We start from the raw sequence: 60,948 nt of genomic DNA, 5'->3' as shown, positions 1-60,948 counted from the left end.
TATTGGCTTCGCTAGATTTGTTGGTATATCTTAAAGAAATGTTGTTGTTTTTTCAATCCAAAACAGAATTTTCTCGCTTCAATGTAATGTCTTTATTTTGCTTAACTGGTTCGTTGTCTGTGTATCAAATCGTGTTTTGTTGTCAGTATAACTTTACGTTGAATGTTATTCCTGATAACCACTGTTACGATAGACGAATCTGCCCTGATGTTATAATTGTTTTTTGTTACTTAACGTGTTAAAATAATATAATTATCATTCTACTGAAACCTGAGTTTGTTGTTATTTTATCAATTTATTCCAAAGGCTTAAATAAGGTATTAAAATGATTTATCAATCTTTTAATGAAAACCTGGTTTGACCAATCACATGTTAGCTAAGGAGCAGAACATCAGCGTATACGTAGTGACGTTTAATTTAACGTAGAACTTTTTTTTTAGCTTGTTAAATGTGTCTTACCAAGCAAACAGTTGAAAATTAATAACTGTTTAAATGTGCTTTTACATTGACGTAACAAATAATCACGACAGCTGTAACCAAATTATGTTTATTCAACTCTGCTGGTAATGGCAGGAAATGAACAATGTAAAAACACAACTAGTATACCACAATACCACGCGTGTAAAAATACAACTAGTATACCACAATACCACGTGTGTGAAAACACAACTAGTATATCACAATACCACGTGTGTGAAAACACAACTAGTATACCACAACACCACGTGTGTGAAAATTAATGTAGGTTTACTTTTTGTCTTTGTATTCTTCATACCACGCTTTTATTCGGTTAATATTCAAACAATTTATCTTGACTGTCTCTTTTTAAACAAGTATCAGTCATTTTCTTATAAATTTTCAGAAAACAAATATACATTTAGAATGAAAAAACATTACACAAGCGTATGCACGCTAGGGTAAGCTCCGACACTTTTCATTGATGTCACTCTATAGTGAAGTGGAGACGTGTCTGAGTCGCCATTGAAGGTCGCTGTTTGCCCACTCCTCGCGCTAGATTAGGGCAACATGTTAACACCTCTCGGAATTATTAATACTCAATCAATATTCGCCATGCTATCGGTATTGGAATTTAATTATCGCAGAATTAGGGCTAAGGTAAATAGTATACTAAACAATTGACAAAAGGTCACTCATGTCGCGAGGGACCAAACTTCGAATGTACTTTAACCAATTCACCAAATATCTTGTCGACCAACGTCTTCTTTCCCTTTTCAAAGTCAGCCATCTTTTTGTAGTGTTAAGAAAGGATTATTTAGTGGCGAGATTAGCACACCTGCACACACAACAGGAAGGGAAGAGGAACCAGTCCATGAAGATACCTTTACAGTCGTCTTCCGGATCGTAAGCCAGCAGGCGGTGCCACTTGTACTTCTGTTCACACGAACACTCGTCCGTACACCTCCTTGTCTGCCCCGATCTGGACCTAACATTAAAACATGCTTTTTGTAAAATGTGAGCTTCTATAGAACGTTTGTTTGTAACTAAGCAGAAAGCTATGTGCCAACTGTGGCTATGGAAACCCTGATTCCAGGTTTGTAAGCCCTCAGACATATCACTATGCCACCATGGGGCATAAAACGTATAACGTATACTATAAAACGTATAACGAGTACAGAATTCGAAATTGTTTATGCCACCGTGGGGCGACATTCTATAAAACTTATAACGAGAACAGAATTCGAATTTGTTTATGCCACCGTGGGGCGACATTCTATAAAACTTATAACGAGAACAGAATTCGAAATTGTTTATGCCACCGTGGGGCGACATTCTATAAAACTTATAACGAGAACAGAATTCGAATTTGTTTATGCCACTGTGGGGCGACATTCTATAAAACTTATAACGAGAACATAATTCGAATTTATTTAATATTGTATCCTATCTGTTAGATAATACAAACATGACACATATATAAGTATTGACCTTTACATAAACTTACACCTTTATATAAACTATGATCATTACATACAGTCGTTACTTCAGTGTTTCACTGAAAGGTATCGAATTACTTCTGTGTTCATTACGTTGTGATTAGATTATTTACTGTGACAAGTTCTCAAAGTTTATACGACACTCTACAGGCGAAAGTAACAACTTCAAATATCATTTTACTTCAACAGAAACAAACGTACATCAAGACTGGATTAGAACACCTGAACAACAGTTGCTATCGGTCAACAGTTCGGTTCAGCCACTTGTAATTTACAGTGTTGGTTCCTGTTTCTTAATGTTCAGTGACTGTAAGAAAAGAATCGTTCTGTGACTGAGACTATACTTGTAATTTACAGCGTTACTTCCTGTTTCTTATTGTTGAGTGACTATATGAACATAATCTTTCTGTAACTGAGACTATACTTGTAATTTACAGCGTTACTTCTTGTTTCTTATTGTTGAGTGACTGTATGAACATAATCTTTCTGTAACTGAGAGTGTACTTGTAATTTACAGCGATACTTCTTGTTTCTTATAGCTGAGTGACTGTATGAACAGAATATTTCTGTAACTGAGACTGTACTTGTAATTTACAGCGTTACTTCTTGTTTCTTATTGTTGAGTGACTGTATGAACATAATCTTTCTGTAACTGAGACTGAACTTCTAATTTACAGCGTTACTTCTTGTTTCTTATAGTTGGGTGACTGTATGAAGAGAATCTTTCTGTAACTGAGACTGTACTTGTAATTTACAGCGTTACTTCTTGTTTCTTATAGTTGGGTGACTGTATGAACAGAATATTTCTGTAACTGAGACTGAACTTCTAATTTACAGCGTTAGTTCTTGTTTCTTATTGTTGTGTGTCTGTAGGAACAGAATCTTTGTGTAACTGAGACAACACTTGTAATTTACAGCGTTACTACTTCTTTCTTATTGTTGTGTGTCTGTAGGAACAGAATCTTTGTGTAACTGAGACAACACTTGTAATTTACAGCGTTACTACTTCTTTCTTATTGTTGTGTGTCTCTATGAACAGAATCTTAATGTAACTGAGACTATACTTGTAATTTACAGCGTTACTTCTTGTTTCTTATAGCTGAGTGACTGTACGAACAGAATATTTCTGTAACTGAGACTATACTTGTAATATACAGCGTTACTTCTTGTTTCTTATAGCTGAGTGACTGTATGAACAGAATATTTCTGTAACTGAGACTGTACTTGTAATTTACAGTGTTAGTTCTTGTTTCTTATTGTTGAGTGACTGTATGAACATAATCCTTCTGTAACTGAGACTGAACTTGTAATTTACAGCGTTACTTCTTATTTCTTATAGTTGGGTGACTGTATGAACAGAATATTTCTGTAACTAAGACTATACTTCTAATTTAAAGTTTTACTTCTTGTTTATTATAGCTGAGTGATTGTATGAACAGAATATTTCTGTAACTGAGACAACACTTGTAATTTACAGCGTTACTACTTTTTCTTATTGTTGTGTGTCTCTATGAACAGAATCTTAATGTAACTGAGACTGTACTTCTAATTTACAGCGTTACTTCTTGTTTCTTATAGTTGGGTGACTGTATGAAGAGAATCTTTTTGTAACTGAGACTACACTTGTAATTTATCGCGTTACTTCTTGTTTTCTTATAGTTGGTTGACTGTATGAACAGAATATTTCTGTAACTGAGACTGTACTTCTAATTTTCAGCGTTACTTTTTGTTTCTTATAGTTGGGTGACTGTATGAAGAAAATATTTCTGTAACTGAGACTATACTTGTAATTTAGTTTTACTTCTTGTTTCTTGTTGTTGAGTGACTGTATGAACATAAATCTTTCTGTAACTCAGACTACACCTGTAATTTACAGCGTTACTTCTTGTTTCTTATTGTTGTGTGTCTGTATGAACAGAATCTTTCTGTAACTGAGACTATACTTGTAATTTACAGTTTTACTTCTTGTTTCTTATACCTGAGTGACTGTATGAACATAATATTTCTGTAACTGAGACTGTACTTCTAATTTACAGCGTTACTTCTTGTTTCTTATAGCTGGGTGACTGTATGAACATAATCTTTCCGTTGCTGAAACTATACTTGTAATTTACAGCGTTACTTCTTGTTTCTTATAGTTGGGTGACTGTATGAGCAGAATATCTCTGTAACTGAGACTGTACTTCTAATTTACAGTGTTAGTTCTAGTTTTTTTATTGTTGAGTGAGTATATGAACAGTATATGATTTGTGTCGTGCCGATTCGTATTTGAATTGCAGCTGACAAGTTTAGAAATGTTCATGCAAAAGTAATGTTACTTCGTCAAGCAAGTCTTAAACAAGTATTTCTGTACTCGATGAGCTGAAGAAAGCAATTGTCATGCACTTAAATGAGCTCGCAATGTCTCTCAACCGATACTTCCTTACCAGAGAGTCACATCCAGAATGGGTAAGACAGCCGTTAACGTTTAGTGTTGCGAGAGCAGATGTCAATGATTAATACCTCGACGAAATCATTGAACTTCAGCAGAGCCAGGTTCAACAGCAACTTTTCAGAACAACAACGCTCTCAACGTTTTGGTGTCACCAAATCGTAGCGTACCCTCTTATTGCTAAGAAAGACCTTGAGATACTCATAATGTTTGTTACAATGTATCTTTGTGAGCACTCCTTTTCGAGGATGGTAGACATAAAAACGAATAAAAGGAACAGACTTTGTTGCGAAAATGATATGAGAGTGGCACTAGCCAAGGTGAAGCCGCGCATTTCTGAACTTGTCTCTGAAAGGCAACAGCAAAAGTCACATTGATTTGCAGTAAATATTCATTGAGTTATGTTTTTGTTTTTGTGTGAAATTCAAGATTTCTTGGTGTTGTTCTTTGAACACAGTGATATTGTGTGCAACTGAAGCATGGTTCATTTTGTGCACTGATAAAATATCTACTTCTGTTTTGTATTTGAAAAAATCATATTTTATTTTTCCAATTACGAAGGGTTCAGTGAATGCAAGTACGAAACTTCCGGGGTTTAGTACCTCCAACAAGGTTAAGAACCACTGGTCTGGTTCAGTACCTCCAACAAGGTTAAGAACCACTGTTGAACTGAAGGTGTTAGTGTTAATAATAGTGTTCAGTACCTCCAACAAGATTAAGAACCACTGGTTTAGTTCAGTATCTCCAACAAGGTTAAGAACCACTGTTGTACTGAAAGAGTTAGTGTTAATAATAGTGTTCAGTACCTCCAACAAGGTTAAGAACCACTGTTCTACTGAAGGTGTTAGTGTTAATAACAGCTCAAACTAGTGACACAGGACTTAAAACTCACCCGCATACTTCTTGTTGAATAGCTTGTTGAAGGTGTTGCGTGTTAACAATGGCTCGTATTTTTCCTGCACTGTTAGAAGCCCAGTACGGTGTCACAATTTCTACTGCTGACTCACAAACATCTACTCTGTTGGAGACATAAAAATGATATTAAAAACTTAAAGTCACAGACGTTCACTCTGCTTCATGTGGGTAAAAATGTAGTATTATAGGATACTATAAACTTCATGTGTTATATTTGATATCAGTAAATTAACACTTTCATCAGATATCACTCACTGAATAATAGTTTTTATTTTTATGTAACTATTTCCCATAAGAATTATTAACTTAACAGTTTATATTTGTTAGATGTCACTACTTAGCAAGTGGACACCAATGGGATTGTAAACAGGTTCTCGATCAGTCTGGAAAGTAGCAGTTACTGATTATTGTTAATACATTCAAAGAACTACCACAACTAGATATTTGATATTTTAAAAACACACGATTGCATCAACACTACCAATAGAAAGATCTCTTCTTGTTTAACTAATAAAAAATGTACCAAGAAACAGTTCTACTGAACACAAAAACTTGAGAAACAAAACTAGTGGTATGATCAAACACAGAAATTGGTAAAATATAAGTGGTGGTATCAACAAACATAGAAAGTGGTAAAATGTAAGTGGTGGTATCAACAAACACAAAAATTGGTAAAATGTAAGTGGTGGTATTATCAAACACAGATAATGGTAAAATGTAAGTGGTGGTATTATCAAACACAGATACTGATAAAATGTAAGTAATGATATCAACAAACATAAAAACTGGTAATATGTAAGTGGTAGTATGATCAAACACAGAAACTGGTAAAATGTAAGTGGTAGTATTATCAAACACAGAAACTGGTAAAATGTAAGTAGTGGTATTATCAAACATAGAAACTGGTAAAATGTAAGTGGTGATATTATCAAGCACAGATACTGGTAAAATGTAAGTGGTGGAATTATCAAACACAGATACTGGTAAAATGTAAGTGGTGGTATTATCAAACATAGAAACTGGTAAAATGTAAGTAGTGGTATTATCAAACACAGAAACTGGTAAAATGTAAGTGGTGGTATTATCAAACATAGAAACTGGTAAAATGTAGAGTGATGGTATTATCAAACACAGATACTGGTAAAATGTAAGTGGTGGTATTATCAAACACAGATACCGGTAAAATTATAAGTGGTGGTGTTATCAAACACAGATACTGGTAAAAATGTAAGTGGTGGTGTTATAAAACATAGAAACTGATAAATGTAAGTGGTGGTATTATCAAACATAGAAACTGGTAAAATGTAAGTGGTGGTATTATCAAACACAGATACTGGTAAAATGTAAGTGGTGGTATTATCAAACACAGATACTGGTAAAATGTAAGTGGTGGTATTATCAAACATAGAAACTGGTAAATGTAAGTGGTGGTATTATCAAACATAGAAACTGGTAAAATGTAAGTGGTGGTATTATCAAACATAGAAACTGGTAAAATGTAAGTGGTGGTATTATCAAACCCAGATACTGGTAAAATGTAAGTGGTGGTATTATCAAACACAGAAACTGGTAAAATGTAAGTGGTGGTATTATCAAACATAGGAACTGGTAAAATGTAAGTGGTGGTATTATCAAACATAGAAACTGGTAAAATGTAAGTGGTGGTATTATCAAACATAGAAACTGGTAAAATGTAAGTGGTGGTATCAACAAACATAGAAACTGGTAAAATGTAAGTGGTGGTATTATCAAACCCAGATACTGGTAAAATGTAAGTGGTGGTATTATCAAGTACAGATACTGGTAAAATGTAAGTGGTGGTATTATCAAACCCAGATACTGGTAAAATGTAAGTGGTGGTATTATCAAGTACAGATACTGGTAAAATGTAAGTGGTGGTATTATCAAACACAGATACTGGTAAAATGTAAGTGGTGGTATTATCAAACATAGAAACTGGTAAAATGTAAGTGGTGGTATTATCAAACATAGGAACTGGTAAAATGTAAGTGGTGGTATTATCAAACATAGAAACTGGTAAAGTATAAGTGGTGGTGTTATCAAACACAGATACTGGTAAAATGTAAGTGGTGGTGTTATAAAACATAGAAACTGATAAATGTAAGTGGTGGTATTATCAAACATAGAAACTGGTAAAATGTAAGTGGTGGTATTATCAAACACAGATACTGGTAAAATGTAAGTGGTGGTATTATCAAACACAGATACTGGTAAAATGTAAGTGGTGGTATTATATAACATAGAAACTGGTAAATGTAAGTGGTGGTATTATCAAACATAGAAACTGGTAAAATGTAAAATGGTGGTATTATCAAACATAGAAACCGGTAAAATGTAAGTGGTGGTATTATCAAACCCAGATACTGGTAAAATGTAAGTGGTGGTATTATCAAACATAGAAACTGGTAAAATGTAAGTGGTGGTATTATCAAACATAGGAACTGGTAAAATGTAAGTGGTGGTATTATCAAACATAGAAACCGGTAAAATGTAAGTGGTGGTATTATCAAACATAGAAACTGGTAAAATGTAAGTGGTGGTATCAACAAACATAGAAACTGGTAAAATGTAAGTGGTGGTATTATCAAACCCAGATACTGGTAAAATGTAAAAAGTGGTGGTATTATCAAAGTACAGATACTTGGTAAAATGTAAGTGGTGGTATTATCAAACCCAGATACTGGTAAAATGTAAGTGGTGGTATTATCAAGTACAGATACTGGTAAAATCTAAGTGGTGGTATTATCAAACATAGAAACTGGTAAAATGTAAGTGGTGGTATTATCAAACATAGAAACTGGTAAAATGTAAGTGGTGGTATTATCAAACACAAATACTGGTAAAATGTAAGTGGTGGTATTATCAAACACAGATACTGGTAAAATGTAAGTGGTGGTATTATCAAACACAGATACTGGTAAAATGTAAGTGGTGGTATTATCAAACATAGAAACTGGTAAAATGTAAGTGGTGGTATTATCAAACATAGAAACTGGTAAAATGTAAGTGGTGGTATCAACAAACATAGAAACTGGTAAAATGTAAGTGGTGGTATTATCAAACCCAGATACTGGTAAAATGTAAGTGGTGGAATTATCAAACACAGATACTGGTAAAATGTAAGTGGTGGTATTATCAAACACAGATACTGGTAAAGTATAAGTGGTGGTGTTATCAAACACAGATACTGGTAAAATGTAAGTGGTGGTGTTATAAAACATAGAAACTGATAAATGTAAGTGGTGGTATTATCAAACATAGAAACTGGTAAAATGTAAGTGGTGGTATTATCAAACACAGATACTGGTAAAATGTAAGTGGTGGTATTATCAAACACAGATACTGGTAAAATGTAAGTGGTGGTATTATATAACATAGAAACTGGTAAATGTAAGTGGTGGTATTATCAAACATAGAAACTGGTAAAATGTAAGTGGTGGTATTATCAAACCCAGATACTGGTAAAATGTAAGTGGTGGTATTATCAAACACAGAAACTGGTAAAATGTAAGTGGTAGTATTATCAAACACAGAAACTGGTAAAATGTAAGTAGTGGTATTATCAAACATAGAAACTGGTAAAATGTAAGTGGTGATATTATCAAGCACAGATACTGGTAAAATGTAAGTGGTGGAATTATCAAACACAGATACTGGTAAAATGTAAGTGGTGGTATTATCAAACATAGAAACTGGTAAAATGTAAGTAGTGGTATTATCAAACACAGAAACTGGTAAAATGTAAGTGGTGGTATTATCAAACATAGAAACTGGTAAAATGTAAGTGATGGTATTATCAAACACAGATACTGGTAAAATGTAAGTGGTGGTATTATCAAACACAGATACCGGTAAAGTATAAGTGGTGGTGTTATCAAACACAGATACTGGTAAAATGTAAGTGGTGGTGTTATAAAACATAGAAACTGATAAATGTAAGTGGTGGTATTATCAAACATAGAAACTGGTAAAATGTAAGTGGTGGTATTATCAAACACAGATACTGGTAAAATGTAAGTGGTGGTATTATCAAACACAGATACTGGTAAAATGTAAGTGGTGGTATTATCAAACATAGAAACTGGTAAATGTAAGTGGTGGTATTATCAAACATAGAAACTGGTAAAATGTAAGTGGTGGTATTATCAAACATAGAAACTGGTAAAATGTAAGTGGTGGTATTATCAAACCCAGATACTGGTAAAATGTAAGTGGTGGTATTATCAAACACAGAAACTGGTAAAATGTAAGTGGTGGTATTATCAAACATAGGAACTGGTAAAATGTAAGTGGTGGTATTATCAAACATAGAAACTGGTAAAATGTAAGTGGTGGTATTATCAAACATAGAAACTGGTAAAATGTAAGTGGTGGTATCAACAAACATAGAAACTGGTAAAATGTAAGTGGTGGTATTATCAAACCCAGATACTGGTAAAATGTAAGTGGTGGTATTATCAAGTACAGATACTGGTAAAATGTAAGTGGTGGTATTATCAAACCCAGATACTGGTAAAATGTAAGTGGTGGTATTATCAAGTACAGATACTGGTAAAATGTAAGTGGTGGTATTATCAAACACAGATACTGGTAAAATGTAAGTGGTGGTATTATCAAACATAGAAACTGGTAAAATGTAAGTGGTGGTATTATCAAACATAGGAACTGGTAAAATGTAAGTGGTGGTATTATCAAACATAGAAACTGGTAAAGTATAAGTGGTGGTGTTATCAAACACAGATACTGGTAAAATGTAAGTGGTGGTGTTATAAAACATAGAAACTGATAAATGTAAGTGGTGGTATTATCAAACATAGAAACTGGTAAAATGTAAGTGGTGGTATTATCAAACACAGATACTGGTAAAATGTAAGTGGTGGTATTATCAAACACAGATACTGGTAAAATGTAAGTGGTGGTATTATATAACATAGAAACTGGTAAATGTAAGTGGTGGTATTATCAAACATAGAAACTGGTAAAATGTAAGTGGTGGTATTATCAAACATAGAAACTGGTAAAATGTAAGTGGTGGTATTATCAAACCCAGATACTGGTAAAATGTAAGTGGTGGTATTATCAAACATAGAAACTGGTAAAATGTAAGTGGTGGTATTATCAAACATAGGAACTGGTAAAATGTAAGTGGTGGTATTATCAAACATAGAAACTGGTAAAATGTAAGTGGTGGTATTATCAAACATAGAAACTGGTAAAATGTAAGTGGTGGTATCAACAAACATAGAAACTGGTAAAATGTAAGTGGTGGTATTATCAAACCCAGATACTGGTAAAATGTAAGTGGTGGTATTATCAAGTACAGATACTGGTAAAATGTAAGTGGTGGTATTATCAAACCCAGATACTGGTAAAATGTAAGTGGTGGTATTATCAAGTACAGATACTGGTAAAATCTAAGTGGTGGTATTATCAAACATAGAAACTGGTAAAATGTAAGTGGTGGTATTATCAAACATAGAAACTGGTAAAATGTAAGTGGTGGTATTATCAAACACAAATACTGGTAAAATGTAAGTGGTGGTATTATCAAACACAGATACTGGTAAAATGTAAGTGGTGGTATTATCAAACACAGATACTGGTAAAATGTAAGTGGTGGTATTATCAAACATAGAAACTGGTAAAATGTAAGTGGTGGTATTATCAAACATAGAAACTGGTAAAATGTAAGTGGTGGTATCAACAAACACAGAAACTGGTAAAATGTAAGTGGTGGTATTATCAAACCCAGATACTGGTAAAATGTAAGTGGTGGAATTATCAAACACAGATACTGGTAAAATGTAAGTGGTGGTATTATCAAACACAGATACTGGTAAAGTATAAGTGGTGGTGTTATCAAACACAGATACTGGTAAAATGTAAGTGGTGGTGTTATAAAACATAGAAACTGATAAATGTAAGTGGTGGTATTATCAAACATAGAAACTGGTAAAATGTAAGTGGTGGTATTATCAAACACAGATACTGGTAAAATGTAAGTGGTGGTATTATCAAACACAGATACTGGTAAAATGTAAGTGGTGGTATTATATAACATAGAAACTGGTAAATGTAAGTGGTGGTATTATCAAACATAGAAACTGGTAAAATGTAAGTGGTGGTATTATCAAACCCAGATACTGGTAAAATGTAAGTGGTGGTATTATCAAACACAGAAACTGGTAAAATGTAAGTGGTGGTATTATCAAACAAAGGAACTGGTAAAATGTAAGTGGTGGTATTATCAAACAGAGAAACTGGTAAAATGTAAGTGGTGGTATCAACAAACATAGAAACTGGTAAAATGTAAGTGGTGGTATTATCAAACCCAGATACTGGTAAAATGTAAGTGGTGGTATTATCAAGTACAGATACTGGTAAAATGTAAGTGGTGGTATTATCAAACCCAGATACTGGTAAAATGTACGTGGTGGTATTATCAAGTACAGATACTGGTAAAATGTAAGTGGTGGTATTATCAAACATAGAAACTGGTAAAATGTAAGTGGTGGTATTATCAAACATAGAAACTGGTAAAATGTAAGTGGTGGTATTATCAAACACAAATACTGGTAAAATGTAAGTGGTGGTGTTATCAAACACAGATACTGGTAAAATGTAATGGTGGTATTATCAAACACAGATACTGGTAAAATGTAAGTGGTGGTGTTATCAAACACAGATACTGGTAAAATGTAAGTGGTGGTGTTATCAAACACAGATACTGGTAAAATGTAAGTGGTGGTGTTATCAAACACAAATACTGGTAAAATGTAAGTGGTGGTGTTATCAAACACAGATACTGGTAAAATGTAAGTGGTGGTATTATCAAACATAGAAACTGGTAAAATGTAAGTGGTGGTATTATCAAACATAGAAACTGGTAAAATGTAAGTGATGGTATTATCAAACATAGAAACTGGTAAAATGTAAGTGGTGGTATTATCAAACATAGAAACTGGTAAAATGTAAGTGGTGGTATTATCAAACACAAATACTGGTAAAATGTAAGTGGTGGTGTTATCAAACACAGATACTGGTAAAATGTAAGTGGTGGTGTTATAAAACATAGAAACTGATAAATGTAAGTGGTGGTATTATCAAACATAGAAACTGGTAAAATGTAAGTGGTAGTATTATCAAACACAGATACTGGTAAAATGTAAGTGATGGTATTATCAAACACAGATACTGGTAAAATGTAAGTGGTGGTATTATCAAACATAGAAACTGGTAAAATGTAAGTGGTGGTATTATCAAACACAGAAACTGGTAAAATGTAAGTGGTGGTATTATCAAACATAGAAACTGGTAAAATGTAAGTGATGGTATTATCAAACACAGATACTGGTAATATGTAAGTGGTGGTATTATCAAACATAGAAACTGGTAAAATGTAAGTGGTGGTATTATCAAACACAGATACTGGTAAAATGTAAGTGGTGGTATTATCAAATATAGAAACTGGTAAAATGTAAGTGGTGGTATCAACAAACATAGAAACTGGTAAAATGTAAGTGGTGGTATTATCAAACCCAGATACTGGTAAAATGTAAGTGGTGGTATTATCAAGTACAGATACTGGTAAAATGTAAGTGGTGGTATTATCAAACATAGAAACTGGTAAAACGTAAGTGGTGGTATTATCAAAAAATAGAAAACTGGTAAAATGTAAGTGGTGGTATTATCAAACACAGATACTGGTAAAATGTAAGTGGTGGTAATATCAAACATAGAAACTGGTAAAATGTAAGTGGTGGTATTATCAAACACAGATACTGGTAAAATGTAAGTGGTGGTATTATCAAACACAGAAACTGGTAAAATGTAAGTGGTGGTATTATCAAACATACAAACTGGTAAAATGTAAGTGGTGGTATTATCAAACATAGAAACTGGTAAAATGTAAGTGGTGGTATTATCAAACATAGAAACTGGTAAAATGTAAGTGGTGGTATTATCAAACACAGATACTGGTAAAATGTAAGTGGTGGTGTTATCAAACATAGAAACTGGTAAAATGTAAGTGGTGGTATTATCAAACACAGAAACTGGTAAAATGTAAGTGGTGGTATTATCAAACATAGAAACTGGTAAAATGTAAGTGGTGGTATTATCAAACACAGATGCTGGTAAAATGTAAGTGGTGGTATTATCAAACACAGATACTGGTAAAATGTAAGTGGTGGTGTTATAAAACATAGAAACTGGTAAAATGTAAGTGGTGGTATTATCAAACATAGAAACTGGTAAAATGTAAGTGGTGGTATTATCAAACACAGATACTGGTAAAATGTAAGTGGTGGTAATATCAAACATAGAAACTGGTAAAATGTAAGTGGTGGTATTATCAAACACAGATACTGGTAAAATGTAAGTGGTGGTATTATCAAACACAGAAACTGGTAAAATGTAAGTGGTGGTATTATCAAACATACAAACTGGTAAAATGTAAGTGGTGGTATTATCAAACATAGAAACTGGTAAAACGTAAGTGGTGGTATTATCAAACATAGAAACCGGTAAAATGTAAGTGGTGGTATTATCAAACACAGATACTGGTAAAATGTAAGTGGTGGTGTTATCAAACACAGAAACCGGTAAAATGTAAGTGGTGGTATTATCAAACACAGAAACTGGTAAAACGTAAGTGGTGGTATTATCAAACACAGAAACCGGTAAAATGTAAGTGGTGGTATTATCAAACACAGATGCTGGTAAAATGTAAGTGGTGGTATTATCAAACACAGATACTGGTAAAATGTAAGTGGTGGTGTTATAAAACATAGAAACTGGTAAAATGTAAGTGGTGGTATTATCAAACATAGAAACTGGTAAAATGTAAGTGGTGGTATTATCAAACACAGAAACTGGTAAAATGTAAGTGGTGGTATTATCAAACATAGAAACTGGTAAAATGTAAGTGGTGGTATTATCAAACACAGAAACTGGTAAAAAGGTAAGTGGTGGTATTATCAAACACAGAAACTGGTAAAATGTAAGTGGTGGTATTATCAAACATAGAAACTGGTAAAATGTAAGTGGTGGTATTATCAAACACAGAAACTGGTAAAATGTAAGTGGTGGTATTATCAAACATAGAAACTGGTAAAATGTAAGTGGTGGTATTATCAAACATAGAAACTGGTAAAATGTAAGTGGTGGTATTATCAAACATAGAAACTGGTAAAATGTAAGTGATGGTATTATCAAACACAGATACTGGTAATATGTAAGTGGTGGTATTATCAAACACAGAAACCGGTAAAATGTAAGTGGTGGTATTATCAAACACAGATACTGGTAAAACGTAAGTGGTGGTATTATCAAACACAGAAACTGGTAAAATGTAAGTGGTGGTATTATCAAACACAGATACTGGTAAAATGTAAGTGGTGGTATTATCAAACACAGAAACTGGTGAAATGTAAGTGGTGGTATTATCAAACATAGAAACTGGTAAAATGTAAGTGGTGGTATTATCAAACACAGAAACTGGTAAAATGTAAGTGGTGGTATTATCAAACATAGTAACTGGTAAAATGTAAGTGATGGTATTATCAAACACAGATACTGGTAAAATGTAAGTGGTGGTATTATCAAACACAGAAACTGGTAAAATGTAAGTGGTGGTATTATCAAACACAGAAACTGGTAAAATGTAAGTGGTGGTATTATCAAACACAGAAACTGGTAAAATGTAAGTGGTGGTATTATCAAACATAGAAACTGGTAAAATGTAAGTGGTGGTATTATCAAACATAGAAACTGGTAAAATGTAAGTGGTGGTATTATCAAACACAGAAACTGGTAAAATGTAAGTGATGGTATTATCAAACACAGATACTGGTAATATGTAAGTGGTGGTATTATCAAACATAGAAACTGGTAAAATGTAAGTGGTGGTATTATCAAACACAGATACTGGTAAAATGTAAGTGGTGGTATTATCAAACATAGAAACTGGTAAAATGTAAGTGGTGGTATTATCAAACACAGATACTGGTAAAATGTAAGTGGTGGTATTATCAAACACAGAAACTGGTAAAATGTAAGTGGTGGTATTATCAAACATAGAAACTGGTAAAATGTAAGTGGTGGTATTATCAAACACAGAAACTGGTAAAATGTAAGTGGTGGTATTATCAAACATAGAAACTGGTAAAATGTAAGTGGTGGTATTATCAAACATAGAAACTGGTAAAATGTAAGTGGTGGTATTATCAAACATAGAAACTGGTAAAATGTAAGTGATGGTATTATCAAACACAGATACTGGTAATATGTAAGTGGTGCTATTATCAAACATAGAAACTGGTAAAATGTAAGTGGTGGTATTATCAAACATAGAAACTGGTAAAATGTAAGTGGTGGTATTATCAAACATAGAAACTGGTAAAATGTAAGTGGTGGTATTATCAAACACAGATACTGGTAAAAGGTTTTCTTTTTGTTAGTTTACACAAGTAGTAATAAGTAGTAATTGTAGTAATTTGAAAACTAACAATATGGGCGTGGCATGGCCTATCGCGTTAAGGCGTGCGCTTCGTAATCTGAGGGTCGCGGGTTTGCGCCCGAGTCGTGCCAAACATACTCTCTCTCCAAGCCGTGGGAGCGTTATAATGTTACAGTCAATCCCACTATTCGTTGGTAAAAGAGTATCCCAAGAGTTAGCGGTAGGTGGTGATGACTAGCTGCCTTCCCTCTAGTCTTACACTGCTAAATTAGGGACGGCTAGCACAGATAGCCCTTGTGTAGCTTTGTGCGAAATTCCAAAACAAAACTAACAATATTTCTCCTTTTTAGAAAAATTTACATCACTTTTTGATGCAAAACTAGGTACACAATAATTAAAGATAATATCCCCACCTCAAATGATAATTAAAATGTAATATATACTTAACAAAAGGTGATAATTAAAAAGTAATATATACTGAACAAAAGCTGATAATTGAAAGTTAATATATGCTTAACAAAAGGTGATAATTAAATGTTAATATATACTCAACAAAAGGTGATAATTAAAAGTTAATATACTCTTAACGAAAGGTAATATCCCCACTAAAAGCTGATAATTACAAAGTAATTTCACAAACAAAAACTGTTTCAACAACTTTATCTAGTAGCTGCTGGTTGCAAGAACCGAATGCACTTTAACCACACCAGTTAAACCCCTTGTAGTAACTTTGTTTGGACTAGCCAAAATGGGTGAGAATTTCATTAAGATCAGAAACCCACTTGAAGTAAAAATGTATTCTCAATATAGCTGGTATGTGTATTAAAACTTTAATTAAAATAAAATATAGAAATACATTTCGACATTTTTAGACCATCTTAAAGCCATGTATATTGAATATTTAAGCAAGGGAGTTTCGCAAAAGTCGAATCTCGAATTCTATCGTCATGAGCTTACTGACATTAAGCTAAAGCGACACATTGTGTGAAATAATTACATTTTCTTTCTACTCCACTGTGATTCTAGTTTCTCTTTTCCTGACTTAACACTAAAACACGTGAAGTTTGTAACACATACATACATAACTCTCTCATATAGAACACATACTTATCTGACGATGTACTGTAAGCATTGCGATTGGCGGCTCTCTCCGATCTTGTATGAACTGTATGACCATCATAAGTTTCAAACTGGTTTGGCAAAGTTACTGTGTAGTTGTCTCCAGCAGAAAAGTTGTAATCCCCAAACATACGTCGAATCAAAGCCTTATTATCATCAATGAATTCTTCAATCCTCTCTCTATGGGATGAAATTCAATTCAGTTTATCTAACGAATTTTATGAATCAAAATGAACAAGCGTCCTAGTCTTTTCACCGGTGTTCAGTTTGATTTATTAAACAACATAAATCATCATTTTGACAATTGTTTAAAATCACTACAAAAAGTTGGGTAGCAATTATAAAACAAGTAATTAAAAACATGAACCAAACATAACACACTAAATATGAACCAAACCTAACACACAAAACATGAACAAAACATAACACACTAAACATGAATCAAACATAACACACAAAGCATGAATCAAACATAACACACCAAACATAACACACTAAACATGAATCAAACATAACACACCAAACATAACACAGTAAACATGTAAAATAGTTTTACTTCTTTCACATAATTTTCGTGGATTATTTTCACACTGAATCTCTAAAATCAATTTTCTATCATTTAAACGAAATATGTGTGATTTAACATGTTTTGTATAGGGTGACTTCTATTCACAAGCTACATGTTTTTGGCCTGTAGCCTGGTGTCGTTTGAGGTAAGCCTCTTTACTCGAAGACGCCATCAAGCGGCAAAGAGAGGAGTATCTATCTGAAAGTGAAAAATTTCACCGCAAACCGTAATGTGGTTGTTTGTTGTTAAGTGCATAACTACACAATGGGCTATTTGTGCTGTTCCTACAAGGGGTATCGAAACACAGTTTTTAGCTATGATATGCCTTCAGAAATACCGCAGAGTCGCTGAGGGGAATGTATACCTCAATGTAATGGATCTACAAACGTCCTACGGTGATCAGGCCCAGCATGACCAGATAGTTAAGGTACTCGACTCGTCATCTGATGGTGGCGGGTTCAAATCTCCGTCACACGAAACATGTTCGCCCTTTCAGCCATGGGGGCGTTATAAGGTGACGGTCAATCCTACTATTCTTTGGTAAAAGAGTAGCCCAAGAGTTGGCGGTGGGTTGTGGTGACTAGCTGCTTTCCCTCTAGTCTTACACTGCTAAATTAAGGACGGCTAGCACAGATAGTTCTCGTGTAGCTTTGCGCAAAATTCAAAACAAACCAAACTACGACGATCATCAATTTCCTTAGCATTCCGACTAAATAATTTACAAACCACACCAGACTTGAGTACAAATCACACCAGACTTGAGTGTGAAATATAAAATAAAAAAAGAAGTAACAAACAATATTTATATCAGGTTCCACACCAAATAAATCATTTAGTTAACAAAGTAAGACAAAGTCATTGTGAAACATAATATGCATTTCGTGGCAATTTAAAATATTGCACGAAGTCATGAAATAAAACTTTGTTCATAACTTGAAACATTTATTAATTAACTTAAAACTGAAGATTTCTAAAAGTTCGTGTTCTACATACTATAGTAGCTTTAATCATCAATAATCAGTCCATATCACTGGACGTATAAAAGTTTTATGAGTGAAATAATAACACAACGTAAAATTAATAAACATTTTCATGCTGGGCGTCGTTATATTATCATTGTCCGTCATTCTTGTATGACCCGCACTCTTTAAATAGGTGTCTGTGACTTGTTGACGACAAATACAACAGTAAATACAACAACACCGCACAGTTTACAAGTACAACGTGAATACAATTGTTCATTATACTATTGGTTATTACCGTTGTATCCAGAGCTTTAACTAGTCATCGGTTTTTGTCTAAATCCATACAGGCCATTTCAGTTACAAAATTATCTGAAGGAAACATTCTTCTTCACTCTGCTGTTATAATACAATCTGTGGTAATTTTACTTTAAACTCACCATAATAACTTTGGGTTTTAACAGTTCTATCCAGAGCTTTAAATGATTATCTCTATTTTGTCAAATTATACACTACTGGTTCTGTTACTTTAGAACATAATTAACAAAAGAAATTATTCTTCTCTACTATGTTAACACAACACAATCTGTTATATTTCTTTAGAAATCGTCACTATATGCTCTTTATGGCTAAACTCACAATCAAATAGTCTAGATCTAACTAGCTCGCTAACTGACCCGAATTACATTTTAGACGCATATTTATAACCCGACAGAGGCCTAGAATGTTCTACACACTAAGAGATATAATGATTCACTATTTATCAACTAAAACAACCAGAAAATTTGGAAAGTTCTAGTATCATGACACAATAACACAACAATTAAACTACACAATGAATGATTCGTATATAGTTACTTAAACAAACCATCGATAAACTATCGCTTCTAAATTTAACTAAACTTAACATTCGAGTTATATTTAAACCATATAAGTCACAACACTTGCAATAAACTTGAACAGTCTTGTATATCTAACAATTACCTTAAGAGAAACCAATAACTTTTCCATATTAGGCAGTATTACATTGTTACCTTAACAGGAAACAATAACTTTTCCATATTAGGCATTATTACATTGTTACCTTAACAGGAAACAATAACTTTTCTATGTTAGGCATTATTACATTGTTACCTTAACAGGAAACAATAACTTTTCCATGTTAGGCATTATTACATTGTTACCTTAACAGGAAACAATAACTTTTAGTGATAAAAGTAAACTGTTTTTCTTACTGAAAGCCTGATTAAGACAACACATAAAAATCATTTCTGAAAGAATTTTTAACTAAACACTCACTTCGGATATTTGTTTCCTGGAGTTGGACAGTACAATTGATTCAAACGACGTATGCATGGATATCCACGAATAATTTCTCCTCGTATTTCTAATCCCAGAGTCAGAGACAAAGTGGCTACAAATATCTGTGCAAAGAATTTTAAGACTGATATTATTAAATGGCATTCAATCTAAATACTGACTGAACGTTGGAATGAAACTAAGAATTTTTGAATAGCCATTATTTGCTCTAAAAAAAAAACTAAAGTTAACTGGTGTTTCCTCTTACTTACTTTCCAATATATTGAGTGAAATGTAGTATCTTATTAATTGAATAATAATGGAGATTCTTTTCCTCTCGGTGGACTTAGCAGATAGCCCGATATGGCTTTGATATAAGAAAACACACACTCAAACATAGACACAGAATAATAATGAAGTAGTGAATAACTTATTTTACAATTTTATCTTAATAATAAAAATATAGTGACACCCGGCCACACTTAATAATATAAACATAGTAACCGTATTTCATAATCCTTGAAACACAGTTCAACAGTTAACAGAACATTTATCCAAAGCAACTTAATAAAATAGCTCTTTAGATAGTAATTCCTCTACTGTTAAATTCCCGGAAGTTTTGGTTTGAGATACAGGTTTAAAAAATGTATACGACCTTTGTAATAAAATATTTCTAGGTCTTCTTTTGTTTATAGGAAACGTCTATAGAGTGAATTTCTCTTCAGAACATTTGATAATTTTTAAAACATTAACTACATTTTTACTACCTTCAGTAACATATACAACTAAAATTTTTTATTTGTGTATAATTGACATTCATATTTAACATACAAGTTTAAGTTTTGTACGGAAATGTGGTAGGAAATGCTTTGGTAAAACTTCCACAGATAAGCGTCCAGAAAGTCAGAACTGGTGTGTCTGGGTACTGCACCAGATTCTTGTGTTCTGTCTCTACAGTTCTTTAAATAAATACAGATGTTACAATTTTTTGACTATTTATCTATCAGACGATTCACGTAAGCATACACTTGATCACACAACCACCTAGTGAGAACAAATAGAAGACAAGATGTTTTATTCGTCTAGTCTAATGGTTTTTCAATGTCTTTAGGTATTCAACTAAAGAGTTCACTCTTCTAATTACCAAGTTACTCCCAATATAAAGTAAAGGCTCACTTCTTAGAAATCTGAATAAACACACCAACACACTACTTAAGTGAAAAAAACACAACACAAATACAGAGGACTTTGGTTCCTCAGAACTTAAAGTCTGTAGTTGCTTTGTAAAAGAGGCTCTCATCAAACAGAAGTAGTCCAAGAGTTGGTGGGTGGTCCTATTGACTAGCTACCTACCCTCTACTCTACCAGTTCAAAATTAGGGATGGCTGTGAACATACAGCGCATATAAGGCTTGCCCAAAATTATGGAACAACCTAACTGCTCTAAGATATAGATGGGAGCATATGATAAATATAGAGAAATATGGTGAATTTTTTATTTCATAGACAGAACCACAACTATAAAACTGGCACACAAGTGTTCATGTTACATATAAAAGTGGGCACGTTACAAATAGAAGTACCTACATTTCAAGTATCCATGTCACATATAGAAATGTCTATATTAAACCTAGATCACTAGTGAAAACTGTAATTTCATTCTATTTTCGAAATAAAATTAATAAATGAATCCGTTAGTACCTGATTTAATAAAATTAGACAATTAATATTTTAGTTATTAATGAATTATTGTGTTTATGTCCAATAAATTCGACTTCTTGTTCTGGTAAATAATTCAAGCATATATTCATTATTTTAGGCTTAATAACTTATATAGGTGGTTGGAAGGATGTTAAGTTTCAATAACGAATTGTTCCCTTCTTCTAAGCTTGTTAAGCCTAAATAAGGGTGTGGAATACTAAAGTTGCTTCATAAGGAAATCTGCTGGAATTAAAACAGTTTCGACTAAACAATAATAAACAGGGAGTTCCATAATACAAGCAAAGGTAGCCACCACATTAAGAGTCCCGACGACAAAAAAATCTTTCTCAAATGTTTGAAAAGAAACAATATCAAACAATTTAATAATTCCAGAGCTTGAGAGAGGAGCACAGAATGTAGCACCTTTTAAAGTTTGTTGATTGCACGAAGTATCTCTAGGAAACTCTACTTGAACCCAGGTGTTTACTTAGCTGTGTCAGGATTCGATCATCCACAGCCACGAGAAGGACCCATTTATTTTTTGTTAGGCACATCTAGTACTAAACCTAATGCAAAAATGGAGTTGTGAAGCATACGCGGGAGATGCAGTTTACAGAAAAGACGATTTACTGAACGAGTTAACCCTAAAAAAAAAACAACCAATTGTAAACTACAAAGATTCTTCACTTTTCTTTCTATCTACAAGTAAATATAGATATAGATATAAAGCATAATTATCAAATATAAAACAAAAATAGTTTGTTAAATAAATAGATATTGCGACAAAAACTGAGGGAAAACATTTTGTTCGAAGAAAATAATGAATTTTAATTGATTGAAATACACCAAACAATCAGACGTTTCTCAAACATATACACGTCAGAAAAGAAAGTAATAAGCTGATAACTTCAGTAAAAGTACAAAACTAGAAAGTAAGTTTTAAACTAAACCATCAAAACAGATTTACAAAGAAGAAAATTAATGGAAAAAAAGAAAACTAAAACAATCAGTTTATTCCTCTTTCATATTACTGAGAATATGAAGAAAAGAACGTGGAAATAAATACAGAAGAAAGGTTGTCATTACATTACTAACAATATGAAGAAAAGAACGTGAAAATAACTACAGAAGAATTCTTTTAGCATTACATTACTGACAATATGAAGAAAAGAACGTGAAAATAACTACAGAAGAATTCTTTTAACATTACATTACTGACAATATGAAGAAAAGAACGTGAAAATAAATACAGAAGTATTCTTTTAACATAACATTACTGACAATATGAAGAAAAGAACGTGAAAATAACTACAGAAGAATTCTTTTAACATTACATTACTGACAATATGAAGAAAAGAACGTGAAAATAAATACAGAAGTATTCTTTTAACATAACATTACTGACAATATGAAGAAAAGAACGTGAAAATAAATACAGAAGTATTCTTTTAACATAACATTACTGACAATATGAAGAAAAGAACGTGAAAATAAATACAGAAATATTCTTTTGACATTACATTACTGACAATATGAAGAAAAGAACGTGGAAATAAATACAGAAATATTCTTTTAACGTTAAATTACTGATAATATGAAGACAAGAACGTGGAATAAATACACAAGTATTCTTTCAACATTACATTACTGACAATATGAAGAAAAGAACGTGGAAATAAATACAGAATTATTCTTTTAACAGTACGTTACTGATAATATGAAGAAACGAACGTTTGATAAAAGCGTATACGTTTTTGATATACGTGGTATTGCACCTTGAATACGAAAAAAAGACAGATCAGCAAAAATCCAGATGTGCTCTTTTCACGTTGCATTCTTATTGGAAGGAAAGAAACATTATATTCTTTTTACGATTACTTCATTTATTAATATTAACGGAACTTGCTGTAAACAAACTGTTAGGTTTAAAACATTTTCATCTTTCTCTTACGTGAACTTTCTACATCTCGACTCAGTATGGCCCACTCAAATCAGTTTGTTAAAAACCACAAACTTACAACATACCATTCCTTTAAAAATAAGGCGTAGAGACGGTAGGAAGTGTGGCTTTTGGTTGCTATGGTCTTCAGAAATCATTATACTGCACGTGAGTTCTCACGTTTTGCTGCTTCTTTACTAGATGGACAGTTACGTTAGGACGTTGTCCATAAGTAAAACACGTTTACTTGTAACTCGTCATCATAAATGGTCGCATGTTGGCCAAAAGATTTGTTAAAAGAGGTGAAAGTCTGGAAGTGTAGTAAGCATCATTCTGACCAACCAGAGTACACACAGAATTTCAGATAAGTGGCTCCCCCTTTTATCATCTAGATACACCTTGCGACAAAAGATCGCTCGAAGGCAACAGCATCCGCCCTATTAGCTTAGGGCCACGAAATATAAACGCCCCCGCAAGGCTCGTCGTTGTGTCGTGTTTGGAACTCTTTAGAACCAGGGTCAGCAGTTCCCAAGGACATTCAGGTGGTTGTCAAGTCTTATAGCCAAACAAAGCTTCATTCAGAGACGATTTAAAAGACTCCCAGGTTAACACGTGAAATCTATCATAACTTGATGTGTTATGCATAACAAAGGATCGTTTCTGTCTCTAGTCTCTGTTCCCTCTTTCTAAACCACGCCCTTCAAGTAAAAGGCTTAGCTACACGTACCAAGCAACATTTTAAATGGACAATTAAAACATAAAACCATCGTGTTTGTCTTTTTTATCTCATTAGTGTGGAAAATTCGCAAACACGTATTTCTAGTATTTTATTATAGAAACACGTTTAAAGCTACCCAGTTGTATGTTTTATTTTTACCCCTGCGATCTGGCATGGCTTAGGATGTTGTGAGCTCGAATCCCCATCACACCGAACAAGGTAACCCTTTCAGCTGTGGGAGCGTTATAAATAACCATCAATCCCACTATTGTGTCTACTGACTCACTATCACAGATAACATATAAATTATTTCTTCTGTCGTAAAACTCGTGATCGAACTGATCATCCAACTTACAGAATCTGAAAGTATATAGCGACATAAAAAAAAATGGAATGAAGCAGTTTATACTGTTTTCAAATCTTCCTACGAAGAATTTCTCTACTCACTTAGTTAAAGCAGGCGTCAGGTCATCATCTATCAGAAGATGTAAGAGTGAAGATGTACAACTCTCTCCAGCATCAGATATAGTAACTCATCTGAACCTGACGATGACCGTAAAAGGTCGAAATGTTGTTCGCTCCTCTGCATAAAAAAAATTTCTCAACCCAAACCAGCCGTTTTTACATATATATTTTTAGCAACTCATCTGTTACTGCCCGTGTCGTGGTGATGCCCAGTAGGTGCCGCCACTTCCTTCAAACCCAAGTATCGTCATGAGTCATCCAGTATCCCTCTAAACTTGTATGGACGATCAGGATAAGGCACTTAGGTTGGACCAAAACTTCATCAGCCACACAAGTACTGATTCGTACAAATATTTTAGATCACATATGAAAACTGTGTTAAAAAATCTAAGCTTCACACGTGCTTTAGTTTCATATTTTAATAAGTTTAACAAGTCTTCATTTGAAATGAAACATTAAAAGGCTTACTGTGTACCATATAGGCTTAACTCAGATCACCTTAACCAACATAAATTAGGCTTAACTCTGGATGTTGACAGTCATCAAATTTTGTCTCTTCATTGAAGTTGCTTTCTTTGTTTGTTTTTCTTCTTAATTTGCCTGGTTGGAGGTTAGAGAGCTCGTCTCACAATATGAGGGGTGTTGGTTCGAGTGTCCGTCACCGAACATTCTAGCCCTTTCAATCGTGGAAGAAATTAATATGACGGTCAATCTCACTATACGTTGATAAATGAATAGCCCAGGAGTTGGCGGTGGGTAGTGTTGACTAGCTGCCTTCCCTCTAGTCTCTCACTGCTAAGTTAGGGACGACTGGCGCAGATAACCTTCGTGTAGCTTTGTGCGAAATTCAAACCAAATTTTTTTATTCCTTTAAAATGTAACATTGATGGGTTTATATTAGTCTGTTCAATGTATTAAGCTTACGAAGATTTAGGCCTAGTTTTCACACGCTTGTATTTATTGTTTCTCTTGGCTCACTTCCTGAAAATTGTTTGTTTCAAGCTTTAACCGTTTGATACAATGAGTTCAAACACTGTGTCGTGCATTTTCCTGTTAAAATATATTATGTTACGTAATAAACCCAAGCTGTTATGCTCCAACACATATGAGACAAGCTATGTTACGAAGCCTAACTTTAGTCCTAGGGTAAAAAGTGTTTTAATCTTTTATTTCATTCTTAAAATGAGGACTAATAATTAAGGATCTTCCAAAGTCATTAATAAAAATAAAGTTACACATATATGACCAAATAATCTTTATTATCTACTTATACGAGCTCATGTACTTGGTTTCAATTTTGTAACAAGCGGAATTGCACCTTCATGACTTTGTTTAACCATTGCAACGTCATATCCTAACAATCAAACCACACAGTCTGACTCGTAAACTTTTAAACATAGTGTGTGTGTGTTACTTTACAGTTAGGCCCGGCATGGCCAAGCGTGTTAAGGCGTGCGACTCGTAATTCGAAAAACAAATATCAATGGTCGATGCCAGAACGTGTCGTTAAGAGATGCATTAAGTGTTGTCAGTACCTCAACATACCATACTAATTACCCATACAATTATATACTAAGAACCCTTACACACACACTCACAAATATATATATACTTAGTACCTTTACAGACATGTTTGCTAAGCAGCTAGTTGTTAAATATAATTCTTATGCAATATAAAGCAGCCAGAATTAGACTGTAAAGTGTTGTTTGTTTGTTTTTGAATTTCGCACAAAGCTACTCGAGCTCTATCTGTGCTAGCCGTCCCTAATTTAGCAGTGTAAGACTAGAGGAAAGGCAGCTAGTCATCACCACCCACCGCCAACTCTTGGGCTACTTTTTTACCAACGAATAGTGGGATTGACCGTAACATTATAACGCCCCCACGGCTGAAAGGGCGAACATGTTTAGCGCGACGGGGATGCGAACCCGCGACCCTCGGATTACGAGTCAAACGCCTTAACACACTTGGCCATGCCGGGCCTGACCACGGATGTAACATTGTTTTAAAAAAATAAATTTAACAAACTAAATTATCAATAAACGAATCCAAGTTGGTAAATGTTTTCAAAAATAATATTGTCCCTAAACCATATAATCTCATATTAACTAACAAACATTACTTTGTTTCCTTTTTTTAATCGCTAGGTATCATTGTTGAAAACTATCTTTTTCCTCCAAAAATTCATATTCACAAAAGATTTATTCCAATTTCTTCAATTTCTGCATCGGAGACCTTTTCACCGACATGTTTTAAATGTCCTCAAAATGAAACTAACGCAAACCTGTTTTGAACCCGTTCAACTACCTGACACCCCACAACTACAAACATTTTACGTCGGACAGAGGCGAAGAGTCAGAAGAAAAAAAATATTGTTTTAAAAAACTAAATATTCCAAGGTAGAAGTTTCCCTCTGTTATAAAACAAAGATTTCGCTATTTGATTACTGAGTTTAGCTAACGACTCGGTATTTAGTATTCATAATCCAGCAAAACGTAGTTCCTCCCGTTCTCTGTGGCCCTCACCCACAGCTAAAGTGTCTCTGTGTAGCGAATCCCCAGACAAGGTTATAACGCACCCTCTGCAAGGACATAGACTACTTAACATTCTGACGCCTGGAACTCCATCCTCTCTTGTACGTGACTAAAGAATTAAACTAAACTCCAACTAAGCACTTATCTAACCACTAGAAAAGTGTCCAGTCAACATCACTAATCTTTCATCGAGACAGTAAATTTAAACATGACTAAACACATCCAAAGCGTTATATATTTACCATATTAATCGGTTCAGCGTCAACATAATTTATTCTTCTGTACATAACAATGTTGTTTGTCTAATGTAATTAAAAATAATAGTACAACATCAGATCCACGCCAGTAGACTGCTAAGATAAAAACACACTGATAGAAAAAGAAACTGCTAACAACACAACAACCTACTGAAACAACAATAAACTTTTAACACAACAATAGACGGCTAACACAGAAAGATACTGGTAACGAAAACCAGAAAGGGACAACAGGGACAAAATTAATTTACAGAAAGGGACAACAGGGACAAATTAGTTTACAGAAACAGACAACAGGGACAAAATTAGTTTACAGAAACAGACAACAGGGACAAAATAAATTTACACAAAGGGACAACAGGGATAAAATTAGTTTACAGAAAGGGACAAAAGGGACAAAATTAGTTTACACAAAGGGACAACAGGGACAAAATTAGTTTACAGAAAGGAACAACAGGGACAAAATTAGTTTACACAAAGGGGCAACAGGGATAAAATTAGTTTATAGAAAAGGACAACAGGGACAAAATTAGTATACAGAAAGGAACAACAGGGACAAAATTAGTTTCATTTTTGTATATTCATCAGAGAATATTTCAAAACGGAAGACGAACATTAGTATTTATCGACGACATCCACACAAAATTATTTATATTTGAACTGTAAGTGTAATAGTTTCCTTCGTATAAATAACCTGACTGGTGATCCAATAAAACATGTACATTCTCCAAGTTATAGATTAATGTGTTCATAGCTTCTAGACCAGAAGAATAATTACTTATTGGTTTATTGTAACTTATTAACCCTTACTACTTTATCAACAATAAAAGACAACACTTCACAAGTTTACAACTTGTTGATGTGATACACTTATCATTTAACTATCCGGTGTCAAGACGAAGGTCTGTCAACAATAAAAGACAACACTTCGCAAGTTTCATGTGATATATTTCATTAATTTTTATGGTTACTTTTTTTGCCGTATGAACACTTCTTGTTCCTTACTGTGTATTATGACTTTTTATAGAAGTTTCTATTTTCTAGATGCCTACCGTGTTATGTTTGGTTTTTGCCAAAAATCTAGTCTCCCTATACTGCAGCGTTAAGTCTTCCCATTTACAATGCTAACATTAATATTTCGATTTTCACCTGTCCACACAGAAGATAGCCCGACGTGTTTATGCTATAAGGTAATAGACACACATATACACAGAAAAAGTAACTTAACTTGGTACTTCGTGTGGTCATCCAGAGCCATGTGCTTGTTTTATAATACAACTAGATAAGAGTTGTAGTGAAAGGTTTTATATATTTTGTTTAACGTATTTTTCATTCTTACTACATGCAACATTAGAGTATTGTTGTTTATTATTTCGCATTTTCAGAGACGACAGAGCTGGGACTACTTACTCGATACGTATGTAATATTTATTTATTGTTATTTTCATTGAAAGGTAACGGCGTATAATATAGTAACTAATCACTACTGTTAATTCTAAGCACAGATCCATGTGATTCAGTCTTAGTGATGGGATAATAATTACTGTGTATTTTCCAACCTGGCTGAGTTTAGTGCTGAGTTTATGTCACCCACCTGAATAAACAATGCATAGCAGTCATTGCAACTAGGAGTGTAAGAATCACAGACTTAATTATCTATACTTGTGATGAAAAGATTGGTGCTGTGTTTTGCTTGAAGTACATAGCCTGATATTACTGTTGTCATCACTTACTAGTTCTATTTGGCAAAAAGATATAAACAAATCAGAATGTCGGAGAACAAGATACGACGCAGCATTAATAAACCTTGATGAGATGTAAGAGTTATTGATTATACCACCATTAGAGTTATTGATTATACCACCATAAGAGTTATTGATTATACCACCATAAGTGTTATTGATTATACCACCATTAGAGTTATTGATTATACCACCATAAGAGTTATTGATTATACCACCATAAGAGTTATTGATTATACCACCATTAGAGTTATTGATTATGCCACCATAAGAGTTATTGATTATACCACCATTAGAGTTATTGATTATACCACCATAAGAGTTATTGATTATACCACCATAAGAGTTAAAAGGTTTGACTTCAAACTACATTCATAACATTATATTTTTGGGTATATGGCAGGCCACCAGTGTCATATGGAAGACCACTAGTGTCATATGAAAAACCACCAGTGTCATATGGAGAACCACCAGTGTCATATGGAAGACCACCAGTGTCATATGGAAGACCACTAGTGTCATATAGAAGACCACCAGTGTCATATGAAAGACCACTAAAGTCATATGGAAAACCACTAGTGTCATATGGAAGACCACCAGTGTCATATGGAGTTGTAGAGGACCTGATGGATTACTGTACTTAATTAGAATTGGGAAAATTTGGGATGAGATGAAGTGGATGACATATGTTGGTCATGTAATAAAAAATTACACTTGAACATAAGAGTGTAGTACAAATAGTTCCAATTTCAGAGACCAAAAACAACATAAATAAATTGTAGTCCATTGATCATTCTGTGATAGTAGGTGCTTCATTAACAGATGTTACAATAAAAGGGGTATCTAAGTACATGCAAAGAGAAAAAAAGTCCCTAAAAAGCTTTTGGATCAGTTCGAAGAAATTCTATATCCTACTTCAGCTTCACTCTTTAAACTCACATTGTAGGACAAACTATTGTGCTTCAAGACGACCACTGCTGTTTTGAGTAAAACAAAATATCGTGAACAATATTTGGTGGTTTACTTAAGCCTATTGTTACTACTCCAATCGACATTAGCAACTATGGGTTGTTTATTTATGTGCTGTACTGATTATAATATACAGTTTGTTAAATTAACACTGGAAAGCGTTTAACCAAGGATTGTGGTTTGTGAACTAGAGTAAAAATTAGAAATAGGAGATAAAAAAAGAAAGACATAATGTGAGTAGTAGGCAAGCAACGAAACTAGTCGTGGTGTCCCCACCTGGTGTATGATTCTTATTTTAAATAAAGGCTGAAATATTAAGTGTTGAAATAATGTTGTTTTATATCTATATAATACAGTGGATGTGTTTAAAATAAAATATTTTTGTTGTGCCTCGATTCTCATTACAAGGTCGCTTGGAAAATTTCGACCTAAATATTTTTTTGCGTTGTGTGGCCGTAAAATATAAATTACATTAACATCGCCTCGTTAACATAAAAATGTATATAACTGTTGACCTTAATGTCGTTCTGGGTTTTAAGTTTTCACTTTTGACGGCTATTAGTTCTGTTTGACTACCACAAAGAGTTTCAGATGTGCCCTCGTGGAGTCGTTAGCTCCCAGTACACGCACAAAGCAGCGGTAACTCGATATATGAACATGTACAAGGCAACGAGGCTTAGGTTGAGATAGTAAAATGAGCATTACTCTTTAGGTATACATAATTAAAGTGTTACAAGTTTTAACACCTACTCGTAAACGACATAATGACTATAAACTAGATCTATATAAGTGTATGATCAACACAGTCCAATCAGTTGCAACGGAAGTGTCCTCGTGCATAGGTCAAGTGCATAATGGAATGTTCACGTGTAGTTTGATTGCATTTAAAAAACGTCTCATTTAAAGCACTTGGTACGTGTTTGTGTGTTTTATAGCAAAATTACATTGGGCTATCTGCTGAGTCCACTGACAGGAATCGAACCCCTGATTCTGGCGTTGTAATTTCTTTATATTGCTCGAATATGAACGAACTGGCAGGATATTTCTTAGGCATCAAGTAGTTACTACTTCAGACATATCAATGATAAGTTTATTTCAGAAAAATCTTACTAAAACTTATTACAAACATTTCAACATTGCACAATCAAACATAGAGCTAAAGAATGGGTTATCTCTGATGCCCCTATCACCGGTTACGTTATCTGATTTTTATGGTTAAAAGTTTTAATAACCTTCACTACTGTGAGGGGGCTGGCATGGCCAGGTGTTTAGGGCGCTCAACTCTTAATATGAGGGTCTCGGGTTCGAATCTCCGTCACACCAAACATGCTCGCCCTTTCAGCCATGGGGCGTTTAATGTACGGTCAATCCCACTATTCGTTGGTGAAAGAGTAACCCAAAAGTTGGCGGCGGGTGGTGATGACTAGCTGCCTTCCCTCTAGTCTTACAGTGTTAAATTAGGAACGGCTAGCGCAGATAACCCTCGTGTAGCTTTGTGCGAAATTTAAAAAAAAAAACACACCTGTGAGGTTATGTGTTATTATTGGACCTGCTATTTAAGGTTAATGAGGTTATGCTGCTGAGCAAAAGTACGGTGTTCTCTAAGTTCTTTGAAGTAAGACGCCATACAATTACTTGTTTCTTATCCCAGCGAATAAGCAGTAAGTATGAAGGCTTGTAACGTTAAAATCCTGGTTTCGATACCCGTGGTGGGCGCAGGTAATGCTTTATGTAGGTTGATGCTTAACAACAAATCCGTGAAAAAGAGACATCAATAATAGAACTCGGTTGAAGCAAGTCCAGTAACACTTGTAACAAAAGGGCCAACATTAAGTTTATAGACTTAATTCGCTACAATCCGTGGTGGACAGAGAGAAGATAGAAAACAGTGAAGCTTGCGCTAAAAGAAACACACACAATTTAAATGGCTCCTCTCAATTATCAAGTTAAATGTTATTTATTGCACTAGTTCCCCTGGTGGTGACTTTAGGATGTCATTGTGGTGCGTAACAGCCTAGGAAACAGGTTGGTCGTGTTACATGCTTATCACCTGTGCACAACAATAAAAAGCTTGACCTGTTTTGTTTCTCATAATAAGATCCAACGCCATTTTGTACAGGTAAAGATAGATTTAAACCAAGCATAAAACATGATTGTATGTAACTTAGGATGGTGAAACACTGTGAAGATTATCCTTTCTGTTCACGGGCTGGGTGTGACCTAGTGTTTAACTTACCGAACTGTGAATTTAAAGACCCATTGTTTCTTTGTAAACATGCCGATTTGATTTCAATAAATTCCAACTTTTTGTCATACCATAATTATTCCTTACATCAGACTGATTTTTAATAAACCATTAAACTTTACGAAACTCAATAAATCTTCCATATTAAAGAATAATTATTTATTGGCACAGCTGTGGACTTGCAGCGCTGAAAACCGGTTTCGATGCTCGTGATGAACATTGTGTAATTTTGTATTTAACTACAAACAAACAGTTATTTTATAAACTCGAACACAAGGTATAGATATATTGAAAATTAAAGCATATTTATAATAAATTCATGGTTATAATTCGATATATTTTTTACAGTGCTATACATTCCTGATATGTGAAATCCAATTGTTCCGATATATAAGTTACATTTGTTTAATGTATAAACTCTGAATTGCATGTTACATTTAAAATATCGTATTATATTATTCTGAAAGAAATAGTAATTTGAACTTTATACAATGTTACGCTGTTAAAATTATATTAACTAACCCACGACAACTACGAAATCTCAACTGAAAAGAAATAATAGTGTTTACCGGTCAACAGACGAATAACTCGTTTGAAGAATAATAACATATAACAAACTAGAAAAATAAAATATTATTTTCAATATAACTAATACTGACCACTAGGGAGCGCATTACCAATTCAGAAATAGACTACAGTTGCACTAAATTCTTAAAAGGTGAGAGTGTGATTTGTTGTTAAGTTCGAAGCTACACAATGGGCTATCTGTATTCTGCCCACAAAGGGTTTACTGTATTCTGCCCACAGTAGGCATGAAAAACAAATTTTTAACTTCATAAGTCTACAAACTTGCTGTTGTGCTACTAGACGTAGTGGCCCAATTAACTTCGTATATGACGTTATTTTGTGTCTACTGTTGAGTGCAACCGTTAAAATTTTATCTTTGACGGTATGAGCCAACATAAGAGAACGTTGAAAGGCCAGTGTCGTATACCTTTCTAACGTGTTTCACAACCAGCATAACGGAACGTTGGAAGGCCTGTATCATACATCAGTCTAACATGTTTCAAGGCCAACCTAACGGTACGCTTTAAGACCCTGTAATGTATATCAATCTAAGGTATTGAAATTTTTGTATAAACATTTTTTTTTTTTCAAATACGTTGTTGTTGTCGTTTTGAATTAAGCACAAAGCTACACAATGGGCTATATTTGGGATCTGTCCACCATTGGTATCGAAACCTAGATTTTAGCGTTGTAAGTACGCAGACGTACCGCTGAGCCACTGGAGGGCTTTCAAATACGTATATTTATAAAATGTGAAAAAACTTGACCGAAATATCTTTGTTTACCACGAGGTGGTGCCACATTCGTGCTTTGATCTTGCTTTTGTAAGATGTGTCTAGATATTAATTTAATACAAAGTGGAGAAGAAGAAAGACTTAATTGTTATTATATAACGTTTGTTGGTGCAACAAGTTCAATACACCGGCAGGGAGTTTGTTTGTTTGTTTTTGAATTTCGTACAAAGCTACTCAAGGGCTATCTGTGCTATCCGTCCCTAATTTAGTAGTGTAAGACTAGAGGGAAGGCAGCTGGTCATCACCACCCACCGCCAACTCTTGGGCTACTCCTTTACCAACGAATAGTGGGATTGAGCGTCACATTATAACGCCCCACGGCTGAAAGGGCAAACATGTTTGGTTTTTTGAATTTCGAACAAAGCTACTCGAGGGCTATCTGCGCTAGCCTTCCCTAATTTAGCAGTGTAAGACTAGAGGGAAGGCAGCTAGTCATCACCACCCACCTCCAACTCTTGGGTTACTCTTTTACCAACGAATAGTGGGAATGACCGTCACTGTATAACGCCCCCACGGCTGAAAGGGCGAGCATGTTTGGCGCGACGGGGATTCGAACCCACGATCCTCAGATTACGAGTCGCACGCCTTAACACGCTTGGCCATGCCGGCCCCGGCAGGAGAGACGATACTTGTAATATTTTAGGTCATGAAGACACACTTACGATTTTCCCACTTTATACCTGACCGTTAAATCTAACCAGTAACTAACATGAGAATTTGTGTCAAACACCAAACGTAGTTACAAACTAATAATGACCAAGTGTGACATTTTTCTTTCGATGTTGGCCCGGCATGGCCAATCGTGTTAAGGCGTGCGACTCGTAATCTGAGGATCGTGGGTTCGAATCCCCGTCGCGCCAAACATGCTCGTCTTTTCAGCCGTGGGGGCGTTGTTATATGATGGCGAATCCCACTATTCGTTGGTAAAAGAGTAGCCCAAGAGTTGGCAGTAGGTGGTGATGACTAGCTGCCTTCCCTCTAGTCTTACACTGTTATACTAGGGAAGGCTAGCCCAGATAGCCCTCGAGTAGCTTTGCGCGAAATTCAAAAACAAACAACCAAATATTTCGATGTTTCCAGAATTATTTACTTGCATTGCTAACTGAAGAAATTAAAAGGATATTTTTATTTGCCATTCAATAAAAATCCTGCGATTAAAAACAATTAAAAATTGAATGAAGTCTGTTGAAGGGGGCTGATATCTTCCCGACACGCCCCTGGAAACGTAAATGTGTATCTCATACAACGCCACAAATTACGTTGCTCAAAGAGCTTGATGCATAAGTACATGTGTGTTGACACACATGTTCGTGTGATGTAGTTGTTGTTGAGAGAACATGTGTAAAGAAACAGCTTCCAGACCGTATATATCATTCAAAGATAATATTCCATTTACTCTAATCAGAAATTGCGAAATACGTGTATTACGTTCTAGTTCGCACTGTTGGCATGACTCCCACAGAAATACCAAAAGGTATGACACAAACCAAGTTAACAAATAAGAGAATATCGTGTTATCTACAAACAAGTATCTGGGGGGATGTCCCGATGAGTTGTTTGTAGACTGCGTGTAAGTCTCGAGCTCCGTCTTCAAGTTATAACTTGTCACATCCAAATGTTGAGCTGCTCTTCATAAAATTATTTTGACACGTATCTTTCTGAAACAAAATAAAATAAACAATTTTTAATAAAACGTGCATCTTCCACGTTTCACGTGGTTACATCTTGCAGATTTCCGTTTCTCTGTCGCTACTTTGTCATGACTTCTCGTATTTATGAAAAGGTTTTATATAAGAGAACTGTTTACGTAACAGCCTCCTCCCAGTGGGTAGTACTTCAGACTGACATTTGATTGACTGTAAAATTTCAGCCAAAAGGAAAGGAAAATAAATTTCTTATTTGTTATTTCAAGCAAATATTCTTTTTAAATACCTCAAACATCCAAGGAAGCTGGGTTTCTGGGTTTGCTCTCACACAACAAGCGTAGAAAGCTATTTCTTTCAACGTATGCAAGTTCAGCTAAAACCGAAATAAGGATGATACATTTTTCAAGGCTCACTTAACAGCGAATCATTTAGTGAAATTTGTAACTTGCACTTAAAGATAATGGACATGAATCTTTGCTATGTTACGTAGCCCAACAGTGCAGATGACGTATTGAGGGTGAAAAGAAAACAACCAATGAATATTAGAATCCTTCTACACCTCATTTCTTCGTCGTTTGAAAAACGTCCAATTGGGTCCGGATGAGGAAACTGTCGAATATGTGAGGGTTTCTTTATAAGAGTGGACATCAGGAGTCCAAGTTGAAGACGTCAGAGATTCCTTGTAAGGATGGCCACCTAGACCTCACTCTAAACATACTAGAGATTCTTTGTAATCATGGATATATATAACTCCATACACGACACTGTGGAGCTTCTCAAACTGTTTCTTTAACGTTTAAAATCTGTAAATGTCTTCAACAAAATGCCAGACAAGATCAATATTTGCCTTTTACACGTGTATAATACACGTTTATAATCTGGATATGTTTAATTAAAATACATTTTAACTTTGGGTTTATCTCTAGTTTGAAAAAGCTATTAAATGTTTGACAGCTCCCTATTTTCTCACTGAAACCACAAATGGGTTTGTGAACATAACATCAGGAATCATTGCCCTGAAAGCTGGAATACAGAGCGATGAAATCAGATTTACATATACAGGCCCCTCCCTAAAGCTTATCAGTTCCGTTTACATGTACAGACCTCTCCCTGAAGTTTATCAGTCCGGTTTACATATACAGGCCTCTCCCTGAAGTTTATCAGTCCGGTTTTACATATATAGGCCTCTCCCTGAAGTTTATCAGTCCGGTTTACATATACAGGCCTCTCCCTAAAGTTTATCAGTCCGGTTTACATATACAGGCCTCTCCCTGAAGTTTATCAGTCCGGTTTACACATACAGGCCTCTCCCTGAAGTTTATCAGTCCGGTTTACACATACAGGCCTCTCCCTGAAGTTTGTCGGCCCGGTTTGCACATACAGGCCTCTCCCTGAAGTTTATCAGTCCGGTTTGCACATACAGGCCTCTCCCTGAAGTTTATCAGACCGGTTTACATATACAGACCTCTCCCTGAAGTTTATCAGTCCGGTTTACATATACAGGCATCTCCCTGAAGTTTATCAGTCCGGTTTACATATACAGACCTCTCCCTGAAGTTTATCAGTCCGGTTTACATATACAGGCCTCTCCCTGAAGTTTATCAGTCCGGTTTACATATACAGACCTCTCCCTGAAGTTTATCAGTTCGGTTTACATATACAGGCCTCTCCCTGAAGTTTATCAGTCCGGTTTACATATACAGGCATCTCCCTGAAGTTTATCAGTCCGGTTTACATATACAGACCTCTCCCTGAAGTTTATCAGTCCGGTTTACACATACAGGCCTCTCCCTGAAGTTTGTCGGCCCGGTTTGCACATACAGGCTTCTCCCTGAAGTTTGTCGGCCCGGTTTGCACATACAGGCCTCTCCCTGAAGTTTATCAGTCCGGTTTACATATACAGGCCTCTCCCTAAAGTGTATCAATCCAGTTTACACATACAGGTTTCACCCTAAAGTGTATCAAACCAGTTTACACATACAGGCCTCATCCTAAAGTGTATCAATCTAGTTTACACATACAGGCCTCACCCTAAAGTGTATCAATCCGGTTTACACAACGTTTGGTTAAAACAACGCGAACTTAATTCGGATTACTAAACATCTAATATAACCAAAATACAAGAAAACTAAACAAGCCAGATAAAGTTAGCTACATAAAAAATTCCCAAATTACGAATGTAGAAGACTTCCTTATAATCAAGTTCCCAGGCTGTGTGCTCTACCAAGCAGTTCTGTTGCATCAACCTTTGAAACGAAATTACAGGAAGCCCTTCAGTACCAGTAATCTTTAGGTAACTAAGAACCTATAGTCTGCCAAATAACTTGACGTCATAATGTGACGTCATATTTAAATTATTTTGTTTTAGAGATATCGTAGACAGAGCAGGTAGTGTTGCTATAGAAGATTATAGACTGAATGTGCCTGGAGTGTAAAACGGTACAGTTCATGAACGTGAATCTATGTTCCAAATTCATTTTATTCCAAATTCATTTTATTATAAATTGGTTTTCAATTTTAGGCTTCTTTCTTTGCCTTATTATTACGATAGACAGTTTTTACCATCCCACCACCAGGTGAATCATATTAACAGTACTCTTTACAAAGACAATTTTACCATCCCACCACCAGGTGGGTCATACTGACAGTACTTTACAAAGCCAGTTTTACCATCCCACCACCAGGTGAATCTAACTGACAGTACTTTACAAACACAGTTTTACTATCCCACCACCAGGTGGGTCATACTGACGGTACTTTACTATAATTTTCAAATAAAATGAATTTAATAGAGATATAATGGTACGTGAACATTTGGATATTTTTTCACCAATAATCATAACACTTGAGTAACCCACCCAAACATGCATCATTGTATGATAATCGTCAATTTATAGAACATCAACAATATAATTTGTTTAAATTAGTTTTTGGTAATATAGTTTGAACACACCTGTTTAAAAGGTACACAGTTACAGGTTAATTCGCAAAACGATACGCAGTCATGACGCACGACCTGACTTTGTTTGTTTGTTTTCGAATTTCACGCAAAGCTACTCGAGGGCTATCTGTGCCAGCCATCCCTAATTTAGCAGTGTAAGACAAGAGGGAAGGCAGCTAGTCATCACCACCCACCGACAACTCTTGGGCTACTTTTTCACCAACGAATAGTGGGATTGACCGTCACATTAAATTTACTTTTTATTGCTCATCATACTATGTGCAAGTACTATATATAAACTATTAAGGAATTATTAAAGTCACGAATGTAACAGAGAGTCAATGGTTCTTAGATGATTTTATTCTGTTTAGATACAGAAATAGAAGTGAATAATTTACATGTTCCATCAACCGTTTTATCCGGGAAGTTTTAGTTATCACTACTAACAAATCTACTTCTGTGTAATTACTACCTGAAAAACTACAGAATGTGTCATAGCATGATGCTAAGGGGAATTACAAATAATGCCTGTTATTTGGAAACGTTCCTATACCTTGAAAACTTGACGAAAAGAAACGTCCGATCGACATTCAAAGAAACTCGTAATAAACAAGTCCTGTGTGCTGTTTCATTTCATGTACACTAATAGTTTGTCATGGTTTCACTTTTTAAAACTATTTGCGTCTCGACGGAGCAAACTCACGGAGAGAAAAATAAAGAAAAATAAATATTTCGACTGGGTTGAAACAGTGCGTTTCTGTCGGGTTGAAACACATGTAGTGCTGTGAAACAGTGCGTTTCCGTCGGGTTTAAACACGTTTAGTGCGGTGAAACAGTGTGTTTTTGTTCGGTCTAAACACTTGTAAAACTTTGTGTTTGTATGTGTAATGGTATTATTTCAAAATAACATAACTAAACTGAAACGTTTGTGTGTATGTATATATATACTGATATCAGAATTTTATGCAACATGGCTACAACTGGAAGATTGATGTACGAGATCTGATCAACAACTTCTTATAGGTACCAGTACAGAGGACATGAGCTTCACTGAGGTGTCTACAAAGTATAAATAGTGATCTATCCCACAAAGCCATTTCTCCAGACCTTATATTTGTGTTATGAAAAACTTGTTCAAAGACAGACGTTTATCTTGTTCCTGTCGTAATATAACTGGACAGAAAAGAAGAACAACATGTTTGTATCAAGTTTTGTGCGAAAAAAACACGTTTGTATCGTGTTCTGTCTAAAGAATGGTAAAGGAGGAACAGAAATCCTCAAAATGTTAAGAACTGCCTTTGGTGATGACTGATTAAGTAAGGATGTTGTTTATCAGTGGATAAAACACTTCCAAGATGGCCGGGAATCAGTAAAAGATGACCCACGTTCTTGGTCGACCGTCGACATCGTCCAGTAATATGCTGAGACGGTCGCTCAGATGTAAAATTCCTGTAATAAAAAAATCAAAGTTGATCATGTCACTGGTTCCTTCATCATGACAACATGCTGATGTGTCTGTTCTGTAATGCCACTCCTGTAACACTACTTCTGTAAAACTGTTGGCAGAAAAATAAAACATTCCTGTAATATCTCTCCTGTAATACCACTTCTGTAATACCACTCCTGTAACACCAGTCCTGTAATACCTCTCCTGTAATGCCACTCCTGTAACACCAGTCCTGTAATACTGTAATACCACTGTAATACCACTCCTGTCCTGTAATACCACTCCTGTAACACCAGTCCTGTAATACCTGTAATACCACTCCTGTAATACCACTCCTGTAATACCAGTCCTGTAATACCTCTCCTGTAATACCACTCCTGTAATACCTCTCCTGTAATACCACTACTGTAATACCACGCACCACGATTCTCACGATCAGTCATTGTATGTTTTTTTTATGCAACCAAAAGTCAAAAGTAAGTTGAAAGGAAAAATATTTGATGGCATTTCAACAATCAGTAACAATGTGAAAACAGAACTTAGTCACATAACAGTTAGAGTCTTCCAGCATTGCTTGGGAGGAATGTTGGAACAAGTGTGTATCAGCCGAAGGAGACTACATTGAATGATATAACATATAATACTGATGTATTATGAGCTGGGGATATTATTGAATGATATAACATATAATACTGATGTTTGTACGTTATTCTTTGCAATAAAAGTGAAGTGTTAGAACTTTTTGATCAGACTTCTTGGAAAACCTGTGTACACTAATAACATTATTTTTATATAATACTGGTATATTTCGACCAGTTGTTAAAATATACGGCAACAAAACATGTTGACCAATAGTTAAGATATACCACATTAATACATGTTGACCAGTAGTTAAGATATACGGCAACAAAACATGTTGACCAGTAGTTTAAATATACGGCAGCAAAACATGTTGACCAATAGTTAAGATATACCACATTAATACATGTTGACCAATAGTTAAGATATACCACATTAATACATGTTGACCAGTAGTTAAGATATACGGCAACAAAACATGTTGACCAGTAGTTTAAATATACGGCAGCAAAACATGTTGACCAATAGTTAAGATATACCACATTAATACATGTTGACCAATAGTTAAAATATACGGCAACAAAACATGTTGACCAGTAGTTTAAATATACGGCAACAAAACATGTTGACCAATAGTTAAGATATACCACAACAAAACATGTTGACCAATAGTTAAGATATACCACATTAATACATGTTGACCAGTAGTTAAAATATACCACATTAATACATGTTGACCAGTAGTTAAAATATACCACATTAATACATGTTGACCAGTAGTTAAAATATACCACAACAATACATGTTGACCAGTAGTTAAGATATACCACATTAATACATGTTGACCAGTAGTTAAGATATACCACATCTGTCTACTGAGGAGAAGAGGAAGGGTTTTACTATTATTTATTTGGTTGGTTTGTAGTTTTATTGTACAAAAACTAAGCTGTCTGCGCCAAACATCCAGTAAAAAATTAAAATTAAAGTAAAATTATTAAAATTCATAAAAGAAATCTAGGTAAAACGAAATAAAGTTTAGTTTTTGAATTTGAAACAAAAATTACGTTAAATCCAATTTTTACATCTAGTTTACAGCAGTAAGAGAAAAATCCCAGTAATACAAGTTGCAAAGGACTTTCTTTAGCATAACTGTAATTATCATAACTCACCAGGATAACTAACAGATAAGTAGAAAAACCACCATCAGTCACCTGAAGTTGGCTTTTCCAGTCCTGGTTCTGAGTTATTTGACGTTATGACCGTTTTATTATTTCAAATGTACTTTGATTCTTAAAAGGGAATCACATTAAAAAAGGTCTAATTTATAAATTAAAAACTTAAATAGCATGAGAAACATTAATAGCCTTTAAAAACTAAAAACATTTGTAAGATAGACAGTGTCACCATCACCAAAAACACTGTCTAATGTTATGGATAAACCTTGAGACAAAATAATTTAAAATGGTGTCGTCGTTGAGAGTCGTAACGACAGCAAGACAATAAAATGTGGCTTATTGTGGCCTGAGTATCACACTGACCACACATTGCTGCATCAGTCCCAGATAAAAAAAAACAATGAGTTAAAAAACTGTGACCAATGTGTAGTCCAGTTAGAACAACTTCCTCCTTCCAATCCTTTCGGTAACAAGACGGCCAAAGTCCAATATAGGGTTTTATTTGGAAAAGCTTGTTTTCACGTTGCTCACTTAAAGTCGAGTTCCAGCTGGTACGGAGCCGAGCCTTGAATACAGGACCATAGTCCAGGTATGGAACAGGCACAGTGGTGATAGTGCCAGAGCAGATAGATTTAGCTGCGGTGTCGGCGAGCCCGTTCCCGTCAAAACCAACGTGGCCTGGTATCCAGAAAAACTGGATAGAAGTAGATGGTAAAGAGAAATGGCCTAGTCGGTTTTGAATATCGGTGAGAACAGGATGAGAACAACGTGAAGCGATTCCAGGACCAATAGAAAACTAAGCAAGTCAGTTTAAATAGTGCAGTTTGAGTACTGCTTAGCTGCTATGTGATCCAGGGAAGAGAAATGGCATACAGTTCAGCAGTCAACACAGAAGCTGTAGAGGGGATTTTGTGTGCAACCACTGAACCACAACAAACCATGGCAGAGCCCACACAGTCACCTGATTTTGAATCATCCGTATAAATAAGAATGGTTCAAAAGATGTTCAGCAAATAACAGACAATATTTCCAATAGGGAGTGTCTGATTTTTTCAGATGACTTAAATAAAAGTCACATTTGGTGACTGTAATAAGCCGTGGTGGGATGGGCTGACAAGTGAATACAGCAATGATATTTAAGGACAGAACCAATTCATCCAACTGTGCCTGGACACTAAGGCCAAAAGGAGCAATGGCAGACGGTCTGGTCTGAAAAAGTATGGCCCATCGAGGAAGGAAAACACAACCCCAGGTGGGATGCTTTGGTAAGGAAAGAAGTTTCGAAGCATACGGTAAAGACAATTGCAAACAGCTTAAGTGCAAAGAAGGTTCATGAGACTATGTATGAGCTCTGAACTGGGGAAGTGTGGAAAACCCCAGTACAGAGCCGAAGTCCTTGATGATAACTGAAGTCCAGTGTCTTTAGGGCCGATGGTCTGGCAGAACCATAGACCAGTGATCCATAGTCAAGTTTTGATCGAATAAGAGCACGATATATCTTTAGCATAGAACACTGATCCACTCCACAAAGTGGTGGAAGAGAGGACACGGAGGATGTTTACTGCTCTTGTATACTTGACCCGTAGCTGCTTGATGTGTGGTATAAAGGTCAACTTACGGTCAAAGATAAGCCCCGAGAACTTAGTTTCAGGGACCACAGGCAGCACAACTTCACTGATACGGAGTTCAGGATCAGGGTGAACACCCCGTTGGCGGCAGAAGTGCATGAAACGGTTTTAGAGAGAGTTTACTGTGATTCACTTCAGTAAACAATTGAGGGCAGTCTGTAGCTGCCGTTCAATATACCTCATGTTCGACGACTGACATGAGATGTGAAAGTTGTCGAAATAGACCTCGTTTGCAACAGTAAGAGGGAGTTGTTCAGTGATAGCATTAATCTTTATACTGAAAAGTGTGACACTCAAAACACAGCCATGAGGGACTCCAAGTTCCTGAAGAAAAGAACGGGAAAGTGTTGAACAAACACGAACTTAGAATCTTCTGTCCTTTAAAACATTTTAATTTGAAATGGGCAAATTACCACGCAACCCATGTAAATGGAAGTCTCGCAAAATGCCATACTTCCATGTCGCATTATGTAGTGTCAAAGAATATTGATAAAAGATGTTGTCGTTTGAGAAAGTCTTCTCTGATTAACGTTTCAACTCGAATCAAGTGGTCCGTGGTGGAGCACTGTCGTCAGAGCCTACACTGGGTGGTCGAGAGGTGGTTGTTTGATTCGAGGAACTAAACAAGACGAGCATTAACCATCCTCTCTAAGGTCTTACAGAGACAGCTCGTCAAAGCAATTGGACGGTAGTTTGAAGGAATCTTGGAATCCTTCCCAGGCTTATAGAAAGGTAGAACAATAGCCTGGACACTAGGCATCAGGAAAACATTCTAGTGCCACATCCGGTTAAAACAATCAGAAGAATAGCAAGAGAAGCAGGAGATAGATGGCGCAGCATGTCATAGTGTACATCATCAGGTCCATCCGATGTACTTACTGCCAGACCGACGAAGGGCCAATTTGAGTTCCACTAGTGTAAAGAGACAATTATAATCATAGAGATGATCAGCTCAAAAGGAAAGAGGTGATTGCTCTGCCCGAGTCTTGATGGCTAAGAAAGTGGAGGAAGAAGCAAAAGTTCTAGATACCCGGGAAAAGCTTTTACCTCGAGTATCGGAGATGCTCTGGGTAATCAGCTACTTTCTGGCCATCAGAGAGCAAGATCGAGATGGGGACAGAATTATATTGCCCACCGACGTTTCGAATCTTGTCCCATATGACTTTGGAACTAGTGGTGGAAGATATGCCAGTTGTGAAGTTAATCCAAGATTTCTTCTGGTTTTGACGTCTTACCCACCGAGCATGTGCACGGGCCTGCTGGAAAGCGAATCAGTTTGAGAGTGTGGGATACCTATGGAAAGTATCCCAGGCCCGTTTTTGAGTCTTCCGTGCCATGTGGCAGGCAGGATTTCACCACGGACGAGAATATAGTGGAAAACGTGTCAAGGTTTCAGTAATACATTAAGCAGCTGCTTGTATAATACAGTCAGTTACTGCTGCCACACAGTCGTCTGTTGATGGGAGGATCGAGTTCTGTGAGAACAGTGAAAGTGGGCTAGACTGCCTGATCCAGCTTCCACCAGGGCAGGTGGGTCGCGCGGCATCGACCACGACCAATCTCTCTCAAAAGTATAGGAAAATTATCACTGCCTCATGAATTATTGTTAATCCTACATGAAAAATGGGAAAATAATGAAGTGGAACAAATTGAGAAATCAACAGCAGTAAAGGACTGACTAGGTGCATGAAAATAAGTAGAAGAACCAGTATTGAGAAAATAAAGGTTGTTATCAGAGAACATACTGCTCTATAGAGCGACCCCTCTTATCAATATCAGCACTTTCCCAGAGAGGACTAAGACCATGAAAATCTCCTAGGATTAAAAAGGGAGACAGTAACTGCTCAATGAGAGCATCCAGTTCTGATTGATCATAGGTCTCTCCAGGAGACAGGTAGAGAGAACAAACAGTGATGGCACAATCCAAAGAAACACCGATAGCTACGGCCTTCAAGGGTGTGTCAAGTGTCAAAGACAGGGTGAGCACATGCTACTAGACTAGCAGCGCCACCCATCCGTGCTCTCGTCAATCACACAATATGTGATTTATGTACAAAGAAAACTGCCGAAAGGTGACTGTATCGACAGGTTTCAGAAATGTTTCCTGTAAGGAAAGACATACAGGATGGTAGGAAGCAATCAGTGTTTTGATGTCATTCAGATTAGAGTGTAAACCTCGACAGTTCCATTATATCAAAGTGCCTATTTTTATTTATGTGTAGGCGAATTGGGTAAAGAGTTCTTCTCTTTACGACCGTGTCTATTTTCTTTATTCGAGAAAGGTCTATCGACATCCATGGATCCTGCCTTGGGTCGATTCGGCAAGTCTTTGTTGTGGAAAGAGGATCCCAGTGACTGAGGACGTGAACAAATAATCATTTTGCATCTTGGGACGGTAGACGAAAATATACCCGAGGAAATACCTGTACCCAGAACCAAAGGATGTGGATCTTGGGGTTTGTCGGAATGTATGTAAGGGACAGAGATGGGTGTTAAAGTCGATTCATCAACTTTCTTAATCATGAGGTCAAACGTCTTTTAATATGGTTTTAGAACGATTCTTTCGGATACATGGAGAGATCTGTCTGCATCGAAGTGCAGCAGTAAACGTCTGAGATGGAGTGATGATCGGACACATGGAGAGATCTGTCTGCAATGAAGTGTAGCAGTAAACGTCTGAGATGGAGTGATGATCGGACACATGGAGAGATTTGTCTGCAACGAAGTGCAGCAGTAAACGACTTAGATGGAGTGATGATCGGACACATGGAGAGATCTGTCTGCAACGAAGTACAGCAGCAAACGTCTGAGATAGAGTGATGATCGGACACATGGAGAGATCTGTCTGCAACGAAGTGCAGCAGTAAACGTCTGAGATGGAGTGATGATCAGACACATGGAGAGATCTGTCTGCAACGAAGTACAGCAGCAAACGACTGAGATAGAGTGATGATCGGACACATGGAGAGATCTGTCTGCAACGAAGTGCAGCAGTAAACGTCTGAGATGGAGTGATGATCGGACACATGGAGAGATCTGTCTGCACTCCTACTGTAGCAGTGGAACTAAGTGCAGCAGCAAACGACTGAGATGAACTTTCGAGCCTCGGGGTAAGAAATGTTGTGAACCATTTTCAAACGCTGTACCTTTTTTCTTTCATTTACCTAGGTAACGAAAGTAAAATGGGTGAGATCCACCACAGTTAACACAATGAGGGTCTATTTCACACTCATAAGCATCATTGTCCTTGCCACCGTAACGAGCACAGGCCAAGGAGTCGCGACATGATGTATTTGAGTGACCAAACTGCTGACATTGGAAACATCTGAGATTACTTTGCAATTTAAAAAAACTACCTTAATGGTAGCATGTGGACGTGGTGATGTAAATGTTAAAATGAGGATACTGGTCAGCATCATAATTCCATCTTTGCGTGTGGAGATACACCTCACTGTAGAAATACCATGAGCGAGAATCTCTGACTCAGGATGTTCTTCAAGCCCCTCTCAACAATAACTCCTTGTGATGAGTTCAAAGTAGCATGAGGTGTAACCTCAATAGGTATATTCCTAATCGCCTTTGAATGCAATAGGAGTTCACTGTGTTTGGATGTGGATGTTTCCACCAATATGTCACCAGATCGAAGCTTTTAGACTGATTTTGGAGAGCTAGCAAGTCTTCTCAGTTCCTTCTGAATAAAAACGTGAAAAATTTGCTCTAAAGATTTCTTTGATAAAGAATGTAGTTTTAAAAAATCAGGTACAACAGGTGTTACAGATGTTGAAGATTGCTGCTCAGAATCATCAAGATGTGGTCGTTTACCTGTGGACTCTTATTATCATTACTTTATTTTTATTTGGTTGATCCATAATAAAGGAAGAATATTTCAGTGCCCGCTGACCCAACCCACCATGGAGCCCTACGAGGGTACGCACTACAATGCCAAACAAGGACATTGCAGCAACATCAGGATTTCGTGAGCACTATACCCAAACACCAGCATGAGATACAATGTCCACAACGTCCGTTAGAACGTCCAACAGTGGTACTTGGTTAACTCTAGTTCAAGTGAATCAGCCGATTATCCCTGGGGAGGTGGCACCCCCAAGGCCGCCCGTCTACAGGAATTGAAGAATAAAGTGGTGTGTTAGGGTTGGACCCCTCAACACCAGGATCCTCTTCTCCTCTTCACGGGGTCACCACGCACGGCAAACACGTGGGTGGATCTCAGAAGAGGTAAACTGAAAGAACAGAACCTTATTTGGGAGGTCCCTCACCAGGAAAGGAATCCACACCGCGGAGGGGGGTTAGAAATTAGAACAATGAAGAAGTATTATAGCAGTAAATTAGCGTAGCGTAGTTATGAAGTGATAAAACGATGTGTAGTAGCACAACTGTGTAAATAGAAGCGAAGTGGGAAAACAGTGTCCCGATGCACCAAGTAAATTATATGTGCACATAAATCCTGTAATGTTTACCCTACTTACAGCACGACTCTACAGATCCTATTATGTTAACCCCACTTACAACACGACTCTACAGATCCTATCATGTTAACCCCATCACACCACGACTCTACAGATCCTATTATGTTAGCCCTACTTGCACTAAGAGTGGGCCCGGCATGGCCAAGCGTGTTAAGGCGTTCGACTCGTAATCCGAGGATCGTGGGTTCGAATCCCGTTTTCAGCCGTAAGGGCGTGATAATGTGACGGTCAATCCCACTATTCGTTGGTGAAAGAGTAGCCCAAAATTTGGCGATGGGTGGTGATGACTAGCTTCCTTCCCTCTGGTCTTACACTGCTAAATTAGGGACGGCCAGCGGAGATAGCCCTAGAGTAGCTTTGCATGAAATTCAAAAAAAGCAAAACAAACAAGCACTAAGAGTGTGCTTCATTAGGTCATCTGAAGATGACCTATAAATACGATTCCTTTTTTATCACAGGTATTGTCACATTACAGTAACGAGTATTCTGCTATTAGAGATAACTTGAGTCATGTTCGTAGAACCACACGGGTTAAGGCGCTTAAACTGTAACCTATTTACGAGATGATGAATTGGAGTTCTAAAGAGCTTCACGCACGTGATTCCTGTCGTACGTTTCTGTGCACGTTGTTCCTATAAATAAGATTACCTTTCCAGCTGCAGAGATTTCAATCATTCGGTTTAAACGTTTCAAACAGCTGTAACAAACACCGTTTCATCGTATTGAATTATTATACAGAAAACCGACGTCAAAACCTAATCAAAGTATACACAAACACAAGGGGACATACACACCACATATACATGTGATTTTTCTCAGATAAATAGTATCCTTACCTTTAAAGTGTTCATCTTGAAGTTACGTAAAGATAAAGTTTGTCACAAACCGACTATCACCCACTACGCTCGCGTGACTGTTAACGTTCTATCCTGAAGCACGTGTTGCGACGTGTTTGATAGTTTAAGGAGGAGTCCGTTTATTTATTAAATGGCATCGGTCATTTTGCAACGCCAAAGTCGTGCCACACCGTCAGAGTGGGCGGATGTGATCGGGTGTTGGTTAGAGGAGGAAGTATAGGATATCGAAACCTGTGTCAGATATACTCAGTATCGTGATGCAATATTAGATTATTTTGGTTAAATAAATATTATCTCTAGGCGGTTCTCACGACTGCTTGTGTATAACTGGGAGTGAAGGCGCCTTGGATCAACCTGGGTTGGGCACAGGACCGAAGGTCGTCTTTACCGAGCACCTTATGGACTGTGGGAAGGCCCTTAATCTAGCTGAATTAAGTCGTTTTCTTAGAGGTCGGGCCCTTGTTAGAATTCTATCCCATGCTTAATGACTATTTAGTGTACTGACTGTGGCTACTTTCACATCTCGCGAGGTAACCTAACCAGTGCTACCTGTGAAATTGATCTGAAATCCCGTCTGCACGTGTCAGGGACGTCACGATTAGGATCCGATCTGCAGCGAGGGTGGGGAATAATTTAATGTTCTGCGTGATATTCAGGTATTTATATTAAAATCATTAATTAAAATCATGACTATAGGTGGCCTTGCACAGTCCAGAAGTTACTGATGAACACGTGGTCTGTTTCCTCTGAGCACGTGTTTTCAAAAAAACGACTTACTGCACAACCTGAAACACCTTCTTGTAAGAATGTGTATGTTTCAGTTTTCTTTCTTTCTATCGCCCTACCCTATCCCTCTCAGCAGTAAGTTTGAAAATTTATAACGCTAAAACCAACTTACAATATGCGTAGTGGGCACAACTCAACCAGTTTAGAGCTTTATATATCAGTACAAACAAAGAAAGAAAACTTTTGTACTCGAATACACTCTAGTCTTTACTGATAATGACAAGAAAAGCAGTTGTTACAGCGATGAAAGTACCTGAAGTATGTGTCTGTATCAGAGATAGGAATGACGGTTTACACAAAGTATGTGTCTATATGAGAGATAGGAATGACGGTTTACACAAAGTATGTGTCTGTATCAGAGATAGGAATGACGGTTTACACAAAGTATGTGTCTGTATCGGAGATAGGAATGACGGTTTACACAAAGTATGTGTCTGTATCGGAGATAGGAATGACGGTTTACACAAAGTATGTGTCTGTATCGGAGATAGGAATGACGGTTTACACAAAGTATGTGTCTGTATCAGAGATAGGAATGACGGTTTAGACAAAGTATGTGTCTATATCAGAGATAGGAATGACGGTTTACACAAAGTATGTGTCTGTATCAGAGATAGGAATGACGGTTTACACAAAGTATGTGTCTGTATCAGAGATAGGAATGACGGTTTACACAAAGTATGTGTCTGTATCAGAGATAGGAATGACGGTTTAGTCAAAGTATGTGTCGGTATCAGAGATGGGAATGACGGTTTACACAAAGTATGTGTCTGTATCAGAGATAGGAATGACGGTTTACACAAAGTATGTGTCTGTATCAGAGATAGGAATGACGGTTTACACAAAGTATGTGTCTGTATCAGAGATAGGAATGACGGTTTAGTCAAAGTATGTGTCTGTATCAGAGATAGGAATGACGGTTTACACAAAGTATGTGTCTGTATCAGAGATAGGAATGACGGTTTACACAAAGTATGTGTCTGTATCGGAGATAGGAATGATGGTTTACACAAAGTATGTGTCTGTATCAGAGATAGGAATGACGGTTTACACAAAGTATGTGTCTGTATCAGAGATAGGAATGACGGTTTACACAAAGTATGTGACTGTATCAGAGATAGGAATGACGGTTTACACAAAGTATGTGTCTGTATCGGAGATAGGAATGACGGTTTACACAAAGTATGTATCTGTATCGGAGATAGGAATGACGGTTTACACAAAGTATGTGTCTGTATCAGAGATAGGAATGACGGTTTACACAAAGTATGTGTCTGTATCAGAGATAGGAATGACGGTTTAGACAAAGTATGTGTCTGTATCAGAGATAGGAATCACGGTTTACACAAAGTATGTGTCTGTATCAGAGATAGGAATCACGGTTTAGACAAAGTATGTGTCTGTATCAGAGATAGGAATGACGGTTTACACAAAGTATGTGTCTGTATCAGAGATAGGAATGACGGTTTAGTCAAAGTATGTGTCTGTATCAGAGATGGGAATGACGGTTTACACAAAGTATGTGTCTGTATCAGAGATAGGAATGACGGTTTACACAAAGTATGTGTCTGTATCGGAGATAGGAATGATGGTTTACACAAAGTATGTGTCTGTATCGGAGATAGGAATGATGGTTTACACAAAGTATGTGTCTGTATGAGAGATAGGAATGACGGTTTAGACAAAGTATGTGTCTGTATCAGAGATAGGAATGACGGTTTACACAAAGTATGTGTCTGTATCAGAGATAGGAATGACGGTTTACACAAAGTATGTGTCTGTATCAGAGATAGGAATGACGGTTTACACAAAGTATGTGTCTGTATCAGAGATAGGAATGACGGTTTACACAAAGTATCTGTCTGTATCGGAGATAGGAATGACGGTTTACACAAAGTATGTGTCTCTATCGGAGATAGGAATGACGGTTTACACAAAGTATGTGTCTGTATCGGAGATAGGAATGACGGTTTACACAAAGTATGTGTCTGTATCGGAGATAGGAATGATGGTTTACACAAAGTATGTGTCTGTATCGGAGATAGGAATGATGGTTTACACAAAGTATGTGTCTGTATCAGAGATAGGAATGACGGTTTACACAAAGTATGTGTCTGTATCAGAGATAGGAATGACGGTTTACACAAAGTATGTGTCTGTATCGGAGATAGGAATGACGGTTTACACAAAGTATGTGTCTGTATCGGAGATAGGAATGACGGTTTACACAAAGTATGTGTCTCTATCGGAGATAGGAATGACGGTTTACACAAAGTATGTGTCTGTATCGGAGATAGGAATGATGGTTTACACAAAGTATGTGTCTGTATCGGAGATAGGAATGATGGTTTACACAAAGTATGTGTCTGTATGAGAGATAGGAATGACGGTTTAGACAAAGTATGTGTCTGTATCAGAGATAGGAATGACGGTTCACACAAAGTATGTGTCTGTATCAGAGATAGGAATGACGGTTTACACAAAGTATGTGTCTGTATCAGAGATGGGAATGACGGTTTACACAAAGTATGTGTCTGTTTGAGAGATAGGAATGACGGTTTACACAAAGTATGTGTCTGTATGAGAGATAGGAATGACGGTTTACACAAAGTATGTGTCTGTATGAGAGATAGGAATGACGGTTTACACAAAGTATGTGTCTGTATCAGAGATAGGAATGACGGTTTACACAAAGTATGTGTCTGTTTGAGAGATAGGAATGACGGTTTAGACAAAGTATGTGTCTGTATGAGAGATAGGAATGACGGTTTACACAAAGTACGTGTCTGTATCAGAGATAAGAATGACGGTTTACACAAAGTACGTGTCTGTATCAGAGATAGGAATGACGGTTTACACAAAGTATGTGTCTGTATCAGAGATAGGAATGACGGTTTACACAAAGTATGTGTCTGTATCAGAGATGGGAATGACGGTTTACACAAAGTATGTGTCTGTATGAGAGATAGGAATGACGGTTTACACAAAGTATGTGTCTGTATCAGAGATAGGAATGACGGTTTACACAAAGTATGTGTCTATATGAGAGATAGGAATGACGGTTTACACAAAGTATGTGTCTGTATCGGAGATAGGAATGACGGTTTACACAAAGTATGTGTCTGTATCAGAGATAGGAATGACGGTTTACACAAAGTATGTGTCTGTATCAGAGATAGGAATGACGGTTTACACAAAGTATGTGTCTGTATCAGAGATAGGAATGACGGTTTACACAAAGTATGTGTCTGTATCAGAGATAGGAATGACGGTTTACACAAAGTATGTGTCTGTATCAGAGATAGGAATGACGGTTTACACAAAGTATGTGTCTGTATCAGAGATAGGAATGACGGTTTACACAAAGTATGTGTCTGTATCAGAGATAGGAATGACGGTTTACACAAAGTATGTGTCTGTATCAGAGATAGGAATGACGGTTTACACAAAGTATGTGTCTGTATCAGAGATAGGAATGACGGTTTACACAAAGTATGTGTCTGTATCAGAGATAGGAATGACGGTTTACACAAAGTATGTGTCTGTATCGGAGATAGGAATGACGGTTTACACAAAGTATGTGTCTGTATCGGAGATAGGAATGACGGTTTACACAAAGTATGTGTCTGTATCAGAGATAGGAATGACGGTTTACACAAAGTATGTGTCTGTATCAGAGATAGGAATGACGGTTTACACAAAGTATGTGTCTGTATCAGAGATAGGAATGACGGTTTAGACAAAGTATGTGTCTGTATCAGAGATAGGAATGACGGTTTACACAAAGTATGTGTCTGTATCAGAGATAGGAATGACGGTTTACACAAAGTATGTGTCTGTATCGGAGATAGGAATGACGGTTTACACAAAGTATGTGTCTGTATCGGAGATAGGAATGACGGTTTACACAAAGTATGTGTCTGTATCGGAGATAGGAATGATGGTTTACACAAAGTATGTGTCTGTATGAGAGATAGGAATGACGGTTTAGACAAAGTATGTGTCTGTATCAGAGATAGGAATGACGGTTTAGACAAAGTATGTGTCTGTATCAGAGATAGGAATGACGGTTTACACAAAGTATGTGTCTGTATCAGAGATAGGAATGACGGTTTACACAAAGTATGTGTCTGTATCAGAGATAGGAATGACGGTTTACACAAAGTATGTGTCTGTATCAGAGATAGGAATGACGGTTTACACAAAGTATGTGTCTGTATCGGAGATAGGAATGATGGTTTACACAAAGTATGTGTCTGTATGAGAGATAGGAATGACGGTTTACACAAAGTATGTGTCTGTATCAGAGATAGGAATGACGGTTTAGACAAAGTATGTGTCTGTATCAGAGATAGGAATGACGGTTTACACAAAGTATGTGTCTGTATCAGAGATAGGAATGACGGTTTAGTCAAAGTATGTGTCTGTATCAGAGATGGGAATGACGGTTTACACAAAGTATGTGCCTGTATCGGAGATAGGAATGATGGTTTAGACAAAGTATGTGTCTGTATCAGAGATAGGAGTGACGGTTTACACAAAGTATGTGTCTGTATCAGAGATAGGAATGACGGTTTACACAAAGTATGTGTCTGTATCAGAGATAGGAATGACGGTTTACACAAAGTATGTGTCTGTATCAGAGATAGGAATGACGGTTTACACAAAGTATGTGTCTGTATCAGAGATAGGAATGACGGTTTACACAAAGTATGTGTCTGTATCGGAGATAGGAATGACGGTTTACACAAAGTATGTGTCTGTATCAGAGATAGGAATGACGGTTTACACAAAGTATGTGTCTGTATCAGAGATAGGAATGACGGTTTACACAAAGTATGTGTCTGTATCAGAGATAGGAATGACGGTTTACACAAAGTATGTGTCTGTATCAGAGATAGGAATGACGGTTTACACAAAGTATGTGTCTGTATCGGAGATAGGAATGACGGTTTACACAAAGTATGTGTCTGTATCGGAGATAGGAATGACGGTTTACACAAAGTATGTGTCTGTATCGGAGATAGGAATGATGGTTTACACAAAGTATGTGTCTGTATCAGAGATAGGAATGACGGTTTAGACAAAGTATGTGTCTGTATCAGAGATAGGAATGACGGTTTACACAAAGTATGTGTCTGTATCAGAGATAGGAATGACGGTTTAGACAAAGTATGTGTCTGTATCAGAGATGGGAATGACGGTTTACACAAAGTATGTGTCTGTATCAGAGATAGGAATGACGGTTTACACAAAGTATGTGTCTGTTTGAGAGATAGGAATGACGGTTTAGACAAAGTATGTGTCTGTATGAGAGATAGGAATGACGGTTTACACAAAGTATGTGTCTGTATCAGAGATGGGAATGACGGTTTACACAAAGTATGTGTCTGTATCAGAGATAGGAATGACGGTTTACACAAAGTATGTGTCTGTATCAGAGATAGGAATGACGGTTTACACAAAGTATGTGTCTGTATCAGAGATGGGAATGACGGTTTACACAAAGTATGTGTCTGTATGAGAGATAGGAATGACGGTTTACACAAAGTATGTGTCTGTATGAGAGATAGGAATGACGGTTTACACAAAGTATGTGTCTGTATGAGAGATAGGAATGACGGTTTACACAAAGTATGTGTCTATATGAGAGATAGGAATGACGGTTTACACAAAGTATGTGTCTGTATCGGAGATAGGAATGACGGTTTACACAAAGTATGTGTCTGTATCAGAGATAGGAATGACGGTTTACACAAAGTATGTGTCTGTATCAGAGATAGGAATGACGGTTTAGACAAAGTATGTGTCTGTATCAGAGATAGGAATGACGGTTTTCACAAAGTATGTGTCTGTATCAGAGATGGGAATGACGGTTTAGTCAAAGTATGTGTCTGTATCAGAGATGGGAATGACGGTTTACACAAAGTATGTGTCTGTATCAGAGATAGGAATGACGGTTTACACAAAGTATGTGTCTGTATCGGAGATAGGAATGATGGTTTACACAAAGTATGTGTCTGTATCAGAGATAGGAATGACGGTTTACACAAAGTATGTGTCTGTATCAGAGATAGGAATGACGGTTTACACAAAGTATGTGTCTGTATCAGAGATAGGAATGACGGTTTACACAAAGAATGTGTCTGTATCGGAGATAGGAATGACGGTTTACACAAAGTATGTGTCTGTATCAGAGATAGGAATGACGGTTTACACAAAGTATGTGTCTGTATCAGAGATAGGAATGACGGTTTAGACAAAGTATGTGTCTGTATCAGAGATAGGAGTGACGGTTTACACAAAGTATGTGTCTGTATCAGAGATAGGAATGACGGTTTAGACAAAGTATGTGTCTGTATCAGAGATAGGAATGACGGTTTACACAAAGTATGTGTCTGTATCGGAGATAGGAATGACGGTTTACACAAAGTATGTGTCTGTATCGGAGATAGGAATGACGGTTTACACAAAGTATGTGTCTGTATCGGAGATAGGAATGACGGTTTACACAAAGTATGTGTCTGTATCGGAGATAGGGATGATGGTTTACACAAAGTATGTGTCTGTATGAGAGATAGGAATGACGGTTTAGACAAAGTATGTGTCTGTATCAGAGATAGGAATGACGGTTTAGACAAAGTATGTGTCTGTATCAGAGATAGGAATGACGGTTTACACAAAGTATGTGTCTGTATCAGAGATAGGAATGACGGTTTAGACAAAGTATGTGTCTGTATCAGAGATAGGAATGACGGTTTAGACAAAGTATGTGTCTGTATCAGAGATAGGAATGACGGTTTACACAAAGTATGTGTCTGTATCAGAGATAGGAATGACGGTTTAGTCAAAGTATGTGTCTGTATCAGAGATAGGAATGACGGTTTAGACAAAGTATGTGCCTGTATCGGAGATAGGAATGATGGTTTAGACAAAGTATGTGTCTGTATCAGAGATAGGAATGACGGTTTACACAAAGTATGTGTCTGTATCAGAGATAGGAATGACGGTTTAGACAAAGTATGTGTCTGTATCAGAGATAGGAATGACGGTTTACACAAAGTATGTGTCTGTATCAGAGATAGGAATGACGGTTTACACAAAGTATGTGTCTGTATCAGAGATAGGAATGACGGTTTACACAAAGTATGTGTCTGTATCAGAGATAGGAATGACGGTTTACACAAAGTATGTGTCTGTATCAGAGATAGGAATGACGGTTTACACAAAGTATGTGTCTGTATCAGAGATAGGAATGACGGTTTACACAAAGTATGTGTCTGTATCAGAGATAGGAATGACGGTTTACACAAAGTATGTGTCTGTATCAGAGATAGGAATGACGGTTTACACAAAGTATGTGTCTGTATCAGAGATAGGAATGACGGTTTACACAAAGTATGTGTCTGTATCAGAGATAGGAATGACGGTTTACACAAAGTATGTGTCTGTATCGGAGATAGGAATGACGGTTTACACAAAGTATGTGTCTGTATGAGAGATAGGAATGACGGTTTAGACAAAGTATGTGTCTGTATCAGAGATAGGAATGACGGTTTACACAAAGTATGTGTCTGTATCAGAGATAGGAATGACGGTTTAGTCAAAGTATGTGTCTGTATCAGAGATGGAATGACGGTTTACACAAAGTATGTGTCTGTATCAGAGATAGGAATGACGGTTTACACAAAGTATGTGTCTGTATCGGAGATAGGAATGACGGTTTAGACAAAGTATGTGTCTGTATCAGAGATAGGAGTGACGGTTTACACAAAGTATGTGTCTGTATCAGAGATAGGAATGACGGTTTACACAAAGTATGTGTCTGTATCGGAGATAGGAATGACGGTTTACACAAAGTATGTGTCTGTATCGGAGATAGGAATGACGGTTTACACAAAGTATGTGTCTGTATCAGAGATAGGAATGACGGTTTACACAAAGTATGTGTCTGTATCAGAGATAGGAATGACGGTTTAGACAAAGTATGTGTCTGTATCAGAGATGGGAATGACGGTTTACACAAAGTATGTGTCTGTATCAGAGATGGGAATGACGGTTTACACAAAGTATGTGTCTGTATGAGAGATAGGAATGACGGTTTAGACAAAGTACGTGTCTGTATCAGAGATAAGAATGACGGTTTACACAAAGTATGTGTCTGTATCAGAGATAGGAATGACGGTTTAGACAAAGTATGTGTCTGTATGAGAGATAGGAATGACGGTTTACACAAAGTATGTGTCTGTATGAGAGATAGGAATGACGGTTTACACAAAGTATGTGTCTATATGAGAGATAGGAATGACGGTTTAGACAAAGTATGTGTCTGTATGAGAGATAGGAATGACGGTTTACACAAAGTATGTGTCTGTATCAGGGATAGGAATGACGGTTTACACAAAGTATGTGTCTGTATCGGAGATAGGAATGACGGTTTACACAAAGTATGTGTCTGTATCAGAGATAGGAATGACGGTTTAGACAAACCTAGAGTATTAATACAAGAACATACACCTCGGTTACAGGTTTATCTTTCAAGGTCTGTGTTTCCAACCGCCTGACAGAATCTTAACACCTGATTCAATTTAATACAGAATAATCTTGACATTTGCATATCTGATACCACAACAGAATATTATTAAAAAGGCATATGTGATCCATATACAGTGGAGCGCCGTTAAGCCGCGGTATTTGAGGGTCAACCTGCTTAACCGCGGCTTAAATCTTTGTGACTGAAAAGCCGAAGTCGCCAACAGCTCCGCCGAGGAGCCTTATCCGGGTCATTGCGTGATCATTATATCGGATTATCGAATTAAAAATAATACTTTAATTATTTATCACTTTTCACGGATTTACCGCGGATTAACTTCAATGTATGGAGAGGTGTGATTCGGTAACAATGGCAGCCTCTATAAAGTTGACATAAAGAGCGGATAAGGTAGATTAGCGGTCGATTTCTGTTGTAATATATTTTATTTATTTCCCAAATTAAAACAAATCATTTTAAATAACCCCTTGAAGTTATAAAGCCAGGATTAAATTCGTAAGCCGCGTCTTTTACACGTTCTTAAATTAGCGGTGAGCCGCGATAATCCTCGCTCACATTGCTCACATGACTTGCTACAGTGGCTTAAGCGATTTCGCGGTTTACTGGTCCGCGGTTTAATGGCGATCCACTGTATATGTAAAAACATCTGGTTTGTGTTGAGAAAATGTTTATGTAGAGGGCAAACAGCGTTTTGACCTTCGTCGGTCATCGTCAGGTTCACAAAGAAAGAAAGAGGTAACTGACCGATAACTGACCACATGTTTAAAGGCGGTTGTGTAACTGAGTGTAGGAATGCAGAGGGCGTGCTTATATGTATGATTATATTTATTAATATAGGTATAAAGGTGTTCCTTTTCATTGGTTAATTTTGGGCTTTAGTTGTTTTATAAGTAAGGCTTCTTTAATTTTGCGTTTGTTTATGTTTGTTTCTTTATTTAGTATTTGGGTGTTTTCTCTGGTTATGTTGCGTTTATTTGATTTTCAGTGTTCGAAAACTTGTGAATGTGACTTTTTGTGTTCTTTGAATCTGGATTCCATTTTTATACTTGTTTCTTCAATATAGAAGTCGTGGCAGTTATCACATTGTATTTTATTAATAATGTTGGTGTGGTGTTTGTCAGTGTAGTTTTTAAAGTATAGACCTTAGTTTTGTGCCTGGTTTTTGAATAAATTTGGTATTAACTGGAATGTCATATTGTGTTACTAGTTTTTGCCAAATGTTGGTTATTTTTCTGCTGATGTTGGGAATATATGGTATGCAGCAGTATATGGTTTCGTGATTTTTTAATTCATGGGATATATTTACATTTGTTAGTTGATTTTGCTTTCTGTCTAGGTATATGCGTATGTTTTCTACAGTTTGTGGAGGAAACTTATTGATGTTGATGAAGTATTGTTTTATTTTGTCCAATTCATCATTAATTTTATCTGGTGAACATAGTTTTATGGTTGTGTTTATTTGGTTTCTTAGTATGTTGAGTTTTTGTTTTGTTTCATGTGCTGGGTCCCAAGGAATGTATAGTCCATTATGGGTGATTTTTCGGTGGATTCCTGTTTTAAATTTTGTATCGGTTCTTGTAATTTTGAGGTTAAGAAATGATATTTGATTTCTTTCTTCCTGTTCACATGTGAAGTTAATGTTGGGATGTATAGCGTTAATGTGATTGAAAAAAACAACAACACCATATCAACATTATTTATAAAATACAATATAGTAACTGGCACGTCTTCTACATTGGGGAAACATTATGACAAAATCTTAATAAAAACCATTTAACCTAAATTATTGTGACAGAATCTTAATAAAGAATCATACCACATACTTTATTGTGATAGAATTTTAATAAAAACCATATGAAACACTTTGTTGTGACAGAATCTTAACAGAAAATTATCTGACACATTTTATTGTGACAGAATCTTAATAAATAATTATACGATACACTTTATTGTGACAGAATCTTAATAAATAATTATACGATACACTTTATTGTGACAGAATCTTTATAAAGAATCACACGATACACTTTATTATGACAGAATCTTTATAAAGAATCATCTGACCTAATTTATTATGAGAAAATCTTAATAAAGAGATGCATAAGATTAATAAAAATAATTATCACGTGATTGTTTAAACTCTGGAGATGTTTACCAACTTCTTACTTGAACTATAATTTAGTTAATACATTGGCGGATCTTTAAATAATTCAAATAAACAAAAAGTTAGTTTTCCAATTGTGATTATTTATGTGATGAAAACCAGTTTTCTCATTCTAATGCTAAACACCAGTTTACTCATTCTGATGTTGAAAACCAATTTACTCATTCTATTCAGTGATGTCGAGAAACCCACTTGTTGAGAAATTTATATGCAAATACGGCTCGTTTGGGTTGAGAAAATATTTTACATAGAAGAGCGAACAATCTTTCGACCTTCTTTGGTCATCGTCAGGTTCACAAAGAAGGAGGTAACTGACCGGAAGCTGACCACATGTTTGAAAGGGGTTGTGTAACTGTGTGTCGAAATGTAGAGGGCGGTATTAGATGTTTAAATATATAATTCTATTTATTTTATTTTATTAATAGAGGTATAAAGGCGTTCCTTTATATTGGTTTATTTTGGGTTTAAGTTGTTGTATAAGTAAGGCTTCTTTAATTTTGCGTTTGTTTATGTTTGTTTCTTTATTTAGTATTTGAGTGTTTTCTATGGTTATGTTGTGTTTATTTGACTTGCAGTGTTCGAAAACGTGTGAAGGTGACTTTTATGCTCTTTGAATCTGGTTTCTATTTTTCTACTTGTTTCTCCAATATAGAAGTCGTGGCAGTTATCACATTGTATTTTATAAATAATGTTGGTGTGGTGTTTGTCAGTGTAGTTTTTACATAGTATAGACCTCAGTTTTGTGCCGGGTTTTTGAATAAATTTGGTATTAACTAAAATGTCATATTTTGTTACTAATTTTTGCCAAATGTTGGTTATTTGTTTGATGATGTCAGGAATATATGGTATACAGCAGTATATGGTTTTGTGGTTTTTTGATTCGTGAGATATATTTACTTTTGTTAGTTGATTTTGCTTTCTGTCTAGGTGTGTGCGTATAATGTTTTCTATGGTTTGTGGAGGAAATTTATTGATGTTGATGAAGTATTGTTTTATTTTGTCTAATTCGTCGTTAATTTTATCTGGTTAG

General features: G+C 36.1%; 1 protein-coding gene across 2 annotated transcripts; it reads right to left on the bottom strand.

Moving 5' to 3' along the window:
* Window positions 1-530: 530 nt before the first annotated feature.
* Window positions 531-48,606, bottom strand: LOC143256174 (protein spaetzle 3-like). Of its 2 annotated transcripts, none has more exons than XM_076513034.1 (5): window positions 48,397-48,606; window positions 19,730-19,854; window positions 16,889-17,080; window positions 5,279-5,404; window positions 531-1,444 (listed from the first exon to the last, which is right to left on the bottom strand). In XM_076513034.1, exons 1-5 carry the CDS (start codon window positions 48,409-48,411, stop codon window positions 1,270-1,272), a joined length of 633 nt encoding a protein of 210 aa, XP_076369149.1. In that variant the 5' UTR covers window positions 48,412-48,606; the 3' UTR covers window positions 531-1,269. The 2 variants fall into 2 exon arrangements, with proteins under 2 accessions (XP_076369149.1, XP_076369148.1); XM_076513033.1 differs by lacking the exon at window positions 48,397-48,606 and adding an exon at window positions 23,455-23,733.
* Window positions 48,607-60,948: the final 12,342 nt, after the last annotated feature.

This window comes from Tachypleus tridentatus, chromosome 7 (genome assembly GCF_004210375.1).
Source record: "Tachypleus tridentatus isolate NWPU-2018 chromosome 7, ASM421037v1, whole genome shotgun sequence".
NCBI classification, from domain to species: Eukaryota; Metazoa; Arthropoda; class Merostomata; order Xiphosura; family Limulidae; genus Tachypleus; species Tachypleus tridentatus.
The sequence above is the reverse complement of the archived record's forward strand: the minus strand, read 5'-3'. Positions and strand labels throughout refer to the sequence as shown.

Bases quoted from the DNA above. Each gene is read 5' to 3' on its own strand.
- LOC143256174 (XM_076513033.1), bottom strand. From the start codon at position 23,526: ATGATTTCTGAAGACCATAGCAACCAAAAGCCACACTTCCTACCGTCT. The intron at 5,405-16,888 runs GTATGTGTTCTA...TGTCTCCAACAG, and splicing joins TACAGTACATCGTCAGATAA to AGTAGATGTTTGTGAGTCAG. The intron at 1,445-5,278 runs GTGAGTTTTAAG...TTTTAATGTTAG, and splicing joins ATTCAACAAGAAGTATGCGG to GTCCAGATCGGGGCAGACAA.